Genomic DNA, 72,089 nt, shown 5'->3' on the forward strand with positions numbered 1-72,089 from the left:
TGATGATATTCTAGATCCTATTTCTGAGTGTGAATTAGTTGAAGTTGACGATTCACTACCCCAAAAAGAGCTGATGAACACGCCAATCAAGGAGGAGGAAGCCCCCAAGCTTGAGCTCAAACCCTTACCCCCTTCTCTGAAATAAGTGTTCTTGGGTGGAAATGATTCATATCCAGTGATTATTAGCTCTTCTCTGAAGCCTGAAGAAGAGGAGGCACTTATTTCAGTGCTCAGGAACCATAAAACAGCTCTTGGGTGGACCATTAGTGACTTGAAGGGGATTAGTCCAACCAAGTGTATGCATAAGATCCTTCTTGAAGATGATGCTAAATCAGTTGTGCAACCACAAAAGAGACTCAAACCAACTATGAAAGAGGTGGTCCAAAAAGAGGTAATGAAATTATGGGAAGCAGGTATTATTTACCCTATTTCTGACAGTCCTTGGGTAAGTCCTGTTGATGAGCGGATAATTTATACGCTTTTTGGCATTATTTTTAGTATGTTTTTGGTAGGATCTAGTTACTTTTAGGGATATTTTTATTAGTTTTTATGTTAAATTCACATTTCTAGACTTTACTATGAGTTTGTGTGTTTTTCTATGATTTCAGGTATTTTCTGGCTGAAATTGAGGGACTTGAGCAAAAATCAGATTCAGAGGTAGAAGAAGGACTGCTGATGTTGTTGGATTCTGACCTCCCTGCACTCAAAGTGGATTTTCTGGAGCTACAGAACTCAAAATGGTGCGCTTCCAATTGCGTTAGAAAGTAGACATCCAGGGCTTTCCAGCAATATATAATAGTTCATATTTTGGCCGAGTTTAGATGACGCAAAAGGGCGTTGAACCCCAGTTCTATGCTGCAGTCTGGAGTTAAACGCCAGAAACACGTCACGAACCAGAGTTGAACGCCAAAAACACGTGTAAACTTCAAGCTCAGCCCAAGCACACACCAAGTGGGCCCCGGAAGTGGATTTATGCATCAATTACTTACTTCTGTAATCCCTAGTAACTAGTTTAGTATAAATAGGACTTTTTACTATTGTATTAATCATCTTATGATTTTTAGTTCATCTTTGAATCATATTGATCACGTTAGGGGGCTGGCCTCTCGGCCATGCCTGAACCTTCATCACTTATATATTTTCAACGGTAGAGTTTCTACACTCCATAGATTAAGGTGTGGAGCTCTGCTGTTCCTCATGAATTAATGCAAAGTACTACTGTATTTTTATTCAATTCAACTTATTCTGCTTTTAAGATATTCATTCGTACTCCAACATGAATGTGATGAACGTGACAATCATCATCATTCCCCCACGAACGCGTGCCTGACAACCACTTCCGTTCCACCTTAGATTGAATGAATATCTCTTGGATCTCTTAATCAGAATCTTCGTGGTATAAGCTAGATTGATGGCGGAATTCATGAGAGTCCGAAAAGTCTAAACCTTGTCTGTGGTATTCCGAATAGGATTCAGGGATTGAATGACTGTGACGAACTTCAAACTCGCGAGTGCTGGGCGTAGTCACAGATGCAAAAGGAGGGTGAATCCTATTCCAGTATGATCGAGAACCTCAGATGATTAGCCGTGCTGTGACAGAGCATTTGGACCTTTTTCACAAGAGGATGGGATGTAACCATTGACAACGGTGATGCCCTTACATAAAGCTTGCCATGGAAAGGAGTAGGACTGATTGGATGAAGACAGCAGGAAAGCAGAAGTTCAGAAGAACGAAAGTATCTCTATACGCTTATCTGAAATTCTCACCAATGAATTACATAAGTGTTTCTATCTTTATTTTCTATTTATTTATTATTTATTTTCGAAAACTCCATAACCATTTGATATCCGCCTGACTGAGATTAACAAGATGACCATAGCTTGCTTCATACCAACAATCTCCGTGGGATCGACCCTTACTCACGTAAGGTTTTATTACTTGGACGACCCAGTGCACTTGCTGGTTAGTTGTGCGAAGTTGTGAAGTTATGTTTGGACCATGGTATTGTGCACAAGTTTTTGGCACCGTTGCAGGGGATTGTTTGAGTTTGGACAACTGACGGTTCATCTTGTTGCTCAGATTAGGTAATTTTCTTCTTATTTTGTTTTCAAAAAGTTTTCAAAAAAAAATTTTCAAAAATATTTTCTTCTATTTCGTTTTTCCTAATTAATATTCGAAAAAAAAATAAATCTTTTCAAAAATATATTTTTCTTCAGAACTTTTAAGAATGAATTATAGTATTTCGTGAAGCATGTAGAAGCCTGGCTGGCTGTAAAGCCATGTCTAATTCTTTTAGACTAAGGCTTCCACTTATAAGTATATGAAGTTGGATGAAGTATCAGCTGTTATATGCCTGATTTGTATCTTCTAAAGCTTGGCTGGCTATTAAGCCATGTCTAACCCTCAGATTGGAGCTTTAGACTAAGAGTGCAAGATTCCTGGAATTCATATTAAAAATTTTGGAATCCTTATTTTTCTTTTTCACATTAATTTTCGAAAAATCCAAAAAAATCATAAAATCATAAAAATCAAAAATATTTTGTTTTTCTTGTTTGAGTCTTGAGTCAATTTTTAAGTTTGGTGTCAATTACATTTTTTCTAAAAATTTTATGCATTTTTCGAAAAAATCATGTATTCATGGTGTTCTTCATGATCTTCAAGTTGTTCTTGGTAAATCTTCTTGTTTGATCTTGATGTTTTCTTGTTTTGTGCCTTTTCTTGTTTTTCATGTGCATTTTTGCATTCATAGTGTCTGAACATGAAAGATTTTTAAGTTTGGTGTCTTGCATGTTTTCTTTGCATATAAAAATTTTCAAAAATATGTTCTTGATGTTCATCATGATCTTCAAAGTGTTCTTGATGTTCATCATGATATTCATAGCATTCTTGCATGCATTCATTGTTTTGATCCAAAATTTTCATGCATTGAGTCTTTTTCATGTTTTTCTCTTTCATCATTAAAAATTCAAAAATCAAAAAAATATCTTTCCCTTTTTCACTCATAAATTTCGAAAATTTGGATTGACTTTTTCAAAAATTTTTAAAATCTAGTTGTTTCTTATGAGTCAAATCAAATTTTCAATTTAAAAATCTTATCTTTTTCAAAATCTTTTTCAAAAATCAAATCTTTTTCATTTTTCTTATTTATTTTCGAAAATTTTAAAAATATTTTTCAAAAATCTTTTTCTTAATTTTATATCATATTTTCGAAAATCACATCATCAATTAATGTTTTGATTCAAAAATTTCGAGTTTGTTACTTACTTGTTAAGAAAGATTCAAACTTTAAATTCTAGAATCATATCTTGTGATTTCTTGTGAGTCAAGTCATTAATTATGATTTTAAAAATCAAATCTTTTTGAAAACTAATTCTAATCATATCTTCCTATCATATCTTTTTTTTAATCTTATCTTTTTCAAAAATTTGATTTTCAAATATCTTTTCTAACTTCTTAACTTCTTATCTTTTCAAAATTGATTTTCAAATCTTTTTCAACTAACTAATTGACTTTTTGTTTGTTTCTTATCTTTTTTCAAAACTACCTAACTAACTCTCTCTCTCTCTAATTTTTGAAAATCTCTTCCCTCTTTTTCAAAAAAATTCTTTTTAATTAAATAATTATTTCAATTTTTAATTTTAATTTGATTTCATTCCTAATTTTCGAAAATCACTAACCCCTTTTCAAAATTTTATTTTCGAAAATCCTCTTTCTCTCTCATCTCCTTCTATTTATTTATTCATCTACTAACACTTCATCTCACCCAAATTCGAACCCCCTCTTCCATCTGTGTTCGAATTTTCTCTTCTTCCCTTCTTTACATTACATTCTTTTCTTCTTCTACTCACACAGGGGAACCTCTATACCTGGGTAAAAAGGATCTCTATTATTATTATTTTTCTGTTCCCTCTTTTTCATATGAGCAGGAGCAAGGACAAGAACATTCTTGTTGAAGCAGACCCTGAACCTGAAAGGACTCTGAAGAGGAAACTAAGAGAAGCTAAAATACAACAATCCAGAGATAACCTTACAGAAATTTTTGAACAGGAAGAGGAGATGGCAGCCGAAAATAATAATAATATAAGGAGGATGCTTGGTGACTTTACTACACCTAATTCCAATTTACATGGAAGAAGCATCTCCATCCCTACCATTGGAGCAAACAATTTTGAGATGAAACCTCAATTACTTTCTCTGATGCAACAAAACTGCAAGTTTCATGGACTTCCATCTGAAGATCCTTTTTAGTTCTTAACTGAATTCTTGCATATCTGTGATACTGTTAAGACTAATGGAGTAGATCCTGAAGTCTACAGGCTCATGCTTTTCCCGTTTGCTGTAAGAGACAGAGCTAGAGTGTGGTTGGACTCTCAACCCAAAGATAGCCTGAACTCTTGGGATAAGCTGGTCAAGGCTTTCTTAGCCAAGTTCTTTCCTTCTCAAAAGCTTAGTAAGCTTAGAGTGGATGTTCAAACCTTCAGACAGAAAGAAGGAGAATCCCTCTATTAAGCTTGGGAGAGATATAAGCAACTGACCAAAAAGTGTCCTTCTGACATGCTTTCAGAATGGACCATCCTGGATATATTCTATGATGGTCTGTCTGAATTAGCTAAGATGTCATTAGATACTTCTGCAGGTAGATCCATTCACCTAAAGAAAACGCCTGCAGAAGCTCAAGAACTCATTGACATGGTTGCTTATAACCAGTTCATGTACACTTCTGAGAGGAATCCTGTGAGTAATGGGACGCCTCAGAAGAAGGGAGTTCTTGAAATTGATACTCTGAATGCCATATTGGCCCAAAATAAAATATTGACTCAGTAAGTCAATATGATTTCTCAGAGTCTGAATGAAATGCAAGCTGCATCCAACAGTACTCAAGAGGCATATTCTGAAGAAGAAGCTTATGATCCTGAAAACCCTGCAATAGCAGAGGTGAATTACATGGGTGAACCATATGGAAACACCTATAATCCCTCATGGAGAAATCACCCAAATCTCTCATGGAAGGATCAACAAAAGCCTCAACAAGGCTTTAATAATGGTGGAAGAAACAGGTTTAGCAATAGCAAGCCTTTTCCATCATCCACTCAGCAACAGACAGAGAACTCTGAACAAAATACCTCTAATTTAGCAAACTTAGTCTCTCCATTAGAAATTTGGAGGCACAAGTGGGACAGCTGAGTAAGAAAATCACTGAAACCCCTCCTAGTGCTCTCCCAAGCAATACAGAAGAAAATCCAAAAGGAGAGTGCAAGGCCATTGACATAGTCAACACGGGCGAACCTAGAGAGAAAGGGGAGGACGTGAATCCCAAGGAGGAAGACCTCCTGGGACGTCCAATGATCAATAAGGAGTATCCCTTTGAGGAACCAAAGGACTCTGAGGCTCATCTAGAGACCATAGAGATTCCATTAAACCTCCTTATGCCATTCATGAGCTCTGAAGAGTATTCTTCTTCTGAAGAGAATGAAGATGTTACTGGAGAGCAAGTTGCCAAGTTCCTTGGTGCAATCATGAAGCTGAATGCCAATTTATTTGGTAATGAAACTTGGGGAAATGAACCTCCCCTGTTCACCAATGAACTAAATGTATTGGATCAACTGAGATTGCCTCAGAAGAAACAGGATCCTGGAAAGTTCCTAATACCTTGTACCATAGGCACCATAACCTTTGAGAAGGCTCTATGTGACCTTGGGTCAGGAATAAACCTCATGCCACTCTCTGTAATGGAGAAACTGGAAATCTTTGAGGTGCAAGCTGCTAAAATCTCATTAGAGATGGCAGACAACTCAAGAAAAGAGGCTTATGGACAAGTAGAGGACGTGTTAGTAAAGGTTGAAGGCCTTTACATCCCTGCTGATTTCATAATCCTAGATACTGGGAAGGATGAGGATGAATCCATCATCCTTGGAAGACCCTTCCTAGCCACAGGAAGAGCTGTGATTGATGTTAACAGAGGTGAACTAGTCCTTCAATTGAATGAGGACTCCCTTGAGTTTAAAACTCAAGGACATCCTTCTGTAAACATGGAAAAGAGGCACAGTAAGCTTCTCTCAAAACAGAGTCAACCAGAGCCCCCACAGTCAAACTCTAAGTTTGGTGTTGGGAGGCCACAACCAAACTCTATGTTTGGTGTTGAACTCCCATATCCAAACTCTAAGTTTGGTGTTGGGGAGTTTCAACAATACTCTGAACATCTGTGAGGCTCCATGAGAGCCCACTGTCAAGCTATTGACATTAAAGAAGCGCTTGTTGGGAGGCAACCTAATTTTTATTTATCTAATTTTAATTTATTTTTATTGTTATTTCATGTTTTATTAGGTTCATGATCATGTGGAGTCACAAAATAAATAGAAAAATCAAAAACAGAATCAAAAACAGCAGAAGAAAAATCACACCCTGGAGGAAGGACTTACTGTCGTTTAAACGCCAGTAAGGAGCATCTGGCTGGCGTTCAACGCCAGAACAGAGCATGGATCTGGCGTTGAACGCCAGAAACAAGCAGCATCCTGGCGTTCAGACGCCAGAAATGCACAGTGAGGAAAGCTGGCGCTGAACGCCAGAAACAAGCATAAAACTGGCGTTCAACGCCAGAAATATGTTGCATCTGGGCGCTGAACGCCCAGAACAAGCATCATTTCGGCATTTAAACGCCAGAATTGCATGCAAAGGCATTTCACATGCCTAATGGGTACAAGGATGCAAATTCTTGACACCTCAGGATCTGTGGACCCCGCAGGATCAACTCAACATCTGTGGACCCCACAGGATCCCCACCTAACTCCACTCACTCTCTTCCCTCTTCTCAATGTTCATCCTCTCTTCCCAATAAACACTCTTCCCCAAAACTCTTCACCAATCACCTCAATCTCTCTTCCCTATCACTACTTCACCACTCACATCCATCCACTCTTCCCCATAAACCTACCTCATAAACTCCACCTACCTTCAAAATTCAAAATCAATTTCCCACCCAAACCCACCCTATATGGCCGAAACTAAACCCCCCTCCCCTCCCTATATAAAGCCCTCCATTCTTCCTCATTTTCACACAACACAACCCTCTCTTCCCCTTCTTGGCCGAATACACCTCTCCCTCCTCTCCTCCATATTTTCTTCTTCTTCTTCACCTCTTCTTTCTTCTCTTGCTCGAGGGCGAGTAATATTCTAAGTTTGGTGTGGTAAAAGCATAAGCTTTTTATTTTTCCATTATCGTTGATGGCACCTAAGACCGGAGAATCCTCTAGAAAAAGGAAAGGAAAGACAAAAGCTTCCGCCTCCGAGTCATGGAAGATGGAAAGATTCATCTCCAAAGCCCATCAAGACCACTTCTATGATGTTGTGGCCAAGAAGAAGGTGATCCCCGAGGTTCCTTTCAAGCTCAAGAGAAATGAGTATCCGGAGATCCGACATGAAATCCAAAGAAGAGGTTGGGAAGTTCTAACAAACCCCATCCAACAAGTCGGCATCCTAATGGTTCAAGAGTTCTATGCCAATGCATGGATCACTAAGAACCATGATCAAAGTAAGAATCTGAATCCAAAGAATTATATTACAATGGTTCGGGCGAAATACTTAGATTTTAGTTTGGAAAATGTGAGGTTGGCGTTCAACTTGCCTATGATGCAAGGAGATGCACACCCCTACACTAGAAGGGTCAACTTTGATCAAAGGTTGGACCAAGTCCTCATGGACATATGTGTGGAAGGAGCTCAATGGAAGATTGACTCAAAAGGGAAACCGGTTCAACTGAGAAGACTGGACCTTAAGCCTGTAGCTAGAGGATGGTTGGAGTTCATCCAACGCTCCATCATCCCCACTAGCAACCGATCTGAAGTTACTGTGGATCGGGCCATCATGATCCATAGCATCATGATTGGAGAGGAAGTAGAAGTTCATGAAGTCATCTCCCTTGAACTCTACAAAATAGCCGAAAAGCCCTCCCCCTTGGCAAGGCTAGCTTTCCCTCATCTTATTTGCCATCTATGTTACTCAGCTGGAGCTTTCATAGAAGGAGACATTCCCATTGAGGAAGAAAAGCCCATCACTAAGAAAAGGATGGAGCAAACAAGAGAGCCCACTCATGGAGCTCAAGAAACACGTGAGGAAGCTCATCATCAAGAAATCCCTGAGATACCTCAAGGGATGCACTTTCCTCCACAGAATTTTTGGGAGCAAATCAACACCTCCCTAGGAGAACTAAGTTCCAACATGGGACAACTAAGGGTGGAACATCAAGAGCACTCCATCATCCTTCATGAAATTAGAGAAGATCAAAGAGCAATGAGGGAGGAGAAACAAAGACAAGGAAGAGACATAGAAGAGCTCAAGGACATCATTGGTACCTCAAGAAGAAAACGCCACCATCACTAAGGTGGACTCATTCCTTGTTCTCAAATTTTCTGTTTTTCATTTTCTTTATGTTAAGTGCTTATCTATCTTAGTGTCTTATTGCATGATCATTAGTATGTAGTAACTTTGTCTTAAAGTTATGAATATCCTATGAATCCATCACTTCTCTTAAATGAAAAATGTTTTTAATTCAAAAGAACAAGAAGTACATGAGTTTCGAATTTATCCTTGAACTTAGTTTAATTATATTGATGTGGTGACAATACTTTTTATTTTCTGAATGAATGCTTGAACAGTGCATATGTCTTTTGAAGTTGTTGTTTATGAATGTTAAATATGTTGGCTCTTGAAAGAATGATGACAAGGAGACATGTTATTTGATAATCTGAAAAATCATAAAAATGATTCTTGAAGCAAGAAAAAGCAGTGAATACAAAAGCTTGCAGAAAAAAAAATACAGCGAAAAAAAATAGAAAGAAAAAGAAAAAGCAAGCAGAAAAAGTCAAAAGCTCTTAAAACCAAAAGGCAAGAGCAAAAAGCCAATAACCCTTAAAACCAAAAGGCAAGGGTAAATAAAAAGGATCCCAAGGCTTTGAGCATCAGTGGATAGGAGGGCCTAAAGGAATAAAATCCTGGCCTAAGCGACTAAACCAAGCTGTCCCTAACCATGTGCTTGTGGCGTGAAGGTGTCAAGTGAAAACTTGAGACTGAGCGGTTAAAGTCAAGGTCCAAAGCAAAAACAGAGTGTGCTTAAGAACCCTGGACACCTCTAATTGGGGACTTTAGCAAAGCTGAGTCACAATCTGAAAAGGTTCACCCAATTATGTGTCTGTGGCATTTATGTATCCGGTGGTAATACTGGAAAACAAAGTGCTTAGGGCCACGGCCAAGACTCATAAAGTAGTTGTGTTCAAGAATCAACATACTAAACTAGGAGAATTAATAACACTATCTGAACTCTGAGTTCCTATAGATGCCAATCATTCTGAACTTCAATGGATAAAGTGAGATGCCAAAACTATTCAAGAGGCAAAAAGCTACAAGTCCCGCTCATCTGATTGGAGCTATGTTTCATTGATATTTTAGAATTTATAGTATATTCTCTTTTTTTTATCCTATTTGATTTTCAGTTGCTTGGGGACAAGCAACAATTTAAGTTTGGTGTTGTGATGAGCGGATAATTTATACGCTTTTTGGCATTGTTTTTAGTATGTTTTTGGCAGGATCTAGTTACTTTTAGGGATGTTTTTATTAGTTTTTATGTTAAATTTATATTTCTAGACTTTACTATGAGTTTGTGTGTTTTTCTGTGATTTCAGGTATTTTCTGGCTGAAATTGAGGGACTTGAGCAAAAATCAAATTCAGAGGTAGAAGAAGGACTGCTGATGCTGTTGGATTCGGACCTCCCTGCACTCAAAGTGGATTTTCTGGAGCTACAGAACTCAAAATGGCGCGCTTCCAATTGCGTTAGAAAGTAGACATCCAGGGCTTTCCAGCAATATATAATAGTCTATACTTTGGCCGGGTTTAGAGGATGCAAAAGGGCGTTGAACGCCAGTTCTACGCTGCAGTCTAGAGTTAAACGCCAGAAACACGTCACGAACCAGAGTTGAATGCCAAAAAGACGTTACAACTTGGCATTCAACTCCAGAAGAAGCCTCTGCACGTGTAAACTTCAAGTTCAGCCCAAGCACACACCAAGTGGGCCCTGGACGTGGATTTATGCATCAATTACTTACTTCTATAAACCCTAGTAACTAGTTTAGTATATAGGACTTTTTACTATTGTATTAATCATCTTATGATTTTTAGTTCATCTTTGAATCATATTGATCACGTTTGGAGGCTGGCCTCTCGGCCATGCCTGAACCTTCATTACTTATGTATTTTCAACGGTAGAGTTTCTACACTCCATAGATTAAGGTGTGGAGCTCTGCTGTTCCTCATGAATTAATGCAAAGTACTACTATTTTTTTATTCAATTCAACTTATTCCACTTTTAAGATATTCATTCGTACTCCAACATGAATGTGATGAACGTGACAATCATCATCATTCCCCCACGAACGCGTGCCTGACAACCACTTCCGTTCCACCTTAGATTGAATGAATATCTCTTGGATCTCTTAATCAGAATCTTCGTGGTATAAGCTAGATTGATGGCGGCATTCATGAGAGTCCGGAAAGTCTAAACCTTGTCTGTGGTATTCCGAGTAGGATTCAGGGATTAAATGACTGTGACGAACTTCAAACTCACGAGTGCTGGGCGTAGTGACAGACGCAAAATGAGGGTGAATCCTATTCCAGTATGATCGAGAACCTCAGATGATTAGCCGTGCTGTGACAGAGCATTTGGACCTTTTTCACAAGGGGATGGGATGTAACCATTGACAACGGTGATGCCCTTACATAAAGCTTGCCATGGAAAGGAGTAGGACTGATTGGATGAAGACAGCAGGAAAGCAGAAGTTCAGAAGAACGAAAGTATCTCTATACGCTTATCTGAAATTTCCACCAATGAATTACATAAGTGTTTCTATCTTTATTTTCTATTTATTTATTATTTATTTTCGAAAACTCCATAACCATTTGATGTCCGCCTGACTGAGATTAACAAGATGACCATAGCTTGCTTCATACCAACAATCTCTGTGGGATCGACCCTTACTCACGTAAGGTTTTATTACTTGGACGACCCAGTGCACTTGCTGGTTAGTTGTGCGAAGTTGTGAAGTTATGTTTGGACCATGGTATTGTGCACCAGTTTCTTGGTGCCATTGCCAGGGAGAGAACGAACAACAAATTTTACAACCTCAGAGTAACAATTTTGCATACCACCTGTGCAGGTAGTTCCCAAGAAAAGAGGGATGACAATGATCAAGAATGAAAAGAATGAGCTTATTCCTACAAGAACAGTCACAGGATGGAGAATGTGCATAGATTACAGGAGGCTCAACACTGCTACAAGGAAGGATCATTTCCCCCTCCCTTTCATTGATCAGGTGCTTGAGAGGTTAGCTGGTCATGCTTTTTATTGTTTTCTAGATGGATATTCTGGATATAATCAAATTGCAGTGGACCCTCAAGATCAAGAGAAGACAGCATTCACATGCCCCTATGGAGTATTTTCCTACAGGAGAATGCCATTTAGACTTTGCAATACTCCAGCAACTTTTCAGAGGTGTATGCTTTGAAAAGTTTATTGAGATATTTATGGATGACTTTTCTATTTTTGGTAATTCTTTTGAATCCTGCCTTAAACATTTATCTCTTGTCTTGAAACGGTGTCAAGAATCAAACCTTGTTTTAAATTGGGAAAAATGCCATTTTATGGTTACAGAAGGCATTGTTCTTGGACACCGGATTTCAAGTAAAGGAATTGAGGTTGACAGAGCAAAGGTGGAGGTAATTGAAAAATTACCACCACCAACTAATGTTAAGGCAATTAGGAGTTTCTTGGGTCATGCAAGATTTTATAGAAGATTTATAAAGGATTTTTCTAAAATTGCTAAACCATTGAGCAACCTGTTGGTTGTTGATGTTCCTTTTATCTTTGATTCTGATTGTCTGCATGCTTTTGAAACTCTGAAAGCAAACCTTACCTCTGCTCCCATTATAGCTCCCCCTGACTGGGATTTACCATTTGAATTAATGTGTTATGCTAGTGATTTTGCTATAGGAGCTATTTTAGGACAGAGGCATGGTAAACTTGTACATGTCATTTATTATGCTAGTCGTGTGTTAAATGATGCTCAAAAGAATTACACAACTACAGAAAAGGAATTATTAGCTGTTGTATATGCGGTTGATAAGTTTAGGTCCTATTTACTTGGTTCTAAGGTTATTGTTTATACTGACCATGCTGCTTTGAAGTACCTTCTAATCAAGCAGGATTCTAAACCAAGATTAATCAGATGGGTGTTGCTCCTTCAGGAGTTTGATATTGAGATAAAAGACAGAAAATGGTCAGAAAATCAAGTAGCTGACCATCTCTCCAGAATTGAGCCTGAAGCAGGAGTGCAACCACCCACAGCTGTAACTAAGACATTTTCGGATGAGCAATTGTTCCTCATTCAGCAGGCTCCATGGTTTGCAGACAATGCAAATTATAAGGCCATGAATTTATCCCAAGGGAGTACAGTAGGCAACAAGTGAAGAAGCTATTGACTGATGCAAAGTACTACATTTGGGAGGAACCATACCTTTTTAAAAGGTGTTCAGATGGAATTATCCGGAGGTGTGTCCCAGATGAAGAAAAACAGCAGATTCTTTGGCACTGTCATGGTTCTGAGTATGGAGGCTACTTTGGTGGTGAAAGGACAGCTACAAAGGTCCTTCAGAGCGGGTTTTACTGGCCAACTCTCTTCAGAGACTCAAGAGCATTTGTAAAGCACTGTGACAGATGTGAAAAAGCCATGAATCTCCCCACCAACCATGAAATGCCACAGCAGGGGATTCTTGAGGTTGAGTTATTTGATGTGTGGGGTATTGATTTCATGGGACCTTTCCCACCCTCACATTCAAACAACTATATTCTAGTGGCAGTCGACTATGTGTCCAAGTGGGTGGAAGCTATGGCTTTGCCCACCAATGATGCCAAGGTGGTAATGAGCTTTCTTCAGAGATATATCTTCAGCCGGTTTGGTGTCCCAAGGACACTCATTAGTGATGGAGGAAGTCACTTCTGTAACAGACAGCTGGACTCTCTTCTGCATAGATATGGAGTCCGTCAGAAAGTGGCAACCCCCTATCACCCTCAGACAAGTGGACAGGTTGAAGTTTCTAACAGGGAACTTAAGAGAATTTTAGAGAAGACCGTCAGTATTTCAAGAAAGGACTGGTCTAGGAAGCTTGATGATGCTCTCTGGGCATACCGGACAGCGTACAAGACTCCTATTAGCATGTTCCCTTATCAGTTGGTCTATGGCAAAGCCTGTCACTTGCCAGTCGAACTGGAGCATAAAGCTTACTGGGCAATCAGGTACCTGAACCTTAATTCAGAAGCTGCAGGAATTAAGCGAATGCTTCAGTTGAATGAGCTTCATGAATTCAGATACTCAGCCTATGACAATGCCAAGCTCTATAAGGAGAGAACTAAGCTATTGCATGACAAGAAAATAGCTATCAGAGTCTTTGAGCCAGGATAGAGAGTGCTTCTATACAATTCAAGGCTCAAATTCTTTCCCGGGAAGCTGAAATCCCGGTGGTCAGGACCATTTGTGGTTACCAGAGCTTCACCGTACGGTCATGTGGAAATACAGGAAGAGAATTCTGACAGGAAATTTATAGTGAATGGCCAGAGGTTGAAGTACTATCTTGGAGGCGAGATTGATCGCCAGAGGACCACTCATCTGTTGAACTAGTAGAGCTGACCGTCAAGCTAGTGATGTTAAAGAAGCGCTTGTCGGGAGGCAACCCGATAATTTCGTATCCTTAGTTACTTTTTCGTAGTAGTAGTTTTCTTACTTATTTGATTTTTATTAAATTCTTACTAATTTTCTGATCATGCAGCTATTTTAGAACAGGAGCCGGAAAAAAAAAGGGGGGGCACACGACGCGCAAACGTCATTGACGCGAACGCGTCAATCATGTGTGCATGAATAATGAAAATTGACAGAGAGTTGCGTGGGAGTGGCACTGGACTCATGCCTTTCGCACGTGAACGCGTGTCCCACGCGTTCATGTCGTTTGTGATTTTTGCTATTCACGCGGGCGCGTCACCGACGCGAACGCGTGACCTGCAAATTCGACGTAAAAGAGCGTTTGGGCAGAGAGTTGTGCTGGCTTGGGGCAAGAAGTGTGCTAAAAGCACAAATTTGGTCACACAGATGCGTGACTGACGCGTTCACGTTCGTTGCACATATGGCCATCCATGCGAGCGCGTGCATGACGCGAACGCGTCGTAAGAAAATTTGGTTCCCAAGCCATGCGAACAGAAAGTCGCGCGGGCGCGCGGCTGGCTTCACGCGAATCGCACAAAATTCAGGGCACGCGGACGCGTGCCTGACGCTAACGCGTCATTATGAAGAATGCGCGACGTACGCGATCGCGTGCTGTACGCGAACGCGTCGTTTGCGCCGCCCAGTTTTCTTTCTCTCTCTCTCTCCCAATCCCTATTCTCTCTTGTTCTTTTATCCTTTTTCTTTTTCTTTCATAATAATATTTGTCTCTTTCTATTTTCAGTTCTTCTTTGCTTGAGGACAAGCAAACCTTTAAGTTTGGTGTTGACGCTTCGCTTAAGGGTTTTCTGTTTATTCCTATGGCACCAAAAGGGAGGCGAATCATCTTTACAAAGGAGCACAACCTGAAGAATAAAATGACCACTCAAATAACTAAGGTGGTTGAGTTCCTTTCATTTTTTTCCTTCCCGCTTTTATTATGTATGTTCCAATTTTCTGCTAGTTTGCTTTGTTTGCTGCATGATCCTTTATTAGTAGATTCATAGGTTATAGTTTAATTTTTCTGTTAAGTGCTTTAATTCTGAAAGATATCTCATGTATTGCCCACTAAGCTTGAAATCAAAAAGAAAGAAGAACAGATGTAGTGTATGAGAATTTGAATCTAATTTTTAGAGTAGTCTCACTTACTTAGATGTGGTAGTATTTTCTGTGATTCTGAAGGAATGCTTGAACAGTGCATATTTTTTATAGTGAAGTTTATGAATGTTAAAATTGTTGGCTCTTGAAAGAATGATGAAAAAGAGAAATGTTATTGATAATCTGAAAAATCATAAAATTGATTCTTGAAGCAAGAAAAAGCAGTGAAAAACACAAAGCTTGCGAAAAAAAATAATAATAATAAAATAAAGAAAAAGAAAAAAAAGCAAGCAGAAAAAGCCAATAACCCTTTTAACTAAAAGGCAAAGGGTAAAAAGGATCCAAGACTTTGAGCATTAATGGATAGGAGGGCCCAAAGGAATAAAATCGTGGCCTAAACGGCTAAATCAAGCTGTCCCTAACCATGTGCTTGTGGCGTGAAGGTGTCAAATGAAAAGCTTGAGACTGAGCGGTTAAAGTCGTGATCCAAAGCAAAAAGAGTGTGCAACTCTGGGCACCTCTAACTGGGGACTCCAGCAAAGCTGAGTCACAATCTGAAAAGGTTCACCCAGTTATGTGTCTGTGGCATTTATGTATCCGGTGGTAATACTGGAAAACAAAATGCTTAGGGTCATAACCAAGACTCATAAAGTAGCTGTGTTCAAGAATCAACATACTGAACTAGGAGAATCAATAACACTATCTGGATTCTAAGTTCCTATGGATGCCAATCATTCTGAACTTCAAAGGATAAAGTGAGATGCCAAAACTATTCAGGATTGCAGTTGTAAACCCCACTATAAGAAGAGACATGAGTTTAATCGAAATCTCATTCTCATGCAAATTCACATCCTAAGCTTATATTAGTTTTTGGTTGCTTGAGGACAAGCAACAGTTTAAGTTTGGTGTTGTGATGCGTGAGCATCTTTCCTATCTTTTCCTAGTGAATTTGCATCTAACTTGTAGAGTTTAATTAAGAATTAATTATATTTTACCCACTATGGATGCTATTTTGAGTTTTGTGCAATTTTATTCATTTTAGGTAGCATTCGGATGGATTTGATAAAGTTTCTGCAGAGAAAGAGAAGAAACCAAGGAGATGACCAGCGAATACCGACGCGGACGCATGGCTCACGCGACCGCGCGAAATAGAGGAAATCGCAATGACGTGATCGCGTGCCTGACGCGAACGCGTGGACTGGAATCTGCACAAATGACGCGAACGCGTGACCGACGCGTACGCGTGACATGCGCCACGTGCAGAAAACGCAGAAAAACACTGGGGGCGATTTCTGGGCTGTTTTGACCCAGTTTTTAGCCCAGAAATCACAGATTAGAAGCTGTAGAAGGGACAAATCAAGTGGTCCCCACCCATCAGCTGAAGACTTGTTAATTAATTCGAATTTAAATTCAAATCTTATTTTAGGAAAAGATATTATTTTAATTTTAATTTTAGAAATTTGATTTTTAAATTATTAGGATTAGTTATAAAAGGGATCCCAATAGGATGATTCCAGAAGAACATTCCAGAACATTATTCGATACAAATTTACATTCCATATTCCATGAGCAACTAATCCTCCATTGTTAAGGTTAGGAGCTCTGTCTATTGTATGGATTGATAATATTATTTTTCTATTTTAATTCATGTTTTGATTTATATTTCAATAATTGTTTTTGTTCTTTATTTTATGAATTTGGGTGGAACGGAAGTATGACCCATGTTCTAATTGAGTTCTTGTATAACTTGGAAAAGCTCTTTACTTGAACAATAGCTTGAAAATATATTATCCTGAATTTCTAATTGTTTGTATTTAATGGAATACGTGACATATATTCCTTTTATTTTTGGATAATTAAAATTCTTGTGGTATATAAACTAGAATTTGATCATCACCCTCTAATTGGAATTAATTGACCAAGGAATTGGCAGTTGATGAATTATAGAGGAGACTAGGAAGGTCTAAGGAATTAGGGTCTAGTCACAAATAGTTTGCCATGAATTAAATCTTACATGATTAAAATTAGTTAATAAGAAATGTCAATCCAGAAAATAGATAACTCTGAAGCCTTAACTGCTTTCTCAATATTTTATTCCTCACCTATTCACCTGCCTGTCTTCAAACTCTTTTTTATTGTTTAATGCTTTTGAACTCTAAATTACTCTTTTCTGTTTGTCTAACTAAGCCTATCAAATACTATTGTTGCTTAATCCATCAATCCTCATGGGATCGACCCTTACTCACGTAAGGTATTACTTGGTACGAACCGGTGTACTTGCCAGTAAATTAGTGGGTTACAAATACCGCACCATCGATCCCACAGAGATTGTTGGCTTGAAACAAGCTATGGTTATCCTGTAAATCTTAGTCAGGTGGATTCAAATGATTATGGGGTTTTGATAATTAAAAGATAAAGAACATATAATAAAATAAAGATACTTATGTAATTCATTGGTGGGAATTTCAGATAAGCGTTTGGAGATGCTTTGTTGCTTCTGAACCTCTGTTTTCCTATTATTTTCATCCAATCATGCGTGCTCTCTTCCTTGGCAAGCTGTATGTTGGTGGATCACCGTTGTCAATGGCTACCATCCGTTCTCTTAGTGAAAATGGTCCAAGTACGATTTTTGTACAGCTAATCAACTGTCGGATCTCTCGTCTCGGATGAAAAATACCAGGCACAGCTACTGCACGGCTAATCATCTGTCGGTTCTCACTTGTGTCGGAATAGGATCTTTCTATCCTTTTGCACACTGGCATTGTGCCCAACATTCGTGAGTTTGAAGCTCGTCACAGTCATCCCGTCCCAGATCCTACTCGGAATACCATAGACAAGGTTTAAACTTTCCGGATCTCAAGAATGCTGCCAATTGGTTCTAGCCTCTACCACGAAGGTTCTAATCTCACGAATTTGAATGCTCTATTGTCAGGAGAGGCAAGCAAATCCATGGATCAGAGACCAAAGAGATTATACTCCAGCTGTCGTCCAATGACTATGTTGAACATCATGTAGACCGCTTGTGGTTGTCAGGCACGCGGATCTTGGCTAAGCGAGTAACGAAGATAGTGGGTGATTGTCATGGGTCACCCCTTCATTCTGACTTAATTGAATTAAGTACGAGAGTATATCTTGGAGAAGAAGTAAGCGTGAATTAAAAGAGAAACAATAGTACTTGCATTAATTCATGAAGAACAGCAGAGCTCCGCACCTTAATCTATGAGGTGTAGAAACTCCACCGTTGGAAAATACATAAGAAAAAGGTCTAGGCATGGCCGAATAGCCAGCCTCCCAAATGTGCAAAATGGCCTAAGATGATAAAAGCCCCAAAAGTTCTGAATACAATAGGAAAGACTAGTATTTATACTAAACTAGTTACTAAGGATTACAGAAATTGAGTAACTAAGTGCAGATAGTGCAGAAATCCACTTCCGGGGCCCACTTGGTGTGTGCTTGGGTTGAACATTGAGCTTTACACGTGCATATGCCTTTTCTAGAGTTAAATGCCAGCTTGGATGCCAGTTTGGGCGTTTAACTCCAGTTTTGGTGCCAGTTCCGGCGTTTTACGCCAGAAAAGGGTCTCTGGCTGGCGTATTAACGCCAGTTTGGGCCATCAAATCTCGGGCAAAGTATAGACTATTATACATTTCTGGAAAGCCCGAGATGTCTAATTTCCAACGCAATTGAGAGCGCGCCAATTGGGCTTCTGTAGCTCCAGAAAATCCACTTCGGGTGCAGAAGGGTCAGAATCCAACAGCATCTGCAGTCCTTTCTCAGTCTCTGAATCAGACTTTTGCTCAGATCCCTCAATTTTAGCTAGAAAATACCTGAAATTATAGAAAAATACACAAACTCATAGTAAAGTCCAGAAATGTGATTTTTGCATAAAAACTAATAAAAATATAATAAAAAGTAACTACAACCTACTAAAAACTATGTAAAAACAATGCCAAAAAGCATATAAATTATCTGCTCATCAATGATACAGGGGGAGACTAATCTAATGTTAATGATCATGGGTCCCACCAAATCTTCTTTGACCCAATCTATGACTTTGGCAGTTTTGAAATCCTCTTTATTTTTAAAATGATATTTTTTGGGATGATGTCACATCATATCTTGTAGGAAGGTGTTCTTGTCAAATCATAATCTTTTCCTTCACCTATTTCCTTGATTCTAGGAGCTAACCTCTCATTTTTAATTTTAAAATTCCTTCCTTGTTAATAACTGCGCCACTTAATGGTCATTACTCTCTTAACCATCTCTCTCTACTCAGCATTAAATGCTCTAATAACCTCCCACCTCTCTCCAATCTCATCACCCACTCCTTCATCTTCCCTCTCTATTCTTCACTTTCATAACATGAAAAAGAAAGTGGCTCCCAAGAGAAGTAGCCGAACCCGTCTACCCAAAAATCCTCCATTTTCTTCTACTCCACAGACTCATACTCACATTCACATACACTCTACATCTTCTTCATCTTCTTCACCTTCCTCCAAACAAACCGAAACCATGAGAAGAAAGGTCATTGCTCAGAAAATTTCATCCAGAAAGAAGATTGGAAAGGATAAAGAACCAGTTGTAGAAGAAGAAGAAGAGGAGTCTCAGTCTTCTCTACCCCATTCACCACCAAGGAAATTAACCCCTCGCCCCTCTGCTGGCCACAGTTCACAGCGCGCAAAAAGTTACGTGCTTCGTAACACCAAGGAACCACCGAATTTGGAATCACTTGATTTCAAAAATAAGTACAACAAAGGTCACTCACACTTTGATCCTGCCATATTTAACTCATGTGCTTCATATGAGTTTCATAATGAAGTTCTAAAGAAGCGTCACTTATGTGCATCCCACATAGTGAACTTGGAATCCTTTACTGCAAAAGGCATTAACCTTGTCACTCTCTTTGACAATCTGAAATGGACCCCTTTGTTCAGCATTCAAAAACTTGTGTATCCAGCCCTGGTTCGCGAGTTTTATGCGAACACGAGGTTTCTTGATGGCGCTATTCACTCATATGTCAAGCGGGTTCAGTTGTCACTAAATAGAGAAACAATCAGTGCTGCTTTGGGATATGTTGATGAAAGAGCAACTGCCTATATGACGGGAAAATGGGATTTGCAGGTTGGAATCTCATACCAGATTACTTTGAATCAGACTTGCGAAAATTTCTCTGCTTTGGATGGAACGATTCTGACTCACAAGGCTCTTGGTCCTGTAAGAGTGCTTCTTCATAGAATCATCAATCACATTGTGATACCTCAGAGTGGTTCATACGATGGAGTAACTATCTGTGATACTTTAGTACTTTTTCCTATTATTACTTCTTCTCCTATCTCTTTTGCATTTCTTATGGTGAGACACATGTGGGAGTGTGTTAGAAGTGACAAAAAGACTAATCTTCCTTATGGAATCTTTCTTACATGCATTTTTGAATATTTTAATGTTGATTTAACTAATGAGGCTGTAGAAAATAAAGTTTCCATAATCAAGGGAGGAGGAGTCTCGGGTTCTATGAAAGGTAACAAAGGAAAATGCTCCATGCCATCTGAACCATCTGAAAGTGATCTTGAGAGTCGTCCACATGAGCCAACAAAGGTTGCGGACTCCATCAAGGACGTACTCACTGAGTTCTCAAATATGTCAAATCTGATGGTGCAATCCTATAAAACAGCTCGCAAGCAAGCATATGAGAATGAGAAAGCTTGGCTTAAGTGCCAGGAAAGAGTTAACCTGCTGCTGAAGAGTTTTGAAGAGGGAATGGCTGTAGAGGAGGATAATGAATCACCTGGCTCATATTTTAACCTCTCTAATGATTGATCAATTTGTCACCTTTTAAACTCTGTTTCTGTTTTGTTATTTTGATATTTTGTATGCACTTGGATACTCTGAACTATTATGTTTTGATAAAAACAAATATTATGCTATTGGTATGTTATTTTCACTTATTTTGCAGGTTCCCCCATTGATGACAAAAGGGGGAGGAACGTGGAAAAATTGAAAAAATAGGGGCTGAAATCATTTTGATTCATGATAACCCCTGTGCATAAGTTCTATGTTCCAATGGTCATGCTTTATGATTTATGATCTGATTTGTTGAAATGTTTGCTGCATTATCATTATTGGAACTTAGTTATGTTTTGATAATTCCCTTGTGCTCTGATATGTTGGATGAATGCTGCATAATTCTGTTTGATTGACATTTTTTTTTCTATGTTGAATGATTATTGCTCTGATATGATTGCTGAAAATTTTGTCTAATTGATCAAATGATTTGTCAGCAAAATTTTTGGGAATTATCTCATGAGTTGTGGTTGAAATGTACTCTGTACTCAGGATTTTATGTTTGTTTGAGCAGAAAATCATTTATATGATAACAAATCAGTTTTGCTTATCACTTCACTTCTGCTCATAAATCAAGCTGTTCAACATGACTTAAATTCCATATGTTGAATACATTGTGGCTATATGCTTGATTTCAAAAGTTACAGGTAAAGCTTCCCTTGGTAAAATGACATATATTAAGGGGGAGCTATGTAACAATTGGAAAGAGGGAGGATTCCAAATCTTCAAAGAGAATACTCTTAATCCTTACTCTTTTCAATTCAATTTTTAATAATGTTTGTCATCAAGGGGGAGATTGATGAGTTTGGAAAACACCAAAATTAATTTGATGATGATCAAACATTATTAAAATAATTATTTACAAAATTATTAATTTGAATTTTAATTCACATTTATTGATTAATAATTTTGTTGTGTAGTTTTGGTTTTGGGCCGAAAATGACTAGCCCAATATGAAGTTAATATTCAGCTTTGGTACAAAAAAAGGGTTAATTGTTATGGCTGAAACAATATTTTGTTAATTGGGCCAGAATTTTGGTAAACAAGCCCAAAAATAAAATCTTGGTGCAAGACCAACTAGCTTGGTCCGAATTGAAAAGAAAGAGAGAAGAAGCTTTGCTTGCTTAGTTCGGTTACCTCATTCACTCCTTGGATTGGAATTCAAATTTGATTAAATAGAGTTAATGCAGACATTGGTAACATGAGAGAAATTGCAATTGATTTGATTTCCATCATTAATGACACACACTACTAAGCAAAAGGGAAGTAGGAATTAATTCATTTTAATTTCCTTATTCAATTCCATTTGAAAGCTTCTCTCTCTACTCTCTTTTCTCTCTCTTCAGTTTCAATCACATCCATCAGGGAAGATGGAAGCAAAAACAAGTTATCAGAAGAAAGAAAAAGAAGCTAGAAGCAAGCATGAAGCCATTGTGATGATGGCATTAAGAAAAAGAAGATCCATAGTAGGGTGTGGCTGAGATGTTTGCCACTTATGGTAAGAAGTGGTGAAGAAGCCTCAAGCTCTCCATACCTGAAAATGGAGAAGATCCAATTCAGTCAGAGGAAAAAGATCCCTTGGAAGCATAGCTTGTATCTACTTTTGCTCAACCACCACAGGAGGTAGCTACTGTAGCTACGTGGAGGAAGAGGCAGAAGATAAGAGCAAGAGGAGCTGTCAAGCATCAAGGAATCATCAAAGGCTAGGAATCCTTCATGAGGAGCAAGTCAAGATGGAAGGCCCCGATTGATGGATCTTGGTGAGAAGGGATGACACTGAGGTAATTGCATGTTGGTTTTAGCATTCAATTTCCTCTTTTTTCTCTTTGGCCGAACCGGTTTTTGTTTGAAGAAGAAGAAGATTAGCTCAGTTCAACAGTTTCAACCTTGGAGGCTTCCCCTTCTATAAATAAGGGAGAACAGCCAAGGCTTGAGGCAAGGAGAAAGGAGTGTAAAGCACAGAGTTCTCATAGCTACCCAAGCTAACAAAAGTTCTTCTTCTTCAATGTGTTTCATGTTGTATTTTTCTGTTTAGTTTTGTCTGTCTTGAGTCTCATGGAAAAAGGCAAACAGTGAGGTTTGTAAGAAAAAGCCATAAAGCGGAAAAAGGAAGAGTATACAAAATTAAAAGAAAAAGCCATAGATGTCCTAGAGGTCCTTTGTACATCTGTGTTGTGTTTCATGATTTTGTGGGAATTCCCTTGCAAGTTGGGTTAGCACTTAGCAGTTGAAAGCTTGGTAGGTGACCAAGTCAAGTTCAGGATTGGGGATAGATTCTGGACTTGTCCCAGATAGGAAGGGTAGTTCCTAGGGAGAATTAGTGTCTGTAATCTATTTGATTATAGTGAAATTCCATCATTGTTGTGATTGAGACTGGATGTAGGCTGCACTGCACTTAGCAGCTGAACCAGGATACTTCTGGGTGTGATTCTCTCTCTCTCTTCTAATCAATTTCTGGTTCTGTTCGTAGGAGACAAAAATGAAAAATATCTTTTCAATGATTACGAGTCAAAAAGAAAATGTCTCTTGACTAGTGACGAGACAAAAAGCAGAAATATCTCCTAAAGCATTTTAAAAGGCAGCAAGTGTTATTCAGCAAAAAGGGGCTAAGATTCAACCCCCCTTCTTTTAGCCACTGATAAACCATCACTAATTACATGAACTAATTGGGATATGTGACATATAATCCTGTTAACTTTGAGTAATTAGGATTTTTCTGGCTATGAAATAATTTTTGAACCTAACCCTCTAATCGGAATTAAGTGACTACGAGAGTGGCGGTTAATGAAGGTTAGAGGAGGCTAAATCACTAAGAAATTAGTGTTTAGACATTTAGAGTTTTCCATGGAATGAATCATGCATTGTTAAAATAGTTGGTAAGAACTTTTAATCCGGAAAGATAAACATCTCCAAAACCTTACCTGTTTTCTCGTATTGCTTTCACACCAAACCCATTTATTGCTTTTTTTACTTGCTTATTTACTGTTTTATGATAATTGACTCACCAAACTCCTTTTTGATTCGCCTAACTAAGTCCAACTGGATAGACATTGTTGCTCAGTCTAGCAATCCTCGTGGGATCGACCCTCACTCACCTGAGGTATTACTTGGATGACCCGGTGTACTTGCCGGTTAAGCTGTGCGAAATCGCAGTTGGCGCACCAGTTAGCAACTGTTTTAGCAATCAAAAAGTTGGTTGTCATTTAGCAACTAATTTCCTCAGCAACCGATTTGGCAATCGAAAAATGGATCACCATTTAGCGATCAATTTTGTTAGCGATCGATATCATTTTTTACTAATTTTTTGGTTGTCTTGGTTGAAAATCAGTCGCTAACCGTTAGGACTGAAGTCGGCCGCTATTTTCTAATTTAGCGACCAAGCTATTTTGTTAATTTCTTATTTTTGGTTTCCCACAGTATTCCCAACTTGGCAGGTCAATGACTAATCCGTCACAGATTGAAGCTCCATTTAAAGGTTTGTTACTGGCCAATAAATTAATACATACACAAGTAGGATACGAACCCCAACCCTTGGTTATCCGTTAATTTCTTATAGTTATATAATTTTCTATCAAATACTGGCTTAACTTAATATTTTTGTAATAGTTAGCTGTATAGTACTATTCATGCATTAAGTATTTGGTATTATTTATATTTACCTATACAGACTATTAACATATATGATACTTGGTATTATGCTTATGTATGTAAATAATATCGTTGATATATACGATACTCCTCATGAATATGGTTTTCTATCAAATTTATTCCTTTGTCGTTAAGGTTGATTCATGTATTTTTGTATTTTTTTCTACAGGGATTATGTTGTCATCTTTATCAGCTATGATGAGTTATCCAAAGATATGTTGACTAATAGTGTGTCATGTTATCTATCAATGCCACATGATTATATTGATATGGGCAAACAATTGATCAATTAAGACTAAATTGACCTATAAAACATGATTTCGAGAATTAAATTAATACTTTCAAAAATTAAAGAATTAAAATGAAATAAGTTTACAATTTTAGAAAAAGAGTTAAACCTTTTACTTTGTTATTTTATCAATTTTCTCACTTTAAAAAATTTAAATTTTTTTTAAATATTCGTCCTAGTGATAAAAGATCTTTGTTTTACAATTTACAACCTAGTAATGTGGTCTTTTTGTTTGCATATATAGTTGTTTCCTTTTAGGAGGTAATTTTGTTGATTTCTCCACGTATTTTATTAATTTTTAGAAATGATTTTATTGTGTTGTTTTTTTTTTATTATTATTTTGCATTGCATGGTTTTCTCAATTTCTTGATAAATAATCAATAAAAGATAAATCTTTAACTAATTTGAGTTGTTGTATAAAAAGAAATTGCTGAAGTTTTGAGAATTTTTTTTGGTTTAGTAAGTATCATTGAATGAAAACGCTTAAAATGAGAAAATGAAAAAAAGTCATGACAACATTATTATATCTACCACTAGACAGTGGTTTGGTGTTTGGCTTCTTTTTTTGTTTTTATATTTATTTTTTAATTCTAGAAAATATCTAATTTTAGTTAAGTAGATGTTTCTCATAATTAATTAGTTTTTCTGACTCATATGATCTAGTAAAAAAAAAAAAGACTCAAAAGCCATTAGCAAAAGACACCCAATATCTTTTGAAATTTTCAAACATGAAACCTTCCCATTGAACTCTCTTATTTACTTCCATTTGGACATTATGCAAAGTTAATGTCATTGGTTGATAGTGCCTTTACACTATACTTATGATTAGCAGTTTAGCACTATTGTATTTAATGCAGGATAGAGTTAATTTAAATCCAATTTATACTGCTTTATTTATATTGCTTTCATATTTATTCCTTCGTAATAACTACTAAGTTTAAAATCTTAAAGCTAAAGTTAAAATAACTGAATAAATAGAAAATGACACATAAAAAAAATTAGTATGGACAAAAATATACACCAAGAATTCATAGAAATCAAATTGTTACTAACAACATAACATTTTAATTTTATCCATCAAAAATAATTTTTTATGTGTATTTTTGCCAACTCAAACTCTTTTATATATACTTTTATCCATTTACTCTAAAATAAAATATTATTTTGAACATGGTAAATATTTTTTATTAGAATAATCAGATTCATTTTATAATATCAAATATTAATGCAAGTTAACAATTAAACCAAACATGAAAAAAAAATACATAGGAGAATGACAAACTGATGAGCTTAGTTTATGTATGGAATAATTGAAAAGACCAACAATATTGCATAGGAGCATAATTCAAGGTCCGCATATATAAGTTGTATGGCACACCATTTTATTTTGATACATGATGTCTAAATATGGTTTATGGATCGACTTTCACAGTCTTCTTACTAGCATCTCCATACCATGTTTTATCCTCATATGCCATTGTAGAAGTTTTTGTTGGAAACATATGGAAAATTCTCCCATCAATTTCTGACGAAGGTCTCATAATTTTTCGATTTCTTATTATACTTCCATCTTCGAAGTTGTCTGAGTCAACAATTATATTTGTATATGAGAATACTCCGAAAAAATAAAAATAAAGAAAGCACGTACATACGCACATATAAATTACACTGCATCTTGATTATCAAACTATGTAGTATGGACAAGAAACACACAGATACACTAATTTTAAATTTTTATTATATAGATATATATAAAGAATTTTGTAAATAAATTATAATAATATTTTAATATGTTATTGATATTAAAATTTAGACTAATTTTTAAAAATATTTTTAATGTATTTTATAATTATAAAAGACATTTCGCTTTTTTGTATAAATAACTAATAGCTAAGTATATTTTTTGTCCCTAAAGTTTGATAAAAATTTTAAAAATACTCTTAAATTTTATTTTGTTTCAATTTTGTTCCAGAAGTTTTCGATTTGTCTCAAATATACCCATGACAGTTAACTTTTCAAAAAATTTAAGACCGATTCATCAATAATTTTATAAGAACAACCCTCAACACAAGCAAATCAAGCATAACTTTTATGTATTATTATTAGATTGGTTTTAAACTTTTTGAAAATTTAGCTGTCGAAGGCATATTTGACGCAAATAGAAAATTTTTGGGACAAAATTAAAACAAAATAAAACTTAGGAATATTTTTAAAACTTTTGCCAAAGAACAAGAAGTATACTTTACCCTAACTAATAATATATATTATTTCTGAAGTCTTTGTAAGAATATAAGTAAAAAATATGGTTTGATGCTGACACACAATTATATTAAGTTGTGTTCAAGTGTGTCTAAAGAAATATTTTTTTTCTACTAAAATACAGTTTGACACTAAAGACATGAAGAAATGTTATACCAGATATATGGACACGACTTCATGAAGTGTTTGTACTTTATAAAAATAAATAATTAAAAATAGAAAAAAAGCTTTATTTAACATTATTTCAGCGTTGCTAACTTATATTAGCTAAATACATATAAGAAGATTCGCATGAGCTTTCCAATTAAGTTGGATTTTATGAAAAATATGGCTCGTTTGTGTTATATGTATTATATGCTTATAGATGATAAACTTCAAAGTTTTGTTTGGATTCTGTCTCTAAAAAGATAAAAATATAAACACAATATATAAACCTGTTTAGTTTTAAGAGAGGAAAAAAAGATACAATTTTTTCTATTCAAATGACAAACTTTTACTTTGAATAATCATTTGTATTTTTCGTAAGTGTAAATAAAAATATATGTTTGTATTTCTTATTTTCTATATTTTTGTCTTAAACATTAAATTTAAACATGGTCTAAATTTAAAAAAAAAAAAAGCCCACCATACCAATATTTGACAAGCTTGAAGGTTGGTATCCAAATGATTGAATGTTGTGATATTGTTTACTCTGAGTTAGTAGTGAAGAAGGAATAATAGGTTGGTAGTAGTTACCAGGATAGTAGTAACCATTACGAATCATACGAGTGGTATGGAAAGGTAATTCAACATTTGGAAATGGAAGTTCAATCGGTAAATTAGGCAAATATATCCTCGCAAAACCAGGAATATTAACCCTGAAAGTTAAACCATCCAATTGATAGTTATTTGGATAATAACCATAATCCTTTTGAGTGTTAGGCATCATTGAAGGAATGGTTCGTTGAAAGTCATTGGATAGATAACCAACTGATGAGTCACTTGTTGAACCTTTTATCTCATGAACTTCTATCTTTCTTGTTGGAGTTTTATCCCCTATAGATAAAGGAGAAAATAAAACTATGTCATAATTGCACTAATTTGGATCAAATTTGCAGTAAGCTATTTTATTTTTCAACTACAAAAGTAATTAATATTTTTTTATTCAAATATAGCTTTAGATGCATTTATTAAAATTAATTTTAAGATTAATTTATGTGTTTTTATCGGTATGTGTAGAAAAGTTATTTACGTATAATGAATTACTAATATGGGATATGAAATAATTTATTTATATTAAGGTCAATTTTTTTTAACTATTATAAAAAATGTTAAAAATAATATTTTCTTTTGAATTTTTTTACATAAATAAAATAATCTAAAGATATAGCTGATTTTATTTATATTTATCAAACACCTTAGACTATATAAAGTAAAGTATATAGTTTTTTTACAAGTAATTAATATTTTAAATAACTCAAAAAGTTATAAAAAATGAAACACAGTTATGGTTATTGAATGATCAGAATTCACTTACCTTCATCTTTAGAGTCATACATCTTTTCTTTGTGCACATAATGCAATGACGTTGGATAATTGAAATTTTTTCCTTCATTCTCATCAGTCAGCTCATTCCCTATAACTTCATGAAATTAAAACAATTCATTGACAATGCGAGAAAACGATTAACAATTAACAACTAATATGATCATTTTTTAAATTAACATAAGATAGGAAAAAAAGATCATGTTAATCACATAATTAATAATTAATAGTTTATATAGAACAAATAAAGTTAGAAATTCACCCTAAGCATTAAGAAAATTCACACAATATATATGAGAGTTTTGAGGACTCACCCTTAGATATTTCATGGGTGAAGACACGAGTAAATAGGAGTAAAGTAAACAAAATAGAAAATAAAAAACTTGACATTGAGTAACTCATAATATTCCTTAGCAAAATAATAGAGAAAGGAACGAAAAAGAAGCAAATACTAGAGAATGTAGTGGGATGCTTCCGTTCAATATTCTTCTTATGTATATATACTTATATAGGCTAATAATAATCTATAGTGATAACAATTACAAAAGATTTATAAAACAAAAAACAAAAAGAAAAAGGAAGAATATACCATTACTCCATGATGATTAGCCAATTGACTAATACAAAAAGCTAAGAGTCATGTATATTATAATAAAAGAATTATTGTTTCAACATCATCTTACATGTATTCTTGTTTAAATTAAATTTGGTCCAATTAAGATGTAACGTCCTTGTAATTTTAACTCACTCAAATTATATTTAAGTTCTGTTAGTTGCCAATTGCTACTTTTTAGTGTTGTGGAATGTATATGCTTTGTTGAAAATACATTTACCGAAAAAATTATAGCTACTTAAATTTTTATTTTTATTTTTTAATAAATCTCTTTGCATAGTTGAATCTTTGCTTGAATTTTTTAATATGTGGTACAAATGTGTCAAACAACGTGAGAAGAAGGTGAATTAAATTATTGTATATATGTAGACTAAAAATAGCACTTGAAAATTTATATTTTGATAAAATAATTACAAAATTTAACAACAGTAAATAAACTCTCAAAAGATATAAAAATATGATAAAAATAATCAAACATTCAATATATATTTTCAAAAGGAGTTTAGTAAAGGTTGAATTTGATGTAAGATTTTGCAAACATGATTAAAAATGAGATATTTTTTAAAATTGACGAATTTATAAAAGTTGATTTTTGTGTGTGATGTGTGTGGAGGTGATACAGGAACATCTTTAGTTTTTTTTTTATTATTTTTTTAAATAAAGTTAGTGATTTCTTTATTCTTAATTGAAATTTTTATGCTTTAATTAATGTTTCTTAGAGTTGGTTTGAATTCTTTAATTGTAGGAGCGAACTTGCAAGCAATAGAAACACTAGGAACAAGGATGGAGAGAGGACCAAACAGAGGAGCTCCTGGACCAAATAGCAAGCCATGCGTTCAACGCCACTCCATCTGCATTCAAAGCATGCAAGACAGAGAGCTCCAGGGTTGCCTAACAAGCCATGTATTCAACGCATGGTTCCATGCGTCCAACTTGCCTTTTCATGCGTTCAACGCAGCCTTCAATTGCACCTCGAGTACTTTGTGCATTCCATGCATTCAACTTGCCCATCCATGCGTCCAACTTGCCAGAGCATGCGTTCAACTTGCCTGTCCCTGCGTCTATCGCATGAGCAAGGAGCACCTCTAGTGGCCACTCAACATCCATGCGTCCAACTTAGAGAGCCATGCGTTTAACGCATGCCATGGACCAAGTCCCAACTTTAAGTTTTTGATTTGTTGGCCCAAGATTAAGTTACAAGCTGACAGTAAAAAATCGTCGGTAAAGAATTTCACAAAGATAATCACGTCGTAAGTATAGATCTAAATCGACAATTAAACTTCAATCAAAATTAATTTGTTTGTCACTTAAGCAAACCCAATAAAAATAACCGAAGTATTTAAACCTCGGGTCGTCTCTCAAGGAACTGCAGGGAAGTGTAGTTATTATTGGTTATGCGAAAGTATCTTTTTAGGTTTTTAAATGTTGAACAAGGAATTTGAATGACACGGAAATAAACCAACAATTAAGAAAAGTCCTAGCAAGGATTGATAATCGGAATTCCTATCCTCATTATCAATGTCAATTGTGATGGTATTTGTAAATTGCACTCAGTTAGTTAACCTCTAACAAATGAAGGTAACTCAAGTGAGAAAATCAACTTGAATTCACAAGTCCTAATTAAAGACTAGAGTTAGTGAAGTTCAAGCCAACTAGCTAGTTTCAATCACCAACCAACAAGAGACTTTGATGATTCAAGAGTCTCCAATTAATCAATTCAAGCTAAGAATATAAAAATCTAACTTAAAACCCTCCCAAACATTTTATCAAACACTTGGAAGGCACAATATAAAAAAATATAGAAAACTAGCAAGGAATATTAAATCTAAACAACCAATTGCAAACATCAATAATAACAAACGAAGAAAGGAACAATAATTATGAAATACCTCAAATTACATTAAAAGGAAAATTGAATCTAACATGAGAATTCATAAACTAAAGTGGCAACATAAAATAATCAATAAGGGAAATAAATAAACTAGAATCCTAGAACAATTAAAAGTAGAAGAGAAACTAAATTAAAAAAGATAGAATTTAGAAATTGAAAAGGAATAAATTAAGAACCTAAAACCTAGAGAGAGGAGAGAGCCTCTCTCTCTAGAAAACTACATCTAAAACCTAATTTTTTTGTGAATGAAAGTTGTATCCATGATTCCTTCACTCTATAGTCTCTAAACAGTGTTTTCGGGCTTGAAACTGGGCCAAAAACAGCCCAGAAATCGCCCCCACATTTTCTGATACGTACAGCACGTGGCTCTGTCACGCGTACGCATCGCCCATGCATACGCGTTGCTGAACTTTCGCAAGGTCACTGATGAGCGGATAATTTATACGCTTTTTGGCATTGTTTTTACATAGTTTTTAATATGATTTAGTTAGTTTTTAGTATATTTTTATTAGTTTTTAAATAAAATTCACATTTCTGGACTTTACTATGAGTTTGTGTATTTTTCTATGATTTTAGGTATTTTCTGGCTGAAATTGAGGGACTTGAGCAAAAATCAGATTCAGAGGTTGAAGAAGGACTGCAGATGCTGTTGGATTCTGACCTCCCTGCATTCAAAGTTGATTTTCTGGAGCTACAGAACTCCAAATGGCGCGCTCTTAATTGCTTTGGAAAGTAGACATCCAGGGCTTTCCATCAATATATAATAGTTTATACTTTGCTTGAGTTTAGATGACGCAAACTGGCGTTCAACGCCAGTTTCATGTTGCATTCTGGAGTTAAACGCCAGAAACAGGTTGCAAAGTGGAGTTAAACGCCAGAAACAGGTTATAAACTGGCGTTCAACTCCAAGAAAGACCTCTCCACGTGAAAGCTTCAATGCTCAGCCCAAGCACACACCAAGTGGGCCCCAGAAGTGGATTTCTGCATCATTTACTTATCTCTGTAAACCGTAGTGACTAGTTTAGCATAAATAGGACTTTTTACTATTGTATTAGACATCTTGGGACGTTTAGTTCTTAGATCATGGGGGCTGGCCTCTCAGCCATGCCTGGACCTTGCTCTTATGTATTTTCAACGGTAGAGTTTCTACACACCATAGATTAAGGTGTGGAGCTCTGCTATTCCTCATGAATTAATGCAAAGTACTATTGTTTATCTATTCAATTCAAGCTTATTCCTATTCTAAGATATTCATTCGCACCCAAGAACATGATGAATGTGATGATTATGTGACGCTCATCACAATTCTCACCTATGAATGCGTGCCTGACAACCACTTCCGTTCTACATGAAGATGAGATAGAATGAGTATCTCTTAGATATCTAATACAGGGGACCGAGTCCGAGATATTAGAGTCTTCATGGTATAAGTTAGAACCCATGGATGGCCATTCCCGAGATCCGGAAATTCTAAACCTTGTCTGTGGTATTCCGAGTAGGATCTGGGAAGGGATGGCTGTGACGAGCTTCAAACTCGCGAGTGCTGGGCGTAGTGACAGACACAAAAGGATAGTAAATCCTATTCCAGTATGATCGAGAACCGACAGATGATTAGCCATGCAGTGACAGCGCATTGGACCATTTTCACAGAGAGGATGGGATGTAGCCATTGACAACGGTGATGCCCTACATACAGCTTGCCATGGAAGGGAGTAGGAATGACTGGATGAAGACAGCAGGAAAGCAGAGGTTCAGGAGGAATAAAAGCATCTCTATACGCTTATCTGAAATTCTCACCAATGAATTACATAAGTATCTCTATCCTTATTTTATATTTTAATTATCTTTTAATTATATTTTAATTATCAATTCACCATAACCATTTGAATCTGCTTGACTGAGATTTACAAGGTGACCATAGCTTGCTTCAAGCCGACAATCTCCGTGGGATCGACCCTTACTCACGTAAGGTTTATTACTTGGACGACCCAGTGCACTTGCTGGTTAGTTGTGCGGAGTTGTGACAAAGTGTGATTCACGTTTCAGAGCACCAAGTCTTTGGCGCCATTGTTGATGATCGCAATTTCGTGCACCAAGTTTTTGGCGCCGTTGCCGGGGATTGTTCGAGTTTGGACAACTAACGGTTCATCTTGTTGCTCAGATTAGGTAATTTTATTTTAATTTTAAGCCTTTTGTTTTTATTATTCTTATTTTCGAAAAAAAATAAAAATTTAACTATTTTCAAAAATATATTTTTATTCAGAATTTTTAAGAATGAATTCTAGTGTTTCATGATGATTTGTTGAATCTTGGCTGGCTGTAAGCCATGTCTAATCTTTTGGACCGGGGTTTCAACTTATCATCACAAGAGCTTGTTGATCTTCACCCATTTGGCAGTTACACACATAGTTGTTGTATACATGGGAGGTATCAATATCTGCTAAAGCTTGGCTGGCCATTGACAATGTCTAGTGTTTTGGACCGGAGCTTTCACTGAAAGCTTGGCTGGCTAGTAAGCCATGTCTAATTCCTGGACTGGAGCTTTAAACTAACATTGCAGATTCCCGGAATTCTTATTAAAAATTTTGAAATCTTTATTTTTCTTTTTTCAATTAATCTTCGAAAAATCCAAAAAAACTTTATAAAATCATAAAATCAAAGATAATTTTGTGTTTCTTGTTTGAGTCTTGTGTCAAATTATAAGTTTGGTGTCAATTGCATATTTTTTCAAACTTTCTTGCATTTTTCGAAAACTCATGCATGTGTTCTTCATGATCTTCAAGTTGTTCTTGACAAGTTTTCTTGTTTGATTTTCATATTTTCTTGTTTTGTGTCTTTTCTTATTTTTCATATGAATTTTCAATTTCTTAGTGTCTAAATATTAAAAATTTCTAAGTTTGGTGTCTTGTATGTTTTCTTTTATTGAAAATTTTTCAAAAATACATACTTGATGTTCATCATGATCTTCAAAGTGTTCTTGGTGTTCATCTTTGCATTCAAAGTGTTCTTGCATGTTTCCTTTGTTTTGATCCAAAATTTTTATGTCTTGAGTCTTTTTAATGTTTTTCTCTTTCCTTATTAAAATTCAAAAATAAAAAAATATCTTTCCCTTTTTCACTCATAAATTTTCGAAAATTTGAGTTGACTTTTTCAAAACTTTTTAAAATTTAGTTGTTTCTTATGATTCAAATAAAATTTTCAATTTAAAAATTCTATCTTTTTCAATTCTTTTTCAAAAATCAAATCTTTTTTCATTTTTTCTTTCATATTTTCGAAAATTTCAAATTGATTTTCAAAATCTTTTTCTTATCTTTTTCGAATTCAATGTTAACATTTAATATTTTGATTCAAAAATTTTTCAAGTTGTTACTTGCCTATTAAGAAAGGATCAATCTTTAAACTCTAGACTCATATCTTTAGTTTCTTGTTAGTCAAGTAATCAACTTTAATTTCAAAATCAAATCTTTTTAAATTTCTTTTTCAAATCTTTTTCAAAATAAGTTTCAATCACATCTTTTCAAAATCAATTTCAAAATCTTTTCTAACTTCTTTTCTAACCTCTTATCTTTTCAAAAATTGATTTTCAAATCTTTTTCAAACTAATCCTACCTTTTTGTTTGATTCTTATCTTTTTTCAAAACTACCTAACTAATTCTATCTCTAATTTTCGAAAATCACCTTCATCTTTTTCAAAATTCCTTTTTAAATTAACTAATTGTTTTAAATTTAATTTAATTTGATTTAATTTTTCCTTTCTTAATTTTTGAATTTTTAATTTTAATTCTAATTTAAAAAACAAAAATAATTTTCTTTTCTTTTTAATTATTTTCGAAAATTCTTCCATCTCACCTCCTTCTAATTATTTATTTATTTACTAACACTTCTCTTTATCTTAAAAATTCGAACCCTCTCCCTCTTTCTGTGTTCGAATTCTTTTTCTTCTTGTACTTACATAAAGGAATCTCTATACTGTGACATAGAGGATTCCATATTTTCTTTTCTGTTTTCTTCTTTTTCATATGAGCAGGAACAAGGATAAGAACATTCTTGTTGAAGCTGATCCTGAACCTGAAAGGACTCTGAAGAGGAAGCTTAGGGAAGCTAAAGCTCAACTCTTTGGAGAAAATCTGATAGAAATTTTCGAAAAAGAAGAAGACATGGCCGAAAATAATAACAATGCAAGGAAGATGCTTGGTGACTTTACTGCACCTAATTTCAATTTACATGGAAGAAGCATCTCAATCCCTGCCATTGGAGCAAACAATTTTGAGCTGAAACCTCAACTAGTTTCTCTGATGCAACAGAATTGCAAGTTTTATGGACTTCCATCCGAAGATCCCTTTCAGTTCTTAACTGAATTCTTACAGATCTGTGATACTGTTAAGACCAATGGGGTTGATCCCGAGGTCTACAGGCTTATGCTTTTCCCGTTTGCTGTAAGAGACAGAGCTAGAATATGGTTGGACTCTCAACCTAAAGATAACCTGGACTCTTGGGATAAGCTGGTCAAGGTTTTCTTAGCCAAGTTCTTTCCTCCTCAAAAGCTTAGTAAGCTTAGAGTGGATGTTCAAACCTTCAGACAGAAAGAAGGTGAATCTCTCTATGAAGCTTGGGAGAGATACAAAAAACTGACCAAAAAGTGTCCTTCTGACATGCTTTCAGAATGGACCATCCTGGTTATATTCTATGATGGTCTGTCTGAAGTATCTAAAATGTCATTGGACCATTCTGCAGGTGGATCCATTCACCTAAAGAAAACGCCTGCAGAAGCTCAAGAACTCATTGACATGGTTACAAATAACCAGTTCATGTACACTTCTAAAAGGAATCCTGTGAGTAATGGGACGCCTATGAGGAAGGGAGTTCTTGAAATTGATACTCTGAATGCCATATTGGCTCAGAATAAAATATTGACTTAGCAAGTCAATATGATCTCTCAGAGTTTGAATGGATTGAAGGAATCATCCAACAGTACTAAAGAGGCATCTTCTGAAGAAGAAGCTTATGGTCCTGAGAACTCTGCAATAGCAGAGGTGAATTACATGGGTGAACCCTATGGAAACACCTATAATCCCTCATGGAGAAATCATCCAAATTTCTCATGGAAGGATCAACAAAATCCTCGACAAGGCTTTAATAATGGTGGAAGAAACAGGTTTAGCAATAGCAAACCTTTTTCCATCATCCACTCAGCAACAGACAGAGAATTCTGAGCAGAACCCATCTAGCTTAGCAAATATGGTCTCTGATCTATCTAAGGCCACTTTGAGTTTCATGAATGAAACAAGGTCCTCCATTAGAAATTTGGAGGCACAAGTGGGCCAGCTGAGTAAAAGGGTCACTGAAACTCCTCCTAGTACTCTCCCAAGCAATATAGAAGAAAATCCAAAAGAGAGGGTGCAAGGCCATTGACTTGACCATCATGGCTGAACCTACAAGGGAGGAGGAGAACGTGAATCCTAGTGAGGAAGACCTCCTGGGACATTCAGTGACCAATAAGGAGTTTCCCTTTGAGGAACCAAAGGAATCTGAGGCTCATCTAGAGACCATAGAGATTCCATTGAACCTCCTTCTGCCCTTCATGAGCTCTGATGAGTATTCTTCTTCTGAAGAGAATGAAGATGTCACTGAAGAGCAAGTTGCTAAGTACCTTGGTGCAATCATGAAACTGAATGCCAAATTATTTGGCAATGAGACTTGGGAAGATGAACCTCCCTTACTCACCAATGAACTAAATGCATTGGATAGGCAGAATTTATCTCAAAAGAAACAGGATCCTAGTAAATTCCTAATTTCCTGTAACATAGGCACCATGACCTTTGAGAAGGCTCTGTGTGACCTGGGGTCAGGAATAAACTTAATGCCACTCTCTGTAATGGAGAAACTTGGGATCTTTGAGGTGCAAGCTGCCAGAATCTCATTAGAGATGGCAGACAACTCAAGAAAACAGGCTTATGGACTAGTAGAGGACGTGCTAGTAAAGGTTGAAGGCCTTTACATCCCTGCTGATTTCATAATCCTAGACACTGGGAAGGATGAGGATGATTCCATCATCCTTGGAAGACCCTTCCTAGCCACAGCAAGAGCTATGATTGATGTGGACAGAGGAGATTTGGTCCTCCAACTGAATGAGGACAACCTTGTGTTTAAAACTCAAGGATCTCCTTCTGTAACCATGGAGAGGAAGCATGAAAAGCTTCTCTCACTGTAGAGTCAACCAAAGCCCCCACAGTCAAACTCTAAGTTTGGTGTTGGGAGGCCACAACCAAACTCTAAGTTTGGTGTTGGGAGGTTCCAACCTTGCTCTGATTACCTGTGAGGCTCCATGAGAGCTCACTGTCAAGCTATTGATATTAAAGAAGCACTTGTTGGGAGGCAACCCAATGTTATTTAATTATATTTATTTTTATTTTTATTTTTATTTCGTGTTTTATTAGGTTGATGATCATGTGGAGTCACAAAAACTACTGAAAAATTAAAAATAGAATGAAAAACAGCATTAAAAATAGCACACCATGGAGGAGGAGCATTCTGGCGTTTAAATGCCAGAAACAAGCATCTGTCTGGCGTTTAACGCCAGAAACAAGCACCAAGCTGGTGTTTAACGCTAGAAACAAGCATCTACCTGGCATTAAACGCTAGAAATATACTACATTTGGGCGTTTAACGCCAGAAACAAGCAGCAGTCTGGCGTTAAACGCCAGGATTACATAACAAGGGCATTTTACATGCCTAATTGGAGCAGGGATGTTAAGTCCTTGGCCCCACTGGATCTGTGGACCCCATAGGATCCCCACCACATCTTCTCTCCACTTCACACCTTTTCATAACTCTCTTCCCCAATTACCCTTCACCAATCACCTCCATTACTCCTCCAAAATCATCATACAACCCACCTACACCCACCCACTCAAATTCAAACCATCACTCCTTCCTTTTCACACATCATAACCACCTAAATCCCCCCTTGGCCGAACTACTCCCACCTCCCCATCTCATCTTATTTCTTCTTCTTCTACTCCCTCTTCTCTTCTTTTGCTCAAGGACTAGCAAACCTTCTAAGTTTGGTGTGGTAAAAGCATTGCTTTTTGTTTTTCCATAACCATTTATGACACTTAAGGCCAGAGAAACCTATAGAAAGAGGAAAGGGAAAGCAAAAGCTTTCACCTCTGAGTCATGGGAGATGGAGAGATTCATCTCAAAAGCTCATCACTAAGAAAAGGATAGAGCAAACAAGAGAGCCCACTCATGGACCTCAACAAGATCATGAGGAAATTCCTCACCATGAAATCCCTGAGATGCCTCAAGGGATGCACTTCCCTCCATAAAACTATTAGGAGCAAATCAACACTTTCCTAGGAGAATTAAGCTCCAACATGGGACAACTAAGAATGGAGCACCAAGAGCAATCCATCATCCTCCATGAGATTAGAGAAGATCAAAGAGCTATGAGGGAGGAGCAACAAAGACAAGGAAGAGACATAAAGGAGCTCAAGAGCACCATTGGTTCTTCAAGAAGAGGAAGACGCCACCCTCACTAAGGTGGACCTGTTCCTTAATCTCCTTGTTCTTATTTTCCTGTTTTTCGTTTATTATGCTTCATGTTTATTTATGTTTGTGTCTTTACTATATGATCATTAGTGTCTAAGTATCTATGCCTTAAATTTATGAATGTCCTATGAATCCATCACCTCTCTTAAATGAAAAATGTTCTAAAAACAAAAGAACAAGAAGTATAGGGTTTCGAATTCATCCTTGAAACTAGTTTAATTATTTTGATGTGGTGACAATACTTTTTGTTTTCTGAATGAATGCTTGAACAGTGCAAATATCTTTTGAAATTGGTGTTTATGAATGTTAAATATGTTGGCTCTTGAAGAATGATGAAAAAGGAGACATGTTATCTGATAATCTGAAAAATCATAAAAATGATTCTTGAAGTAAGAAAAAGCAGTGAAGAACAAAGCTTGCAGAAAAAAATGCAAAAAAAAAAGAAAGAAAAAAAAAAAGAAAAAGCAAGCAGAAAAAGCCAAAAGCTCCTTAAACTAAAAGGCAAGAGCAAAAAGCCAATAGCCCTTAAAACCAAAAGGCAAGGGTAATAAAAAGGATCCAAGGCTTTGAGCATCAGTGGATAGGAGGGCCTAAAGGAATAAAATCCTAGCCTAAGCGGCTAAACCAAGCTATCCCTATCCATGTGCTTGTGGCGTGAAGGTGTCAAGTGAAAACTTGAGACTGAGCGGTTAAAGTCAAGGTCCAAAGCAAAAAAAGAGTGTGCTTAAGAACCCTGGATACCTCTGATGAGCGGATATTTTATACGCTTTTTGGGGTTAATTTCATATAGTTTTGAGTATGTTCTCGTCAGTTTTTAGTCTATTTTCATTAGTTTTTAGGAAAAATTCATATTTCTGGACTTTACTATGAGTTGTGTATTTTTCTGTAATTTTAGGTATTTTTCTGGCTGAAATTGAAGGAGCTGAGCAAAAATCTGATTCAGGCTGAAAAAGGACTGCTGATGCTGTTGGATTCTGACCTCCCTGCACTCAAAGTGGATTTTCTGGAGCTACAGAACTCGAAATGGCATGCTTCCAATTGCGTTGGAAAGTAGACAGCCAGGGCTTTCCAGCAATATATAATAGTCCATACTTTGCACAAGGATAGACGACGTAAACTGGCGTTCAACGCCAGTTCTCTGCCCAATTCTGGCGTCCAGCGCCAGAAAAGGATCAAAAAACTGGAGTTGAACGCCCAAACTGGCACAAAAACTGGCGTTCAACTCCACAAATGGCCTCTGCACGTGAATTGCTTAAGTCTCAGCCCCAGCACACACCAAGTGGGCCCCAGAAGTGGATCTCTGCATCATCCATCATAGTCCACTCATATTTTGTAACCCTAGGCTACTAGTTTAGTATTTAAACGACTCTTAGAGACTTATTTTGTATCTCATGACATTTCAGATCAAAACTTTGTATTCTCTGACGGCATGAGTCTCTAAACCCCATTGTTGGGGGTGAGGAGCTCTGCTGTGTCTCGATGAATTAAAGCAAGTATTTCTGTTTTCCATTCAAACACGCTTGTTCCTATCTAAGATGTTCATTCGCGCTTAACTGTGATGGAGGTGATGAGCTGTGACACTCATCACCTTTCTCAAATCATGAACGTGTGCCTGACAACCACCTCCGTTCTATATACGATTGAATGAGTATCTCTTATATTCCTTAATCAGAATCTCCGTGGTATAAGCTAGAACTGATGGCAGCATTCATGAGAATCCGGAAAGTCTAAACCTTGTCTGTGGTATTCCGAGTAGGATTCAAGGATTGAATGACTGTGACGAGCTTCAAACTCTTGAAGGCTGGGCGTTAGTGACAGACGCAAAAGGATAGTAAATCCTATTCCAACCGGATCGAGAACCAACCGGTGATTAGCCGTGCTGTGACAGAGCACGTGAGCGTAGTTTTCACTGGGAGGACGGAAGGTAGCCATTGACAACGGTGATCCACCAACACACAGCTTGCCATAGGAGGGCGTGCGTGCGTGAATCAGAAGACAGAGGAAAGCAGAGATTCAGAAGACAAAGCATCTCTAAAACTCCAACATATTCTCCATTACGGCACAACAAGTAATCTTTAATTTATGTTCTCTTGGTTATTCACAATTCAACTGATAAACATAATTGACTTCCTGACTAAGATTTACAAGATAACCATAGATTGCTTCAAACTAACAATCTCCGTGGGATTCGACCCTTACTCACGTGAGGTATTACTTGGACGACCCAGTGCACTTGCTGGTTAGTGGTACGCGTTGTGAAAAGTGTGATTCGCAATTCGTGCACCAAGTTTTTGGCGCCGTTGCCGGGGATTGTTCGTGTTTGGACAACTAACGGCTTATTTTGTTGCTTAGATTAGGAAAAATTTTCTCTTTTTGGTTTAGAGTCTTTTATTATTTATCCCTTGTTAAAACACTTTAAATTTATAGCTCAGTTAATTAGAACGTGGTGTTCATGTTCATGGTAATTGGCTATCATATTTTTTAAAACCTTTTTCAAAAATAATTTTTCTGTTAAATCCTGTGCCAAACTTTAAGTTTGGTGTTTTCAAAAATAATCTTTCTTAAAATTTTCGAAAATTTTCATAACTCATTTGGCTAGAGCGTTAATCTGTGTTCTTGGTAATTGGGTTAGAGTCTTTTATATTCTTTTCAAAACCTTCTTTTTCATAAATAATATTTTTTCTATTAAATCTTGTGCCAAACTTTAAGTTTGGTGTTTTCTTGTTGATTTCCCTTTGGTTTTCGAAAATTTTGGTTTGGTTTTCTAAAAATTTTAAGTTTGGTGTTCTTTCTTCATGTTCTTGTGTTCTTGTGAGTCTTCAAAGTGTTCTTGAGTTTTCCTTGTGTCTTGATCTTAAAATTTTTAAGTTTGGTGTTCCTTGGTGTTTTCCCTCCAAAATTTTCAAAAACAAGGAGCATTAGATCTAAAAATTTTAAATCTTGTACTATCTTATTGTTTTTCTCTCTCCTCACTAAATTCAAAAATATCTTTTCAAAATATCTCTTCTAACTTCCTAACTTCTTATCTTTTCAAAATTTGTTTCAACTAACTAACTAACTTTTTGTTTGTTTCTTAACTTTTTCAAAACTACCTAACTAACTCTCTCTCTCTAATTTTCGAAAATATCTTCCCTCTTTTTCAAAAATTTCTTTTTTTACTAATTAATTTTTATTTTTTTTCTTTTACGAAAAAAAAAATCTTAATTTCAAAATTCAAATTCTTTTTAGTTATTTTATTTTATTTAAGTATTTACTTCTTATAAAATAAAATAAATAAAAAGATAAATCAGTCCAAGTTATATCCATATATCCATCATGGACATAAGTGGAAATGAACAGTCCAGGAGGACTCTGGGGTCATATTCTAACCCCTCTACTGCTTCATATGGGAGTAGCATATGCATACCCTCCATTGGAGTTAGTAGCTTTGAGTTGAATCCTCAGCTCATTATCATGGTGCAGCAAAGTTGCCAGTATTCCGGTCTTCCACAGGAAGAACCTACAGAGTTTCTGGCACAGTTTTTACAAATTGCTGACACAGTACATGATAAGGAAATAGATCAGGATGTCTACAGACTATTACTGTTTCCATTTGCTGTAAAAGATCAAGCTAAGAGGTGGTTAAATAACCAACCTAAGGCCAGCATAAGAACATGGAAACAGCTGACAGAAAAATTCCTGAATCAGTATTTTCCTCCAAAAAGGATGACACAGCTAAGGCTGGACATCCAAGGCTTTAAACAAGGAGATAATGAATCTCTTTATGATGCCTGGGAGAGATACAGAGAGATGCTACGAAAATGCCCCTCTGAAATATAAAGACAATTGAAGAGGCTCAAGAGCTCATTGATACAGTTGCCAGGAATCAGCATCTGTATCTAAGCAGCAACCCTTCCATGAATGAAGAGGTTAAAACAGTAACTGCTGAATTCAATACTGTAAAACAAGCTGCTGAATTCAATCAGCAATTGGATTTTCTGACAAAGCAGCTAGCTGAATTCAAGGACAGGCTACAGGAGACAAGGATAGCCAATATACATATGGACGAACAGTTTAAGCAAACAAAGCAGCAGCTATCAAGGCAAATAGCAGAAGAATGCCAAGCAGTTCAATTAAGAAGTGGGAAAACATTAAATGCCCCACCTCAAGGCATCAAAAATTCAAGAAATGAGCGACCCACCAAAGATTCACCTGAGGACAGTAAGAGCCCAGGGAAAAATAATTCTGGCACTAAAACGCCAGAAAATGGGTGGAAGGCTGGCGCTGAACGCCCAGACCATGCCCAAAACTGGCGTTCAGCGCCAGAAACAAGGCAGGATTGGCGTTCAACGCCAGAAATGGGCAAGAACCTGGCGTTGAACGCCCAAATGGGGCAGAATCCAGCATTGAACGCCCAAAATGGGTACATTTCTGGCGTTCAGACGCCAGGAACAGACAGTGAGCTGGCGTCTAACGTCACTCCAGCTTCTCACTCTGGCACTCAATTGCCAGTGAGGGATCAGACACACACAAGTGCTGATAACAACCCCTCTAAAAAGGCTTCTTTAACCACTAAGGTTGAGGAATATAAAGCCAAGATACCTTATCCTCAAAAACTCCGGAAAAAGGAGCAGGATAAGCAATTTGCTCGCTTTGCAGATTATCTAAGGACTCTGGAAATAAAGATTCCATTTGCAGAAGCACTTGAGCAAATACCTTCTTATGCCAAGTTCATGAAAGAGATCTTGAGTCATAAAAAGGAGTGGAGAGAAACAGAAAGAGTTCTCCTCACTGAAGAATACAGTGCAGTCATTCTGAAAAGCTTTCCTGAAAAGCTTAAAGACCCTGGGAGTTTTCTGATACCATGCATATTAGAAGGTGATTGCACCAAGACAGCTTTATGCGATCTTGGGGCAAGCATCAACCTGATACCTGCATCCACTATCAGGAAGCTTGGCTTAACTGAAGAAGTTAAACCAACCCGGATATGTCTCCAACTTGCTGATGGTTCCACTAAATACCCATCAGGCGTGATTGAGGACATGATTGTCAGAGTTGGGCCATTCGCCTTTCCCACTGACTTTGTTGTGCTGGAAATGGAGGAACACAAGAGTGCTACTCTCATTCTAGGAAGACCCTTCCTAGCAACTGGACGATCCCTCATTGATGTCCAACAGGGGGAAATAACCCTGAGAGTCAATGATGATGAGTTTAAGTTGAACGCTGTCAAAGCCATGCAGCATCCAGACACATCAACAGACTGCATGAAAGTTGATCTCATTGACTCTTTGGTAGAAGAGATCAACATGGCTGAGAGTCTCGAATCAGAGTTGGAAGACATCTTTAAAGATGTTCAGCCTGATTTGAAGGATTCAGAGGACATGAAAGAGCCTCTGAACTTTCTTCTGAAAGAGGAAAAACCTCCTAAACCCGAGCTCAAGCCACTACCACCATCCTTGAAATACGCATTTCTGGGAGAAGGTGACACTTTTCCAGTGATCATAAGCTCTGCTTTAAATTCACAGGAAGAGGAAGCACTTATTCAAGTGCTAAGGACACACAAGAAAACTCTTGGGTGGTCCATAGGTGACCTTAAGGGCATAAGCCCAGCTAGATGCATGCACAAAATCCTATTGGAGGATAATGCCAAACCAGTGGTTCAACCACAGAGGCGGCTAAATCCAGCCATGAAGGAAGTGGTGCAGAAAGAGGTCACCAAATTACTAGAGGCTGGGATTATTTATCCCATTTCTGATAGCCCCTGGGTGAGCCCTGTTCAAGTCGTCCCAAAAAAGGGAGGCATGACAGTGATTCATAATGAAAAAAATGAACTGGTTCCTACAAGAACAGTTACAGGGTGGCGCATGTGTATTGACTACAGAAGGCTCAATACAGCCACCAGAAAGGATCATTTTCCTTTACCATTCATAGACCAGATGCTAGGGAGACTAGCAGGTCATGAATATTACTGCTTTTTGGATGACTATTCAGGCTATAACCAGATTGCAGTGGATCCCCAGGATCAAGAGAAAACAGCATTCACATGTCCTTCTGGAGTGTTTGCTTATAGAAGGATGCCATTTGGGCTATGTAATGCGCCTGCAACCTTCCAGAGATGCATGCTCTCTATTTTCTCTGACATGGTGGAAAAATTTTTGGAAGTCTTCATGGATGACTTCTCAGTATATGGAGACTCATTCAGCTCCTGTCTTGATCACCTGAAACTTGTTCTGAAAAGATGCCAAGAAACCAACCTAGTTTTAAATTGGGAAAAGTGTCACTTCATGGTGACTGAAGGAATTGTTCTTGGGCATAAAATCTCAAACAAGGGAATAGAGGTGGATCAAGCAAAAATAGAGGTAATTGAAAAATTACCACCACCTGCCAATGTTAAAGCAATCAGAAGCTTTCTGGGGCATGCAGGATTCTATAGGAGGTTTATAAAGGATTTTTCAAAAATCGCAAAACCTCTAAGCAATCTGCTAGCTGCTGACACACCATTTGTGTTTGACACAGCATGCCTGCAGGCGTTTGAAACGCTGAAAGCTAAGCTGGTCACAGCACCAGTCATTTCTGCACCAGACTGGACATTGCCATTTGAGTTAATGTGTGATGCCAGTGATCATGCCATTGGTGCAGTATTGGGACAGAGGCATGACAAGCTTCTGCATGTCATTTATTATGCCAGTCGCGTTCTAAATGATGCCCAGAAAAATTACACAACCACAGAAAAAGAACTACTTACAGTGGTTTACGCCATTGACAAGTTCAGATCATACTTAGTAGGATCAAAAGTGATTGTGTATACTGACCATGCTGCTCTTAAATATCTACTCACAAAGCAGGATTCAAAACCCAGGCTCATCAGATGGGTATTGCTTCTGCAAGAGTTTGATATAGAAATAAGAGACAGAAAAGGGACAGAGAACCAAGTGGCTAATCATCTGTCCCGGATAGAGCCAGTGAAAGGGACGTCCCTCCCCTTTCTTGAGATCTCTGAGACGTTCCCTGATGAGCATCTATTTGCCATTCAGAAAGCACCATGGTTTGCCGATATTGCAAACTATAAAGCTGCACGGTTCATACCCAAGGAGTACAATAGAATACAAAAGAAGAAATTAGTCACTGATGCAAAGTACTACTTGTGGGATGAATCCTATCTCTTTAAGAGATGTGCAGACGGAATTATCCGTAGGTGTGTCCCCAGAGAGGAAGCACAGAGAATCCTATGGCATTGCCACGGATCTCAATATGGAGGCCATTTCGGAGGTGAGCGAACAGCCACCAAGGTCCTCCAATGTGGCTTCTATTGGCCCACACTCTATAAAGATTCCCGAGAGTTTGTACGTAATTGTGACAGTTGCCAAAGAGCTGGTAATCTGCCTCATGGTTACGCCATGCCTCAACAAGGAATCTTGGAAATAGAGTTGTTTGATGTATGGGGAATTGACTTCATGGGACCTTTCCCACCATCATACTCAAACACTTATATTCTGGTGGCAGTTGACTATGTATCAAAATGGGTTGAGGCTATTGCCACTCCCACTAATGATACTAAAACAGTGCTGAAGTTCCTCCAGAAACACATCTTTAGCAGGTTTGGTGTCCCTAGAGTGTTAATCAGTGATGGGGGCACTCACTTCTGCAGTAAACAGCTTTACTCTGCCATGGTTCGGTATGGAATTTGCCACAAAGTGGCCACCCCATATCATCCACAAACCAATGGGCAAGCTGAAGTCTCTAACAGAGAATTAAAGAGAATCCTGGAACGGACAGTAAATACCCGTAGAAAGGATTGGGAAAGGAGCTTGGATGATGCTCTGTGGGCTTACAGAACAGCATTCAAGACCCCTATAGGGACCTCTCCATACCAACTCGTGTATGGTAAGGCGTGCCACTTGCCCGTGGAACTGGAACATAAAGCCTACTGGGCAACCAGATTCCTAAACTTAGATGCCAAATTAGCAGGAGAAAAACGATTGCTCCAGCTAAATGAGCTAGAGGAATTCAGATTCACAGCTTTTGAAAATGCCAAGCTTTATAAAGAAAAATAAAAAAAATGGCATGACAGAAAGCTGTCATCTAGAATTTTTGAACCAGGACAGAAGGTCCTGTTGTTTAACTCTAGACTCAGGCTATTCTCCGGGAAACTGAAATCCCGGTGGAGGGGACCATACGTGATTACAAGTGTGTCACCATATGGTTATGTGGAGCTTCAAGATATTGATTCTGATAAGAAGTTCATTGTCAATGGACAGAGAATCAAGCATTATCTTGAAGGCAACATTGAGCAAGAATGCTCAAGGCTGAAGCTAGATTAAAAGCTCAGCAAGGTCCAGCTAAAGACAATAAAGAAGCGCTTGCTGGGAGGCAACCCAGCCATGGGGCATCAATCCTCTAAGCATTTCTGCCCTATTTTTATTTTTATTTTATATAAAGTTCACTGACACTAAGGTACAGAATCATTTGTATAAGTTTACAGGGTTACAGAAGGAATTTGCACACAAAACAGAGAGAGGGAGCTCAATGGCAAGAAAACGCCAGTAAAGGGGCATTTTGGGCGTTCAGCGCCCAAAATGGGCATCCACTGGGCGCTGAACGCCAGTAATGGCAGCAATTGGGCGTTCAACGCCAGAAATGGCCACCCACTGGGCGTTGAACGCCAGGAATGGCAGCAACTGGGCGCTGAACGCCCAGGAGATCAGCATTTGGGCGCTGAACGCCCAAAACAGGCAGTGTTTGGGCGTTCAAACGCCAGGAGGACAGGGAGGAGCCAAATCCAGTAATCCCACACGTATTTCCATTTTAATTTCAAATTTTATGCTTCAATGCATGATTTTTACATGAACATATCAAGAACCCTGATTTCTAAAATCCTTAATTTCTAAAAATCCATCTTTCCAAATTCAATCCAACTCTTTTCAAAATCTTTTCTGAAAACAAATCTATCTTTTTCACTCAAAAATCTTTTCAACTAATCCATATCTTTTTCAAATATCCATATTATCTTTTTCAAAATTCAGAGTTATCTTTTTCAAAAATCTATCATATCTTTTCAAAATTAAACTCTATCTTCTATCTTATCTTTTTCAACTCAATCTTTTTATCTTATCTCTTCCAATTTTTCGAAAACCCACCCCCCACCCCTTTAAATTGGGTTCGGCCCCCCTCCTTCATCAACAAGTGCTACTCAATCTCCGTCTATCTCTCTCCTTTCTTTTCTTTTGCTTGAGGACAAGCAAACCTCTAAGTTTGGTGTGTTTATCCGAGATCACTACTAAGATTATGGCTCTCAAAGGAAAACAATCCACTCCAAGAGGCAAGAAAGAGAGCGTTCCAAAATCACTTTGGAATCAAGGGAAGTTCTTATCTAAAGAACATTCAGACCATTATCTTAAAGTAATGGGTCTGAGATCAGTGATCCCGGAAGTGAGATTCGATCTGAAAGAAGATGAATATTCGGAAATCCAGGAGCAAATTCGAACCAGGAACTGGGAAGTCTTAGCTAATCCTGAAACGAAAGTAGGAAGGAACATGGTCCAGGAGTTCTATGCTAATATGTGGCAGACTGACAAGCAAAGACTATCTGGAACAGCCTGCTACGAATTTCGGACCATGGTCAGGGGAAAGATTGTTCATACCACCCCTGACAAGATCAGAGAGATATTAAAGCTACCTCAGCTAAAGGATGATCCAGACTCCTTCAACAGGAGGATGATGAGAGTAGACATTGGCCTGGATAAGATTCTAGAGGACATATGCATCCCTGGAGCCAGGTGGACCACCAACACAAGGGGCGTCCCAAATCAACTCAAGAGAGAGGATCTCAAACCAGTTGCCAGAGGATGGCTGGACTTCATTGGGCGTTCTCTGTTGCCCACTAGCAACCGTTCTGAAGTCACAGTTAAAAGAGCAGTGATGATTCATTGCATCATGATGGGAAAAGAAGTGGAGGTTCATCAGCTGATTTCAACTGAGCTCTATAAGATTGCTAACAAAAATTCAAAAGAGGCCAGGTTGGCTTATCCAAGCGTGATTTCTCTGCTCTGCAAGGACGCTGGAGTCAAGATGGGAATAACTGAATATATCCTAATTGAAAAGTCAATCACCAAAGCATCAATGGAGAGACAACAAGCACAGGAGGATCTTATCAAGAAGAGAGCACAGGAATTCCTCCCAGAGATTCCTCAAGCGGAATATTGGGAATATCTTGAGACATCTGTCACCAAGATACAGGAAGCTATGGAGCAAATAATAAAACAACAGAAGGAACACAGTCAAATGCTGACCCAGATGTTTAAAGAACAAGAGGAGCAGGGACGTGACTTAAGGGAACTGAAGCGCCAAAAGTCTTCTGTAATACCAAGCCTCCCAAGGATTAGAGGAACCCCCATACCCCCAGAATAAAGGTTGTTAATTTCTAATTTCTGCCTTAACTCTGTGACAGTGTCCTTATAAAAAGTTTACCTTAGAAGTCATATAATAGTAATTAATATCTATTTGATTTTATCTCCAATTAAGCTGTAGTTTATTTTTCTCATCATCATTAAACATGAATAAAATAGTAGATCTTTTGAATAAGAAGCAACAAAATTTCGAGTTTAATAAAAGAAATTCTAATTGGTTAAATGTGGTGGCAATGCTTTCTGTCTTCTGAATGAATGCTTGAACAGTGCATATGTCTTTTGAATTTGTTGTTTAAGACTGTTAAATATGTTGGCTCTTGAAAGAATGATGAACATGAGACATGTTATTGATAATCTGAAAATCATAAAAATGATTCTTGAGGCAAGAAAAAGCAGCAAAGAACAAAGCTTGCAGAAAAAAAAAAAAAAAAGAGAGAGAAGCAAGCAGAAAAAGCCAAAAGCTCTTAAAACCAAAAGGCAAGGGCAAATAAAAAGGATCCCAAGGCTTTGAGCATCAGTGGATAGGAGGGCCTAAAGGAATAAAATCCTAGTCTAAGCGGCTAAACCAAGCTGTCCCTAACCATGTGCTTGTGGCGTGAAGGTGTCAAGTGAAAACTTGAGACTGAGCGGTTAAAGTCAAGGTCCAAGCGAAAAAAAAGAGTGTGCTTAAGAACTCTGGACACCTCTAATTGGGGACTTTAGCAAAGCTGAGTCACAATCTGAAAAGGTTCACCCAGTTATGTGTCTGTGGCATTTATGTATCCGGTGGTAATACTGGAAAACAAAGTGCTTAGGGCCACGACCAAGACTCATAAAGAAGCTGTGTTCAAGAATCATCACACTGAACTAAGAGAATCAATAACACTATCTGAATTCTGAGTTCCTATAGATGCCAATCACTCTGAGCTTCAATGGATAAAGTGAGATGCCAAAACTGTTCAGAAGCAAAAAGCTACTAGTCCCGCTCATCTAATTAGAATCTGAACTTCATTCAAAAACTCTGAGATATTATTGCTTCTCAACCTATTAGTCTTCTATTTTATTTGTCTAGTTGCTTGAGGACAAGCAACAGTTTAAGTTTGGTGTTGTGATGAGCGGATATTTTATACGCTTTTTGGGGTTAATTTCATATAGTTTTGAGTATGTTCTCGTCAGTTTTTAGTCTATTTTCATTAGTTTTTAGGAAAAATTCATATTTCTGGAATTTACTATGAGTTGTGTGTTTTTCTGTAATTTCAGGTATTTTTCTGGCTGAAATTGAAGGAGCTGAGCAAAAATCTGATTCAGGCTGAAAAAGGACTGCTGATGCTGTTGGATTCTGACCTCTCTGCACTAAAAGTGGATTTTCTGGAGCTACAGAACTCGAAATGGCATGCTTCCAATTGCGTTGGAAAGTAGACATCCAGGGCTTTCCAGAAATATATAATAGTCGATACTTTGCACAAGGATAGACGACGTAAACTGGCGTTTAACGCCAGTTCTCTGCCCAATTCTGGCGTCCAGCGCCAGAAAAGGATCAAAAAACTGGAGTTGAACGCCCAAACTGGCACAAAAACTGGCGTTCAACTCCACAAATGGCCTCTGCACGTGAATTGCTTAAGTCTCAGCCCCAGCACACACCAAGTGGGCCCCAGAAGTGGATCTCTGCATCATCCATCATAGTCCACTCATATTTTGTAACCCTAGGCTACTAGTTTAGTATTTAAACGACTCTTAGAGACTTATTTTGTATCTCATGACATTTCAGATCAAAACTTTGTATTCTCTGACGGCATGAGTCTCTAAACCCCATTGTTGGGGGTGAGGAGCTCTGCTGTGTCTCGATGAATTAAAGCAAGTATTTCTGTTTTCCATTCAAACACGCTTGTTCCTATCTAAGATGTTCATTCGCGCTTAACTGTGATGGAGGTGATGAGCTGTGACACTCATCACCTTCCTCAAATCATGAACGTGTGCCTGACAACCACCTCCGTTCTATATACGATTGAATGAGTATCTCTTAGATTCCTTAATCAGAATCTCCGTGGTATAAGCTAGAACTGATGGCAGCATTCATGAGAATCCGGAAAGTCTAAACCTTGTCTGTGGTATTCCGAGTAGGATTCAAGGATTGAATGACTGTGACGAGCTTCAAACTCTTGAAGGCTGGGCGTTAGTGACAGACGCAAAAGGATAGTAAATCCTATTCCAACCGGATCGAGAACCAACCGGTGATTAGCCGTGCTGTGACAGAGCACGTGAGCGTAGTTTTCATTGGGAGGACGGAAGGTAGCCATTGACAACGGTGATCCACCAACACACAGCTTGCCATAGGAGGGCGTGCGTGCGTGAATCAGAAGACAGAGGAAAGCAGAGATTCAGAAGACAAAGCATCTCTAAAACTCCAACATATTCTCCATTACTGCACAACAAGTAATCTTTAATTTATGTTCTCTTGGTTATTCACAATTCAACTGATAAACATAATTGACTTCCTGACTAAGATTTACAAGATAACCATAGATTGCTTCAAACTAACAATCTCCGTGGGATTCGACCCTTACTCACGTGAGGTATTACTTGGACGACCCAGTGCACTTGCTGGTTAGTGGTACGCGTTGTGAAAAGTGTGATTCGCAATTCGTGCACCAAGTTTTTGGCGCCGTTGCCGGGGATTGTTCGTGTTTGGACAACTAACGGCTTATTTTGTTGCTTAGATTAGGAAAAATTTTCTCTTTTTGGTTTAGAGTCTTTTATTATTTATCCCTTGTTAAAACACTTTAAATTTATAGCTCAGTTAATTAGAACGTGGTGTTCATGTTCATGGTAATTGGCTATCATATTTTTTAAAACCTTTTTCAAAAATAATTTTTCTGTTAAATCCTGTGCCAAACTTTAAGTTTGGTGTTTTCAAAAATAATCTTTCTTAAAATTTTCGAAAATTTTCATAACTCATTTGGCTAGAGCGTTAATCTGTGTTCTTGGTAATTGGGTTAGAGTCTTTTATATTCTTTTCAAAACCTTCTTTTTCATAAATAATATTTTTTCTATTAAATCTTGTGCTAAACTTTAAGTTTGGTGTTTTCTTGTTGATTTCCCTTTGGTTTTCGAAAATTTTGGTTTGGTTTTCTAAAAATTTTAAGTTTGGTGTTCTTTCTTCATGTTCTTGTGTTCTTGTGAGTCTTCAAAGTTTTCTTGAGTTTTCCTTGTGTCTTGATCTTAAAATTTTTAAGTTTGGTGTTCCTTGGTGTTTTCCCTCCAAAATTTTCAAAAACAAGGAGCATTAGATCTAAAAATTTTAAATCTTGTACTATCTTATTGTTTTTCTCTCTCCTCACTAAATTCAAAAATATCTTTTCAAAATATCTCTTCTAACTTCCTAACTTCTTATCTTTTCAAAATTTGTTTCAACTAACTAACTAACTTTTTGTTTGTTTCTTAACTTTTTCAAAACTACCTAACTAACTCTCTCTCTCTAATTTTCGAAAATATCTTCCCTCTTTTTCAAAAATTTCTTTTTTTACTAATTAATTTTTATTTTTTTTCTTTTACGAAAAAAAAAATCTTAATTTCAAAATTCAAATTCTTTTTAGTTATTTTATTTTATTTAAGTATTTACTTCTTATAAAATAAAATAAATAAAAAGATAAATCAGTCCAAGTTATATCCATATATCCATCATGGACATAAGTGGAAATGAACAGTCCAGGAGGACTCTGGGGTCATATTCTAACCCCTCTACTGCTTCATATGGGAGTAGCATATGCATACCCTCCATTGGAGTTAGTAGCTTTGAGTTGAATCCTCAGCTCATTATCATGGTGCAGCAAAGTTGCCAGTATTCCGGTCTTCCACAGGAAGAACCTACAGAGTTTCTGGCACAGTTTTTACAAATTGCTGACACAGTACATGATAAGGAAATAGATCAGGATGTCTACAGACTATTACTGTTTCCATTTGCTGTAAAAGATCAAGCTAAGAGGTGGTTAAATAACCAACCTAAGGCCAGCATAAGAACATGGAAACAGCTGACAGAAAAATTCCTGAATCAGTATTTTCCTCCAAAAAGGATGACACAGCTAAGGCTGGACATCCAAGGCTTTAAACAAGGAGATAATGAATCTCTTTATGATGCCTGGGAGAGATACAGAGAGATGCTACGAAAATGCCCCTCTGAAATGTTTTCAGAGTGGGTTCAGTTAGACATCTTCTACTATGGGCTTGCAGAAAGAGCTCAGATGTCTCTAGATTACTCAGCTGGTGGATCTATCCATATGAGAAAGACAATTGAAGAGGCTCAAGAGCTCATTGATACAGTTGCCAGGAATCAGCATCTGTATCTAAGCAGCAACCCTTCCATGAATGAAGAGGTTAAAACAGTAACTGCTGAATTCAGTACTGTAAAACAAGCTACTGAATTCAATCAGCAATTGGATTTTCTGACAAAGCAGCTAGCTGAATTCAAGGACAGGCTACAGGAGACAAGGATAGCCAATATACATATGGACGAACAGTTTAAGCAAACAAAGCAGCAGCTATCAAGGCAAATAGCAGAAGAATGCCAAGCAGTTCAATTAAGAAGTGGGAAAACATTAAATGCCCTACCTCAAGGCATCAAAAATTCAAGAAATGAGCGACCCACCTAAGATTCACCTGAGGACAGTAAAAGCCCAGGGAAAAATAATTCTGGCACTAAAACGCCAGAAAATGGGTGGAAGGCTGGCGCTGAACGCCCAGACCATGCCCAAAACTGGCGTTCAGCGCCAGAAACAAGGCAGGATTGGCGTTCAACGCCAGAAATGGGCAAGAACCTGGCGTTGAACGCCCAAATGGGGCAGAATCCAGCGTTGAACGCCCAAAATGGGTACATTTCTGGCGTTCAGACGCCAGGAACAGACAGTGAGCTGGCGTCTAACGTCACTCCAGCTTCTCACTCTGGCACTCAATTGCCAGTGAGGGATCAGACACACACAAGTGCTGATAACAACCCCTCTAAAAAGGCTTCTTTAACCACTAAGGTTGAGGAATATAAAGCCAAGATACCTTATCCTCAAAAACTCCGGAAAGAGGAGCAGGATAAGCAATTTGCTCGCTTTGCAGATTATCTAAGGACTCTGGAAATAAAGATTCCATTTGCAGAAGCACTTGAGCAAATACCTTCTTATGCAAAGTTCATGAAAGAGATCTTGAGTCATAAAAAGGAGTGGAGAGAAACAGAAAGAGTTCTCCTCACTGAAGAATGCAGTGCAGTCATTCTGAAAAGCTTTCCTGAAAAGCTTAAAGACCCTGGGAGTTTTCTGATACCATGCATATTAGAAGGTGATTGCACCAAGACAGCTTTATGCGATCTTGGGGCAAGCATCAACCTGATACCTGCATCCACTATCAGGAAGCTTGGCTTAACTGAAGAAGTTAAACCAACCCGGATATGTCTTCAACTTGCTGATGGTTCCACTAAATACCCATCAGGCGTGATTGAGGACATGATTGTCAGAGTTGGGCCATTCGCCTTTCCCACTGACTTTGTTGTGCTGGAAATGGAGGAGCACAAGAGTGCTACTCTCATTCTAGGAAGACCCTTCCTAGCAACTGGACGATCCCTCATTGATGTCCAACAGGGGGAAATAACCCTGAGAGTCAATGATGATGAGTTTAAGTTGAACGCTGTCAAAGCCATGCAGCATCCAGACACATCAACAGACTGCATGAAAGTTGATCTCATTGACTCTTTGGTAGAAGAGATCAACATGGATGAGAGTCTCAAATCAGAGTTGGAAGACATCTTTAAAGATGTTCAGCCTGATTTGGAGGATTCAGAGGACATGAAAGAGCCTCTGAACTTTCTTCTGAAAGAGGAAAAACCTCCTAAACCCGAGCTCAAGCCACTACCACCATCCTTGAAATACGCATTTTTGGGAGAAGGTGACACTTTTCCAGTGATCATAAGCTCTACTTTAAATTCACAGGAAGAGGAAGCACTTATTCAAGTGCTAAGGACACACAAGACAGCTCTTGGGTGGTCCATAGGTGACCTTAAGGGCATAAGCCCAGCTAGATGCATGCACAAAATCCTATTGGAGGATAATGCCAAACCAGTGGTTCAACCACAGAGGCGGCTAAATCCAGCCATGAAGGAAGTGGTGCAGAAAGAGGTCACCAAATTACTAGAGGCTGGGATTATTTATCCCATTTCTGATAGCCCCTGGGTGAGCCCTGTTCAAGTCGTCCCAAAAAAGGGAGGCATGACAGTGATTCATAATGAAAAAAATGAACTGGTTCCTACAAGAACAGTTACAGGGTGGCGCATGTGTATTGACTACAGAAGGCTCAATACAGCCACCAGAAAGGATCATTTTCCTTTACCATTCATAGACCAGATGCTAGAGAGACTAGCAGGTCATGATTATTACTGCTTTTTGGATGACTATTCAGGCTATAACCAGATTGCAGTGGATCCCCAGGATCAAGAGAAAACAGCATTCACATGTCCTTCTGGAGTGTTTGCTTATAGAAGGATGCCATTTGGGCTATGTAATGCGCCTGCAACCTTCCAGAGATGCATGCTCTCTATTTTCTCTGACATGGTGGAAAAATTTCTGGAAGTCTTCATGGATGACTTCTCAGTATATGGAGACTCATTCAGCTCCTGTCTTGATCACCTGAAACTTGTTCTGAAAAGATGCCAAGAAACCAACCTAGTTTTAAACTGGGAAAAGTGTCACTTCATGGTGACTGAAGGAATTGTTCTTGGGCATAAAATCTCAAACAAGGGAATAGAGGTGGATCAAGCAAAAATAGAGGTAATTGAAAAATTACCACCACCTGCTAATGTTAAAGCAATCAGAAGCTTTCTGGGGCATGCAGGATTCTATAGGAGGTTTATAAAGGATTTTTCAAAAATCGCAAAACCTCTAAGCAATCTGCTAGCTGCTGACACGCCATTTGTGTTTGACACAGCATGCCTGCAGGCGTTTGAAACGCTGAAAGCTAAGCTGGTCACAGCACCAGTCATTTCTGCACCAGACTGGACATTGCCATTTGAGTTAATGTGTGATGCCAGTGATCATGCCATTGGTGCAGTATTGGGACAGAGGCATGACAAGCTTCTGCATGTCATTTATTATGCCAGTCGCGTTCTAAATGATGCCTAGAAAAATTACACAACCACAGAAAAAGAACTACTTGCAGTGGTTTACGCCATTGACAAGTTCAGATCATACTTAGTAGGATCAAAAGTGATTGTGTATACTGACCATGCTGCTCTTAAATATCTACTCACAAAGCAGGATTCAAAACCCAGGCTCATCAGATGGGTATTGCTTCTGCAAGAGTTTGATATAGAAATAAGAGACAGAAAAGGGACAGAGAACCAAGTGGCTGATCATCTGTCCCGGATAGAGCCAGTGAAAGGGACGTCCCTCCCCTTTCTTGAGATCTCTGAGACGTTCCCTGATGAGCATCTATTTGCCATTCAGGAAGCACCATGGTTTGCCGATATTGCAAACTATAAGGCTGCACGGTTCATACCCAAGGAGTACAATAGAATACAAAAGAAGAAATTAGTCACTGATGCAAAGTACTACTTGTGGGATGAATCCTATCTCTTTAAGAGATGTGCAGACGGAATTATCCGTAGGTGTGTCCCCAGAGAGGAAGCACAGAGAATTCTATGGCATTGCCACGGATCTCAATATGGAGGCCATTTCGGAGGTGAGCGAACAGCCACCAAGGTCCTCCAATGTGGCTTCTATTGGCCCACACTCTATAAAGATTCCCGAGAGTTTGTACGTAATTGTGACAGTTGCCAAAGAGCTGGTAATCTGCCTCATGGTTACGCCATGCCTCAACAAGGAATCTTGGAAATAGAGTTGTTTGATGTATGGGGAATTGACTTCATGGGACCTTTCCCACCATCATACTCAAACACTTATATTCTGGTGGCAGTTGACTATGTATCAAAATGGGTTGAGGCTATTGCCACTCCCACTAATGATACTAAAACAGTGCTGAAGTTCCTCCAGAAACACATCTTTAGCAGGTTTGGTGTCCCTAGAGTGTTAATCAGTGATGGGGGCACTCACTTCTGCAGTAAACAGCTTTACTCTGCCATGGTTCGGTATGGAATTCGCCACAAAGTGGCCACCCCATATCATCCACAAACCAATGGGCAAGCTGAAGTCTCTAACAGAGAATTAAAGAGAATCCTGGAACGGACAGTAAATACCCGTAGAAAGGATTGGGAAAGGAGCTTGGATGATGCTCTGTGGGCTTACAGAACAGCATTCAAGACCCCTATAGGGACCTCTCCATACCAACTCGTGTATGGTAAGGCGTGCCACTTGCCCGTGGAACTGGAACATAAAGCCTACTGGGCAACCAGATTCCTAAACTTAGATGCCAAATTAGCAGGAGAAAAACGATTGCTCCAGCTAAATGAGCTAGAGGAATTCAGATTCACAGCTTTTGAAAATGCCAAGCTTTATAAAGAAAAATAAAAAAAATGGCATGACAGAAAGCTATCATCTAGAATTTTTGAACCAGGACAGAAGGTCCTGTTGTTTAACTCTAGACTCAGGCTATTCCCCGGGAAACTGAAATCCCGGTGGAGGGGACCATACGTGATTACAAGTGTGTCACCATATGGTTATGTGGAGCTTCAAGATATTGATTCTGATAAGAAGTTCATTGTCAATGGACAGAGAATCAAGCATTATCTTGAAGGCAACATTGAGCAAGAATGCTCAAGGCTGAAGCTAGATTAAAAGCTCAGCAAGGTCCAGCTAAAGACAATAAAGAAGCGCTTGCTGGGAGGCAACCCAGCCATGGGGCATCAATCCTCTAAGCATTTCTGCCCTATTTTTATTTTTATTTTATATAAAGTTCACTGACACTAAGGTACAGAATCATTTGTATAAGTTTACAGGGTTACAGAAGGAATTTGCACACAAAACAGAGAGAGGGAGCTCAATGGCAAGAAAACGCCAGTAAAGGGGCATTTTGGGCGTTCAGTGCCCAAAATGGGCATCCACTGGGCGCTGAACGCCAGTAATGGCAGCAATTGGGCGTTCAACGCCAGAAATGGCCACCCACTGGGCGTTGAACGCCAGGAATGGCAGCAACTGGGCGCTGAACGCCCAGGAGATCAGCATTTGGGCGCTGAACGCCCAAAACAGGCAGTGTTTGGGCGTTCAAACGCCAGGAGGACAGGGAGGAGCCAAATCCAGTAATCCCACACGTATTTCCATTTTAATTTCAAATTTTATGCTTCAATGCATGATTTTTACATGAACATATCAAGAATCCTGATTTCTAAAATCCTTAATTTCTAAAAATCCATCTTTCCAAATTCAATCCAACTCTTTTCAAAATCTTTTCTGAAAACAAATCTATCTTTTTCACTCAAAAATCTTTTCAACTAATCCATATCTTTTTCAAATATCCATATTATCTTTTTCAAAATTCAGAGTTATCTTTTTCAAAAATCTATCATATCTTTTCAAAATTAAACTCTATCTTCTATCTTATCTTTTTCAACTCAATCTTTTTATCTTATCTCTTCCAATTTTTCGAAAACCCACCCCCCACCCCTTTAAATTGGGTTCGGCCCCCCCTCCTTCATCAACAAGTGCTACTCAATCTCCGTCTATCTCTCTCCTTTCTTTTCTTTTGCTTGAGGACAAGCAAACCTCTAAGTTTGGTGTGTTTATCCGAGATCACTACTAAGATTATGGCTCTCAAAGGAAAACAATCCACTCCAAGAGGCAAGAAAGAGAGCGTTCCAAAATCACTTTGGAATCAAGGGAAGTTCTTATCTAAAGAACATTCAGACCATTATCTTAAAGTAATGGGTCTGAGATCAGTGATCCCGGAAGTGAGATTCGATCTGAAAGAAGATGAATATCCGGAGATCCAGGAGCAAATTCGAACCAGGAACTGGGAAGTCTTAGCTAATCCTGAAACGAAAGTAGGAAGGAACATGGTCCAGGAGTTCTATGCTAATATGTGGCAGACTGACAAGCAAAGACTATCTGGAACAGCCTGCTACGAATTTCGGACCATGGTCAGGGGAAAGATTGTTCATACCACCCCTGACAAGATCAGAGAGATATTAAAGCTACCTCAGCTAAAGGATGATCCAGACTCCTTCAATAGGAGGATGATGAGAGTAGACATTGGCCTGGATAAGATTCTAGAGGACATATGCATCCCTGGAGCCAGGTGGACCACCAACACAAGGGGCGTCCCAAATCAACTCAAGAGAGAGGATCTCAAACCAGTTGCCAGAGGATGGCTGGACTTCATTGGGTGTTCTCTGTTGCCCACTAGCAACCGTTCTGAAGTCACAGTTAAAAGAGCAGTGATGATTCATTGCATCATGATGGGAAAAGAAGTGGAGGTTCATCAGCTGATTTCAACTGAGCTCTATAAGATTGCTAACAAAAATTCAAAAGAGGCCAGGTTGGCTTATCCAAGCGTGATTTCTCTGCTCTGCAAGGACGCTGGAGTCAAGATGGGAATAACTGAATATATCCTAATTGAAAAGTCAATCACCAAAGCATCAATGGAGAGACAACAAGCACAGGAGGATCTTATCAAGAAGAGAGCACAGGAATTCCTCCCAGAGATTCCACAAGCGGAATATTGGGAATATCTTGAGACGTCTGTCACCAAGATACAAGAAGCTATGGAGCAAATAATAAAACAACAGAAGGAACACAGTCAAATGCTGACCCAGATGTTTAAAGAACAAGAGGAGCAGGGACGTGACTTAAGGGAACTGAAGCGCCAAAAGTCTTCTGTAATACCAAGCCTCCCAAGGATTAGAGGAACCCCCATACCCCCAGAATAAAGGTTGTTAATTTCTAATTTCTGCCTTAACTCTGTGACAGTGTCCTTATAAAAAGTTTACCTTAGAAGTCATATAATAGTAATTAATATCTATTTGATTTTATCTCCAATTAAGCTGTAGTTTATTTTTCTCATCATCATTAAACATGAATAAAATAGTAGATCTTTTGAATAAGAAGCAACAAAATTTCGAGTTTAATAAAAGAAATTCTAATTGGTTAAATGTGGTGGCAATGCTTTCTGTCTTCTGAATGAATGCTTGAACAGTGCATATGTCTTTTGAATTTGTTGTTTAAGACTGTTAAATATGTTGGCTCTTGAAAGAATGATGAACATGAGACATGTTATTGATAATCTGAAAATCATAAAAATGATTCTTGAGGCAAGAAAAAGCAGCAAAGAACAAAGCTTGCAGAAAAAGAAAAAAAAAAGAGAGAGAAGCAAGCAGAAAAAGCCAAAAGCTCTTAAAACCAAAAGGCAAGGGCAAATAAAAAGGATCCCAAGGCTTTGAGCATCAGTGGATAGGAGGGCCTAAAGGAATAAAATCCTAGTCTAAGCGGCTAAACCAAGCTGTCCCTAACCATGTGCTTGTGGCGTGAAGGTGTCAAGTGAAAACTTGAGACTGAGCGGTTAAAGTCAAGGTCCAAGGCAAAAAGAAGAGTGTGCTTAAGAACTTTGGACACCTCTAATTGGGGACTTTAGCAAAGCTGAGTCACAATCTGAAAAGGTTCACCCAGTTATGTGTCTGTGGCATTTATGTATCCGGTGGTAATACTGGAAAACAAAGTGCTTAGGGCCACGGCCAAGACTCATAAAGAAGCTGTGTTCAAGAATCATCACACTGAACTAAGAGAATCAATAACACTATCTGAATTCTGAGTTCCTATAGATGCCAATCACTCTGAGCTTCAATGGATAAAGTGAGATGCCAAAACTGTTCAGAAGCAAAAAGCTACTAGTCCTGCTCATCTAATTAGAATCTGAACTTCATTCAAAAATTCTGAGATATTATTGCTTCTCAACCTATTAGTCTTCTATTTTATTTGTCTAGTTGCTTGAGGACAAGCAACAGTTTAAGTTTGGTGTTGTGATGAGCGGATATTTTATACGCTTTTTGGGGTTAATTTCATATAGTTTTGAGTATGTTCTCGTCAGTTTTTAGTCTATTTTCATTAGTTTTTAGGAAAAATTCATATTTCTGGACTTTACTATGAGTTGTGTGTTTTTCTGTAATTTCAGGTATTTTTCTGGCTGAAATTGAAGGAGCTGAGCAAAAATCTGATTCAGGCTGAAAAAGGACTGCTGATGCTGTTGGATTCTGACCTCCCTGCACTCAAAGTGGATTTTCTGGAGCTACAGAACTCGAAATGGCATGCTTCCAATTGCGTTGGAAAGTAGACATCCAGGGCTTTCCAGCAATATATAATAGTCCATACTTTGCACAAGGATAGATGACGTAAACTGGCGTTCAACGCCAGTTCTCTGCCCAATTCTGGCGTCCAGCGCCAGAAAAGGATCAAAAACTGGAGTTGAACGCCCAAACTGGCACAAAAACTGGCGTTCAACTCCACAAATGGCCTCTGCACGTGAATTGCTTAAGTCTCAGCCCCAGCACACACCAAGTGGGCCCCAAAAGTGGATCTCTGCATCATCCATCATAGTCCACTCATATTTTGTAACCCTAGGCTACTAGTTTAGTATTTAAACGACTCTTAGAGACTTATTTTGTATCTCATGACATTTCAGATCAAAACTTTGTATTCTCTGACGGCATGAGTCTCTAAACCCCATTGTTGGGGGTGAGGAGCTCTGCTGTGTCTCGATGAATTAAAGTAAGTATTTCTGTTTTCCATTCAAACACGCTTGTTCCTATCTAAGATGTTCATTCGTGCTTAACTGTGATGGAGGTGATGAGCTGTGACACTCATCACCTTCCTCAAATCATGAACGTGTGCCTGACAACCACCTCCGTTCTATATACGATTGAATGAGTATCTCTTAGATTCCTTAATCAGAATCTCCGTGGTATAAGCTAGAACTGATGGCAGCATTCATGAGAATCCGGAAAGTCTAAACCTTGTCTGTGGTATTCCGAGTAGGATTCAAGGATTGAATGACTGTGACGAGCTTCAAACTCTTGAAGGCTGGGCGTTAGTGACAGACGCAAAAGGATAGTAAATCCTATTCCAACCGGATCGAGAACCAACCGGTGATTAGCCGTGCTGTGACAGAGCACGTGAGCGTAGTTTTCACTGGGAGGACGGAAGGTAGCCATTGACAACGGTGATCCACCAACACACAACTTGCCATAGGAGGGCGTGCGTGCGTGAATCAGAAGACAGAGGAAAGCAGAGATTCAGAAGACAAAGCATCTCTAAAACTCCAACATATTCTCCATTACTGCACAACAAGTAATCTTTAATTTATGTTCTCTTGGTTATTCACAATTCAACTGATAAACATAATTGACTTCCTGACTAAGATTTACAAGATAACCATAGATTGCTTCAAACCAACAATCTCCGTGGGATTCGACCCTTACTCACGTGAGGTATTACTTGGACGACCCAGTGCACTTGCTGGTTAGTGGTACGCGTTGTGAAAAGTGTGATTCGCAATTCGTGCACCAACCTCTAATTGGGGACTTTAACAAAGCTGAGTCACAATCTAAAAAGGTTCACCTAGTTATGTGTCTGTGACATTTATGTATCCGGTGGTAATACTGGAAAACAAAGTGCTTAGGGCCACGGCCAAGACTCATAAAGTAGCTGTGTTCAAGAATCAACATACTGAACTAGGAGAATCAATAACACTATCTGAATTCTAAGTTCCTATAGATGCCAATCATTCTGAACTTCAAGGGATAAAGTGAAATGCCAAAACTATTCAAGAGGCAAAAAGCTACTAGTCCCGCTCATTTGATTGGAGCTAAGTTTCATTGATATTTTGGAATTTATAGTATATTCTCTTCTTTTTATCCTATTTGATTTTCATTTGCTTGGGGACAAGGAACAATTTAAGTTTGGTGTTGTGATGAGCGGATAATTTATACGCTTTTTGGCATTGTTTTTACATAGTTTTTAATATGATTTAGTTAGTTTTTAGTATATTTTTATTAGTTTTTAAATAAAATTCACATTTTTTGACTTTACTATGAGTTTGTGTGTTTTTCTGTGATTTCAGGTATTTTCTGGCTGAAATTGAGGGACTTGAGCAAAAATCAGATTCAGAGGTTGAAGAAGGACTGCAGATGTTGTTGGATTCTGACCTCCCTGCACTCAAAGTGGATTTTCTGGAGCTACAGAACTCCAAATGGCGCGCCCTCAATTGCGTTGGAAAGTAGACAACCAGGGCTTTCCAGCAATATATAATAGTCCATACTTTGCCCGAGTTTAGATGACGCAAACTGGCGTTCAATTCTAGTTCCATGTTGCATTCTGGAGTTAAACGCCAAAAACAGGTTGCAAAGTAGAGTTAAACGCCAGAAACAGGTTATAAACTGGGGTTCAACTCCAAGAAAGACCTCTCCACGTGAAAGCTTCAATGCTCAGCCCAAGCACACACCAAGTGGGCCCTAGAAGTGGATTTCTGCATCATTTACTTATCTCTGTAAATCCTAGTGACTAGTTTAGCATAAATAGGACTTTTTACTATTGTATTTGACATCTTGGGACATTTAGTTCTTAGATCATAGGGGCTGGCCTCTCGGCCATGCCTGGACCTTGCTCTTATGTATTTTCAACGGTAGAGTTTCTACACACCATAGATTAAGGTGTGGAGCTCTGCTGTTCCTCATGAATTAATGCAAAGTACTATTGTTTATCTATTCAATTCAAGCTTATTCCTATTCTAAGATATTCATTCGCACCCAAGAACATGATAAATGTGATGATTATGTGACGCTCATCACCATTCTCACCTATGAACGCGTGCCTGACAACCATTTCCGTTCTACATGAAGATGAGATAGAATGAGTATCTCTTAGATATCTAATACAGGGGACCGAGTCCGAGATATTAGAGTCTTCGCGATATAAGTTAGAACCCATAGATGGCCATTGCCGAGATCCAGAAAGTCTAAACCTTGTCTGTGATATTCCGAGTAGGATCTGGGAAGGGATGGCTGTGACGAGCTTCAAACTCGCGAGTGCTGGGCGTAGTGACAGACGCAAAAGGATAGTAAATCCTATTCCAGTATGATCGAAAATTGACAGATGATTAGCCATGCAGTGACAGCGCATTGGACCATTTTCACAGAGAGGATGGGATGTAGCCATTGACAACGGTGATGCCCTACATACAGCTTGCCATGGAAGGGAGTAGGAATGATTGGATGAAGACAGCAGGAAAACAGAGGTTCAGGAGGAACAAAAGCATCTCTATACGCTTATCTGAAATTCTCACCAATGAATTACATAAGTATCTCTATTCTTATTTTATATTTTAATTATATTTTAATTATCAATTCACCATAACCATTTGAATCCGCCTGACTGAGATTTACAAGGTGACCATAGCTTGCTTCAAGCCGACAATCTCCGTGAGATCGACCCTTACTCACGTAAGGTTTATTACTTGGACGACCCAGTACACTTGCTGGTTAGTTGTGCAGAGTTGTGACAAAGTGTGATTCACGTTTGAGAGCACCAAGTCTTTGGCGCCATTGTTGATGATCGTAATTTTGTGCACCAGTCACGCGTACGCATCACCTAACTGCATGACAACTATGGAAAATTGCATATCATTTTGAAGCCTCGGATGTTAGCTTTTCAACGCAACTGGAACTGCCTCATTATGACCTCTGTAGCTCAAGTTATAATCGATTTAGTATGAAGAGGTCAGGCTTGACAACTTAGCAATTCTTTCAATTTCTTGTGTTCCTTCCACTTTTGCATGCTTCCTTTCCATCCTCTAAGCCATTCCTACCCTATAAACCCTTAAAACACTTAACGAACATATCACAGCATCGAATGGTAATAAGAGAGGCTTAAAATTAGCAAATTTAAGGCCAAAGAAGCATGTTTTCAATCATAGTACAAAATTAGGAAGGATTTGTAAAACCATGCGAATTATATGAATAAGTGTGAGTTTAGTGGATAAAATTTACTCAATTAAGCACAAGATAAACCCTAAAAATGGGGTTTATCAATCTCCCCACACTTAAACATTAGCATGTCCTCATGCTAAGCTCAAGAGAACCAAAAGAGTGAAGAGGAATGGTGGAATTTATGAAATGCAACCTATCTGTATGAATGCAACTAAATGCAAAAATACTTCTTCCTACTAGGTTAAAAGTAAACAAATTCTCCAAGACAAACATAAACTGGATTCCACTAATTCAAATCACAAAATAAAGTACAAGTAAACTTGCAAAAGAAGATAGCTCGTGAAAGCCGGGAACAAGGAATCGAGCATCGAACCCTCACCGGAAGTGTATACACTCTAATCACTCAAGTGTTTAAGGTTCGATTCTCTCAATTCTCTACTAACCTTGCTTTCTAAGGCTTGCTCTTCTTCTACCAATCAACAAATAATTTGATGCACAAATACACATATCAAGAGGTCTTTCAAGGTTTGCAATGGGGTTAGGGTTAAGGTAGGATTGTATTTGGCCAAGTGGACTAAAATCTGAATCCTTAATTAACTTAAACTTTTCACCTAACTTAAGCCAATCCATGTAATCAGAATATAAAACCTAACTATCCATTAACTATGTTTTGCTACATATTCATGCATCCCAATTTGAGTACAACTCATATGCATTGCTAACACCATTTACTTTGGGGCATTTTGTCCCCTTTTTATTATTTGCTCTTTTTTTTCTTTTCTTTTTCTCTTTTTTTTTTTAATTTTTCTTTTATTTTCTTTTGTTTTTCTCAATGCATATGATTAAATTATTGAATGTAATAATATGTGCTCAACTATTATTTTGCATATTTTCACAAGAATATACAACACCCAATTCTCAAACCAAATGTTTCCAAATCCAACTTCCCCACACTTAAATCATGAATACTCTCACTAGTCTAAGATAACCAAGGATTCAAATTAAGGACATTATTATTTTACGCTTAGAGTTAATGATGTACTAAAGTAATGAACAAATGGGATAAATAGGCTCAACATTGGTTTACAAAGAATAGTGAAAAGGTTAAGGCCATATGGGTATGTAAGCTCAGTGAAACAAGACCTCAATCATGTAAGTGCATGCATACATCAAACAATGAAAATATAGAATTAAGCCAGACAAAGATCACAATTTTAGAGAGAACAACAAACACCAAAAATAAAATATTGGTTGATACAATGCAACCAATCAAATAGGCTCAAAATCTCACTGGTTTTATGTTTTAGCTCTAAACCATGCCAAAATAAAATTCTTCAAGCAAGTTTAACAAAAATTTTAATTCAAATTAGTGAAATGCCATAAAATAGTTTCTTGGAAAAGAGATTATTACTTTAACTAAGTAGTGATAAAATATGCACAAAATCAAACATGCAAATGCAACAACTAATTTAACAAAGAAAGCTAAACATTGGTGTTGAGAAGGGGATAACTAACCCACGGAAGTCGGTATCGACCTCCCCACACTTAAAGATTGCACCGTACTCGGTGCATACTGAGATGTGCAAGTGGTCGGGTTGCTACACTGATGCTTTTCTCCAAAGATTATGCAGATGGACTTGTCTGTCATCCCACTGAAAAGCTTTTCCTTTCTCTTCTCGGTGGCCATCCTGAAAGAAGAGGAAAAAGAAGAAAAGTGACCCAGAAATAAAGATAAGAAAACAAATAAATTATGGGTAGGTTAATGCCAAATAATGAGGGTCTCAATTACATGGTAGTTACAACATGCAAGTGAGAAAACAGTAGAAGCAAATGGCATATCAATAGTGCAAAAATTGCAACAAAGGAGAAGAGAGAGTGGGTCATGAAAGACAATATAAATTCATGTCAATGCAAAAGGAATACAAGTATCATAAAGGATTAGCATTGACTTAAATAATATTACCCAACAATGTAAAACAAGTCACGGAACACCAACATAATGCAAGAAAAAATGCAATAATTGAATAAGAACATTTAATACCAATGATAAAATAGGAAATTAGAAAAGAAAATAAAAACATGAACAAAATTAAAATGCAATGAAGGAAAGTATGCAAATGCAATATGTAAAAGAGAATGAAAGAGAATAAGGATGAGAAGTTAAAGAAATGAAAAAGAAGAAAGTAAGAAAGGAGGAAGAAAGAATAAGAAAGGAGAGAAGAAAGAAGAAAGAAATGAAAAACAGAACACGATGCGCGCGCAGGTTATGCGTGCGCGTGGGTGGCGAAAAATGCATTCTGACGCGTGAGCGTCGGTGACGTGTACGCGTGACTACTCGCGCGTACGCGTGACTACTCGCGCAACTCCAGCACCATGGCCACACAACTCTCTGTTCAATTCACTCTTTACGCCGATTTTCATCCCACGCGTACGCGTCGCTGACGCTTACGCGTGGGTTGAAATTTATGCAGGGTAAGCGTACGCGTGAGGCACGCGTACGCGTGGGGTGGCTTGTGCGCCACGCACCCCTCTTGCTCGTCTCCATCGCAACTCTCTGTTCCTTTCATTAATATTGCGAACTTGCATGTGACGTGTGCGCCTCTTCGACGCTCACGCATCAAACGCAGAAATTTTTTTTAGACAACTAAACCATGAATCAAACGAAATAAATATATCTAAAAACAAAAATAAAAATCTAACTTATTACTAATATAAATAAAAAAGAAAATTAGAAAGAATTTACCATGGTGGGTGTCTCCCACCTAGCACTTTTAGTTAAAGTCCTTAAGTTGGACATTTGGTGAGCTCCTTGTCATGGTGGCTTGTGCTTGAACTCATTTTGAAACTTTCACCAACGCTTGGACTTCCAATAAGCTTCATCATCTCCAAATAAATTCACCAAGCCTTGATGAAGTTCTTCACAAGCTTCGAGCTCCCAAAGTTGATCCTCTTGTATGTCGGGATCCCAAATCCTGTTTCTACACCCGTCTTGAAGTTGATCATCATGATTCCATCCGGGTGGTTTAGCATTGGAATTCTCATTTAAGCACCCAAACATTCTCCTAGACCCAAACAATTGAGAATTATACCAACCCTTGCAATAGGCCCTGAGCTTCCAACCATAACGCACCTAGGATGGTGTTGCCAACCACTAACCATCTCCTTTTTACTCTTAAAACTGCAGATAGCTCTAAGTTGTCCATTCGTTTTAAGGAGACCATATTCAAGTGGGAAGGTAGAGTTTAAGGATAAAAATTTTACCCACTTGAATGTTGTGTTGGATAGTAATGGCTTGGGGGGAGGTATCTCCAGTGGCGGCCTTGCCAATGTATGCTTCAATCTCTTAGGCTCCTCTTTGATGATCACCACCTCTTGACGAGCTTCTGCAACATTGACCTCTTCTTTAAGTCCAATGGGAGAGGATTCAATTGTCGATAAAAACTCATCAATTATTGAATCAATCTCATGATCAACCTCCTCCAAGTCTTCAACCATGACATGCCTTGGAGATTGTACACCCTCCTCAACATCAAATTCAAACGTTTTGGAAGGAGGCTCTATGACTTGAGATTCCCATGGAGATTTTGTATCTCCTAAGTCCTCAACCACTTCCTCTTCTTTGATAATTTCGGTTTTCTCCACTTGCTCTAGTACAAAATCTAACTCCTCCTTGATAACTTCCACCTCTTGACAACTTTCAATTCCCCCTAATTCTTCAACTACTCCTTCATCTTCAAGGGTCTCTCCTACCTCCACATCTTGGGTCTTCTCTTGCTTCTCTTGAAGTATGGATGCATGAACCCAATCCATTACGTCCCTAAGACGATCCCTTCTCTCTTGTTCCATGTCAATAGCGCAATTGGGATCATGTTGCTCTTGGATTGATGGATATGGGTGAAAAGTAAGTGCACTAGAACTTGAGGGTTGAGTATTGGGGGCAAAGGATGGATCCACACGGGATATAAGAGCTTGTAGAGTAGATGTGAGACCGATGAGAGTAGAGGTAAGTGTGGTTTGAAGCTCTCTTTGCCCTTGGCGAATAGCACTAAAGGTATCATTTCTGGGAGCTTGGGGATGGATAGGAGGGTTCATTTGTTGGGAGAAAAGGCTCATAATACGGAGGTGGTTCTTCTTGATAATGGTATGGAGATGGTGTATATTGAGATGGTGGTTCTGGGTATGGTTCATATGGTTCGTATGGTGGTTGGTGTGGTGGATAAAGGGTTAAGGTCATATGGAGGAGAATGGTGGAAAGGAAATTGTGAGTATGGGGGTTCAAAGCTATGTTGAGGAGGTGGTTCATATGCGTATGGTGGGACTGGGGCTTGTTGGTAACTACAAGAGGGTCCACCATATCCATTGGATTGATATGCACCTTGGAATGGTTCTTGCTCATAGTAAGTGGGTAGAGGTTGTTGCCAAGAGGGTTGATCAAATCCTTGTGGCTCCTCCCTTCTTTGATTGTCCCATCCTTGATGCAAAGTTTCATTGTAATCTCCTCTTCCAACAACATGATTGTAACCAAACTCATAGCCAAAGGGGTGAGAATTCATAGTATTAAGAGAAAATAAAAACAAAAACTAATAAGGAATAATGAAATAAAACTCCTAAAATTAGAAACAACTAACAAAGAAACGAAAAAGAAAATTTATTCACAATATTCATAATAACCAATAATAAGGCACACGTTTGCAATTCCCCGGCAACGGCGCCAAAAATTGACGGGGGAAAAATCATCGGCAAAGAATTTCACAAAAATAATCGCGTTGCAAGTATAGATCTAAACCGACAATTAAACCTCAATAAAATTTAATTTGTTTCTCACTTAAGCAAACCCAATAAAAATAACCGAAGTATTTAAACCTTAGGTCGTCTCTCAAGGAATTGCAGGGAAGTGTAGTTATTAATGGTTATGGGACAGTATCTTTTTGGGTTTTTAAATGTTGAACAAGGAATTTGAATGACACGGAAATAAACTAACAATTAAGAAAATTCCTAGTAATGATTTATAATCGGAATTCCTATCCTTATTATCAATGTCAATTGTGATGGTATTTGTAAATTGCACTCACTTAGTTAACCTTTAACAAATGAAGGAAAGTCAAGTGAGAAAATCAACTTGAATTCACAAGTCCTAATCAAAGACTAGAGTTAGTGAAGTTCAAGCCAACTAGCTAGTTTCAATCACCAACCAACAAGAGACTTTGATGATTCAAGAGTCTCCAATTAATCAATTCAAGCTAAGAATATAAAAATCTAACTTAAAACCCTCCCAAGCATTTTATCAAATACTTGGAAGGCACAATATAAAAAGGCATAGAAAACTAGCAAGAAATATTAAATCTAAACAACCAATTGCAAACATCAATAATAACAAACGAAGAAAGGAACAATAATTATGAAATACCTCAAATTGCATTAAAAGGAAATTTGAATCTAACATGAGAATTCATAAACTAAAGTGGCAACATAAAGTAATCACTAAGGGAAATAAATAAACTAGAATCCTAGAACAATTAAAAGTAGAAGAGAAACTAAATTGAAAAAAGATAGAATTTAGAAATTGAAAAGGAATAAATTAAGAACCTAAAACCTAGAGAGAGGAGAGACCCTCTCTCTCTAGAAAACTACATCTAAAACCTAATTTTTTTGTGAATGAAAGTTGTATCCATGATTCCTTCACTCTGCAGTCTCTAATAAGTGTTTTCAGGCTTGAAACTGGGCCAAAAACAGCCCAAAAATTGCCCCCAGTATTTTCTGATACGTGTAGCACGTGGCTCTATTACGCGTACGCGTTGCCCACGCGTACGCGTTGCTGAACTTTCGCAAGGTCATACGTTCGTGTCATCTACGCGTATGCATCGCTTAAGTGCATGGCAACTATGAAAAATTGCATATCATTTTGAAGCCCCGGATGTTAGCTTTCCAACGCAACTGGAACCGCCTCATTCGGACCTTTGTAGCTCAAGTTATGATCGATTTAGTACGAAGAGGTCAGGCTTGACAGCTTAGCAATTCCTTCAATTTCTTGTGTTCCTTCCACTTTTGCATGCTTCTTTTCCATCCTCTAAGCCATTCCTACCCTATAAACCCTGAAAACACTTAACAAATATATCACGTGATAAATATTTATGTTGGGCATTAAGGGTTTAATACATTCAAAGTAGTAAAATCCTAATGGAAGGGGGACCAGAAAAGAATGGGATTAAAAGAGGAATTTATTAGCATAAAGAGACACAGCGGAAATATAAAAGATAGATAAAGGTTTTTTCTACTAGACCTCTAAGATACCTGTTCTTAGCAACCTAGGTCACCGGAAAGGATTCTCTACTAGACCTTCAAAGAACCTGTCCTTGACAACCTAGATCAGAGGGATGAAAATTGAATCACTCAATCTTCTCCATGCAACAAGCGAAGCAAATCACTCACCTCACTCCTCACACAATAAAAACGTGCTTAAAAGCAACTGAAAATTTATTCATCAAAAGTTATCAAAATTGTCTCACCAGAAGGTGTTTAAATAGACCCCAAACAAACTAGCTAAAAGATAAGATAAGATAACTAATTTAAATCAGATTTGATCTTATTGGATTAGATCATATTTGATTTAAATTTTAAAATCCTAAAGATATGATAACTAATTTAAATCAGATTTGATCTTATTAGATTAGATCAGATTTGATTTAAATTTAAAATCCCTAAAAATACTACTAAGCAAATCAAAAGTAAATCAAATCTTCCAACAAACTCTAACAACGAAACAAACCAAAATAAATGCCTAAAAATTCGAAAATTAATAATAAATTATGCCTCCCATTAAATTTGAAAAGCATTATGGGGCTTCTTGCTGTCCTGACTTAGCCTATTGGGCCTTATGAGTTGTCGCCCTTTTAGCACCAATGTTTTTGAGACAAACTCTTAGTCTTCTAGATGTCCAAGACCGGCATGGTATGATTCTTCTAGTATTCAGATCTTTGAATATGACGAGATTACCATTCTGTCCCTTAAATCTAAGATGATGAAAATGCCCTCCTAACCACGTATCATTCTCTCCCTCTTCAAAAAGATTCGTCCTCGAATCTTGAATGAGATGCTCTTCGTCCCTCCAAGGAATCCAAACCCAATCTCTGGGTTTAAATACCATGGTTTGATGACTCTCCTCTACCCACTGAATTGTGGCTATGTCCTTTGCTAGTTCAATCTTTCCAATCATACGATCACCATCTTGTCCAAGGTGTGTAATTTGTCTTCCTTTCTTTTCATCCATTTTAATGCCTCCATAATTGATCAGTGAATCGACAAAGCCTGGGAAAATTGATAT

At 37.9% G+C, this 72,089-nt stretch overlaps 1 protein-coding gene and 1 non-coding gene across 3 annotated transcripts; both read right to left on the reverse strand.

Moving 5' to 3' along the window:
* Positions 1 to 25,849: 25,849 nt before the first annotated feature.
* LOC107617011 (uncharacterized) lies at positions 25,850 to 28,935 on the reverse strand. Of its 2 annotated transcripts, none has more exons than XM_016318845.3 (4): positions 28,769 to 28,935; positions 28,447 to 28,545; positions 27,561 to 27,965; positions 25,850 to 26,253 (listed from the first exon to the last, which is right to left on the reverse strand). In XM_016318845.3, exons 1-4 carry the CDS (start codon positions 28,854 to 28,856, stop codon positions 26,084 to 26,086), a joined length of 762 nt encoding a protein of 253 aa, XP_016174331.1. In that variant the 5' UTR covers positions 28,857 to 28,935; the 3' UTR covers positions 25,850 to 26,083. The 2 variants fall into 2 exon arrangements, with proteins under 2 accessions (XP_016174331.1, XP_016174330.1); XM_016318844.3 differs by having other exon boundaries at positions 28,447 to 28,551.
* A 6,573-nt stretch (positions 28,936 to 35,508) lies between these two features.
* On the reverse strand, positions 35,509 to 35,616 carry LOC148544955 (small nucleolar RNA R71). Its single transcript, XR_015901646.1, has one exon. It is a non-coding gene; the product is annotated as a small nucleolar RNA R71 (small nucleolar RNA).
* Positions 35,617 to 72,089: the final 36,473 nt, after the last annotated feature.

This window comes from Arachis ipaensis, chromosome B9 (assembly GCF_059453495.1).
Source record: "Arachis ipaensis isolate K30076 ecotype BB chromosome B9, ASM5945349v1, whole genome shotgun sequence".
NCBI classification, from domain to species: Eukaryota; Viridiplantae; Streptophyta; class Magnoliopsida; order Fabales; family Fabaceae; genus Arachis; species Arachis ipaensis.

Excerpts from the sequence above, each read along its gene's own strand:
- LOC107617011 (XM_016318844.3), bottom strand. The coding sequence starts at position 28,856 with ATGAGTTACTCAATGTCAAGTTTTTTATTTTCTATTTTGTTTACTTTA. Across the intron at positions 28,552-28,768 it reads CACCCATGAAATATCTAAGG|TTATAGGGAATGAGCTGACT; the intron begins GTGAGTCCTCAA and ends AATTTCATGAAG. Across the intron at positions 26,254-27,560 it reads TTCAAGCTTGTCAAATATTG|ACAACTTCGAAGATGGAAGT; the intron begins GTATGGTGGGCT and ends TTGTTGACTCAG.